We start from the raw sequence: 72,089 nt of genomic DNA on the forward strand, positions 1-72,089 counted from the left end.
CAAGACAAATTAGATAAGGAGGATCACATGGGAATGATACAACAGCAGAAAAGGAGATCAAAGGCAAAAAGAAGCTGCTGAAAACTGCTTATCTAAAAAAAAGAGCCAATGGAGTAAAATAAAATCAACACGAAATCAACACAGAACAGATAAAAAAGAAATCAGTAAAATTTCGTCCGAAAATTAAGATATGCAAACTTTGATTTCTAGGCCACTTTGTTTTAATCGGGTTTTGATATTAAGTACTGATTATTTTTATTTTACATTTTTTAAGGATTAATTTATAAAAAAAGTTTAACCTTTTTGTCATTTTGTTGTAATAAATATTTCTTGTTTTTGACATTTTTTTTTAAATTTTGGCAATTTTTTGGGATCCTAATTGATTAAAGAATAATTCTGGTTTAATTTTTGGTAATATGTTAACGAGGGATCCCTTTATTTCCTATTGCAGAAAACTGTGACATAGATGCAATTCCTTTCTCAAATCAAACAATGGCTGATTCTTTAGACCATGATGCAAGCATCGTAATAGCCTGTAACATGGGCTACTCTACCGGTACGGGCATTGTAACAGAGCTCATGTGTGATAACGGTACCCTTTCTGCGCCTGTTCCTGTCTGTTATGGTAAGATCCTTTCAATATAGGAAAAAGCTGCCCATTAAAAACAACAAGATTGGTCGGAAAATTGAGATTTGCAAACTTTTCCTTTTTTTATATGGCAACTTTTATCAGGTTTTGAAATTAAGATCTGATCATATTTTGTCTTACATTTTGAAGGGATTAATTTCTAATAAAATGTTTATCTTTTTTTTAATTTTGTTGTAATTAATATTTCTTGTTTGTTACAATAGTTTTCTTTACAATTAGGCAAGTTTGTTTGGGTCCTAATTGATCAAAGAATAATTCTGGTTTAATTTTTGGTAATATGTTAACGAGGGATCCCTTTATTTCCCATTGCAGACAACTGTGACATAGATGCAATTCCTTTCTCAAATCAAACAATGGGTGATTCTTTGGACCATGATGCAAGTATTGTTATAGCCTGTAACATGGGCTTCTCTACCGGTACTGGCATTCTAACAGAGCTTTTGTGTGATAATGGGACCCTTTCTGCGCCTGTTCCTGTCTGTTATGGTAAGATCCTCTTAATCTTGAGTAAAGCTGCCCCCCAAAAAAAAAAAAAAAAAAAAATCAATAAAATTTCGTCCAAAAGCTTTTTTTGCATACTTTTTCCCTTTTTTATATGCAGCCTTTTATCAGGTTTTGAATTTAAGAACTGATCATTTTTGTCTTACACTTCTTAAGAATTAATTAAAAAAAAAGTTTACCCTTTTTTTCATTCTATTTTCATAACTATTTCTTGTTTGTAATATTGTTTTATTTACAATTAGGCAAGTCTTTTGGGGTCCTAATTGAATAAAGAATACTTCTCTTTTATTTTTTGTAATATGTTACCGAGGGATTCCTTTTTTCCCTATTGCAGAAAACTGTGACATAGATGCAATTCCTTTCTCAAATCAAACAATGGCTGATTCTTTGGACCATGATGCAAGTATCGTTATAGCCTGTAACAAGGGCTACTCTACCGGTACCGGCATTCTAACAGAGCTCTTATGTTATAATGGGACCCTTTCTGTCCCTATTCCTGTCTGTTTTGGTAAGATCCTCTTAATGTTGACTAAAGCTGCCCAATAAAAAAGAAATCAGTAAAATTTCGTCCGAAAATTAAGATATGCAAACTTTGTTTTCTAGGCCACTTTGTTTTAATCGGGTTTTGATATTAAGAACTGATCATTTTTATTTTTACATTTTTTTAAGAAATAATTTCTAAAAAAATGTTAAACCTTTTTGTCATTTTGTTGTAATAAATATGTCTTGTTTTTGACATTTTTTCTTTAAATTTAGGCATTTTTGGGATCCTAATTGATTAAACGATAATTCTGTTTTAATTTCTTGTAATATGTTACCGAGGGATCCCTTTATTTCCTATTGTAGAAAACTGTGACATAGACGCAATTCCTTTCTCAAATCAAACAATGGCTGATTCTTTGGACCATGATGCAAGTATCGTTATAGCATGTAACATGGGCTTCTCTACCGGTACCGGCATTCTAACAGAGCTTATGTGTGATAATGGGACCCTTTCTGCGCCTGTTCCTGTCTGTTATGGTAAGATCCTCTTAATCTTGAGTAAAACTGCCCCCCAAAAAACAAATCAGTAAAATTTGGTCCAAAAGCTTTTTTTTTGCATACTTTTTCCTTTTCTTATATGCAACCTTTTTATCAGGTTTTGGATTTAAGAACTGATCATTTTTTGTCTTACACTTCATAAGAATTAAAAAAAAAAATGTTTACCCTTTTTTCATTTTATTTTTATAACTATTTCTTGTTTGTTAAAATTGTTTTATTAACAATTAGGCAAGTTTTTGGTGTCCTAATTGAATAAAGAATAATTCTCTTTTATTTTTTTGTAAAATGTTACCAAGGGATCCCTTTTTTCCCTATTTTTCCCTATTGCAGAAAACTGTGACATAGATGCAATTCCTTTCTCAAATCAAACAATGGCTGAATCTTCGGACCATAATGCAAGTATCGTTATAGCCTGTAACATGGGCTACTCTACCGGTACGGGCATTGTAACAGAGCTCATGTGTGATAACGGTACCCTTTCCGCGCCTGTTCCTGTCTGTTATGGTAAGATCCTTTCAATATAGCAAAAAGCTGCCTATTAAAAACAACAAGATTGGTCCGAAAATTGAGATTTCCAAACTTTTCTTTTTTTTATATGGCACCTTTTTATCAGGTTTTCAAATTAAGATCTGATTATTTTTTGTCGTACATTTTGGAGGGATTAATTTAAAAAAAAAATGTTTATCCTTTTTGGAATTCTGTTGTAATTAATATTTCTTGTTTGTTACAATAGTTTTCTTTACAAATAGGCAAGTTTGCTTGGGTCCTAATTGAATAAAGAATAATTCTGGTTTAATTTTTGGTAATATGTTAAAGAGGGATCACTGTATTTCCTATTGCAGAAAACTGTGACATAGATGCAATCCCTTTCTCAAATCAAACAATTGCTGATTCTTTGGACCATGATGCAAGTATCGTTATAGCCTGTAACATGGGCTTCTCTACCGGTACTGGCTTTCTAACAGAGCTTATGTGTGATAATGGGACCCTTTCTGCGCCTGTTCCTGTCTGTTATGGTAAGATCCTCTTAATCTTGAGTAAAGCTGCCCCCCAAAAAAAAAAAAATACAAATCAGTAAAATTTGGTCCGAAAGCTTTTTTTTTTGCATACTTTTTCCTTTTTTTCTTTGCAACCTTTTTATCAGGTTTTGAATTTAAGAACTGATCATTTTTTGTCTTAAACTTATTAACCCTTTGCATGCGGACCCGCGAATCCCGATACCTCTCCCTGCGGCGGGGCCGTTTTGGTACATTGCTGGTATTGGCGGTTGATCTGTGGCGGTGTTTTCCTAATCAATTGCTAATTGCGCCAATCTGATGCATTTTCAGGATTTTTAGTAAATGTAAAGATGAAAGATCAGACATTTTTCTTTCTAGAAATAAAAGTTTTGCTTCTGGAATCAACAGAATAGTTAAGGAATTTACGAGGAAAAAGTCGTGTTATTTTGTAAAATCTTCGCTTTTTCCCAAGTCAATAGGCACTGTGTACAAAATGCGTCAGGCCAATCAGCACGCGCGGACAGGTCGGGTTCGATCAAAACCTCTTGTTTGTCTGTTCTAATGCTTTTTTCATTGCCTATTGTCCCGCTACTCATGAATAGTCTCTTAAGTGTAGAGATCACTTGCAAAGTGTATAATTACAACGATAATCCGTTTTGGGTGAAATCACAGCATACCAAATACCTTTATTTTCCAGAATGAATAAAAAAGCGGGAAGTTTCACTTGCAAGTGCGATGATGGTGATTTAACACCGCGCAACGAAAGTCCGAAACTATTATGTGACTTTGAGGGGCTTCAAGACGGTGGCCTCAACGGTTCACTAAAAATCATCATTGGTATCTTCTTTTCATGAATTATAGTGTGTAAAAAAAAAAATGTTCTTGAAGATTGCATACCAGTATTCAATATGTTTTCCGTTGCAATTTCAAAGAGTGAAGGGTGTAAATGTGAATCCGTGGATCTGAAATCATACCTCCCAACGCTCTCCTCGTCTCGTCTACAATTCAATTTTCTTTTATCTCCCTTTCCCTCCAAAATAGCTATGGTACCGACTACTGTTCATCACAATGAGAAAAAGTAAATCATTTTCATCTCATGACATTGTAATATCCAAATTAAAAGTTTTTATTATGTTCTTCCATTGTATTCATTTTTTAACCGTTCTGGGTTTTTCACAACTGAAAAAATTAACAAATAAATCATGAAAGATTTTTATCCCGTTTCGTCTCTATCTTTTTAATCGTTCAGTTAAATAATACAGAGGTGATGGAGTCGCAAGGAGGCGTCAGTGAATACATTTTTTATTTATTTATTTTTTTTTTTTTGGGGGGGGGGGCGGATCACTCCCTCCCACATTCAGCTCAACCCCTCCATTAGCAAAACCGCCCGGCGGCCACTGTTTGCCGTAAAGAAAAAAATATACGGTGGACCTGTCTTTTTTTCTTTATATGGATCCTTTTCTACTATGCTATTCGCCAGAAAAAAGAAAAGTAAAAAAGAAGTAAGAAACTGACGAAATAGTAGGGAAATCGATAAAATTTTTTATGGGGGTAGGTGGAAGATTGAGAGGGATTTGTCGGGACACCCGGGGGGCCACTTCCATTCACGAGTGGATACCATGCAAGACCATGGGGTCTCGAAAGGCACCCTAAATACGTAATTTCCATATTTTGAAAATGCACCCCTTAACAAGTATTGGCGTGTGAAACCCTACCCTTAACAAGTATTGGAAACAAAACGATACTCTTGGCAAATATTCCCTGAAATGAACCAGTAAACAAGTACAGGAATCAGTGTTTTATTTTTATGGGTCCTTCGGTCGTCGGCTTTACCTTATTTGGGTAAGTACGACCCCACCTTCTACACCTCGCGTAAATTGGACTCGACTAAACACGAAGTGTTGGGGCAAAAAGGACATCCATTAGAAAACTTTTAATTTTGTTTTATCATCCCCGCAAATTCGACCCTAAACACATAATTTTCCTAGCGAAATAGATACCCTTTTTTAATTATTTTTGTGTTTTTGACACCCTTATCACGTTACGTACGTAACGTGCCCTATCGTGAAAAAGACATCCTTTTTACGTGTTTTTTTGGTCGCGCATGGTATCCACTCGTCAATGTAAGTGGCCCCCCCAGGACCAAAATCATATATCTCGGGTAGATTCTTAATGAAGTAATTCAATTTTTCAGTAGTAGCAGTCAATTTAGACTCCATTTTTGGAATTCATCTTGGATTTCTGGACATATTAGACCTCTGGCGGTCCTTTTTATTTGTCCTGGTGGATCTTTTGACCCTTTAAAACCATAGCTTAGACATCAAAATCATGTCTCTCGGGTGGATTTTTAATGAAATATGTAAATTTTTTAGTAATAGTAGTCAATTTAGACTCCATTATTGGAAGCCATCTAGGATTTTGGACGCCATCTAGGATTTTGGACATACTGGACCACTGCAATGTCCTTTTAACCTGTCCTTATGTATTATCTCACCCTTAAACCATGGTTTAGACACCAAAATATTATCTCCCAGGCAGACATTAGATGAGCTATGTCAAGTTTAAACTCCATTCTACAAGCCGTATTTGATTTTTATGTCAATTTTTCAGGAACAGCAGTCAATTTAGACTCCATTTTTAGAAGTTTTCTCTGATTTTTAGACATACTTGACCACTGAGTGTCTTTTAACCATTCCTTTCAAACTATGATGTGGACACCACAATCATATATCCAGGCAGATATTAAATGTGCTATGTCCATTTGTATGTAATATAAGCCATTTTAAACCCCATTTTTGGAAGAAATCTTGGATTTTTGGACATACTTGACCACTGACTGTCCTTGTAACTTGTCCAAATGTACTACTTGACCCTTAAAACCATGCATTGAATAGAAACAGAATTAAAGATACTAACATAAGCAATAGATACATTGTGGATTTTTAGGCTTTGGCGGCCATTTTAGACGCCATCTTGAATTTTGGGGTTTACTGGTCTGCTTATGTTCACTCCAACCTGTATCAATATATCTTTCAAGCCTTTTAAACCATGAAATATGCACCAAAATTGTATGTCTAGATCGGATAATGAGAGCGTTATGGCCATTTTCTGTAATGGCGGCCATTTTGGACGCCATCTTGAATTACGGAAAACCCTCAAGGAGGATACATGAGGACTTTTAGTATGTTATTCTAGACATATTCCTGGACCTATCCTGAAAAATCAGCTTGTTACCTAAAATTTCCTTTCTTAAGGCTATTTTGGCCTAATGCTCTTGGACTAAAAGTTTTCACTCACATTATTATGAATTACATTCTTTTTCACTAACATTCATTTCCTTACTTCCATGGAAATCATTATAGCTTCATAGTATTAACAGCATTCTTAGTGTTATCTCATTTCCTAGGGATAAAGTAGGCCTATAGCATTATTGCATATGTAAACTGTCAGAACCACAATTCACCCCCTAAACTGCTGACAGCCTCCGAGTCGGAAGTCATATAGCATAGTTTTGACATACATTCTCTTCATGACTGCAATATGCAGGCGAGACAATGCCTTATTTTAATATGATGGGCAATATGTTAGTGATCTTCAAAACGAGATGCCTATTTAACTAAATTTAGATAATAACTGCGAGCAAGAAGCGCAAACAAAAATTTTAAATATATAAGCTCTTACCTGATCTAAAGGGGATATTTTAAGAACTTTTTGCAGTTAGCCAAGAAGACGATGCGTAATTCAACCAGTGGCGGCGGAACATATTTTCTGGGGGGAGCCAAAAAAAGGGCCAATAGGGGCAATTTGGTGCAAACGTATATTTTCACCATGAGATTATCATCTGTATAAAGAGGTTGTGTGTTTTGAAGTAATTGAATTGAGCAAAAAAAATTAAGTGATCACTGATTGATAAATTATGCATTCACGTTTCATTTCTGCGAGCGTAGCGAGCATGCAGTTTTGGGGAAAGAAATCAAATCTGAAGATGTAAAATTCGCCTTTTTGGTCAATTACTGTTAAAAGGGCATCCTTGTGAGAATCACGTGCTCAAACTATTGGAAATTTCATGTAGGCCTAGAATTGTAATAATGATATTGATATTATTTACCCAGGGAAGCCACTTCAGTTCTGAAAACTGTTCTCCCAGCTATTATATTTTTTTTTACAAGAATGCTTAGAATGTCCAGTTTTCAGGTTGGAAAATCGGAAAATTTTGGCTCATTTTTCTCGCTCGCATCTAGTATTGTTTATTGAGAAACTATTCCTGGTTACAAACATGACAAAAAAAGTATAAAATGTCCAGTTTTCAGGTGGAATATCACAAATGTTATGCTTGCGGTTCGCGCTCTCATTATTTAGTTCGTGAGATATATATTCTATTCATGAGTCATTAAATGCAGTTCATGAAATATTACTTAGAAGCCTGTTGCATAAAACGTTTTACTCTGGTAAAAACTGAAAACTAAGGTTAGTCTGATTTCCGCCATTGACTTTAGCACAGGACAAAAACTCCGGTAAAAAACAATCTGAGTTTGCTCAGGCAAAACGTTTTATGCAACGGGCCCCAGGTCAGTATATAAACAAATTACAACTCGCCCCCGAGTTAATTCTTCAGAAAGATACACATCTTTCTCACGATTACAAAAAATACTCAGAATGTTTAAGTTCACGTCTTGTTACATGAAATGTCTACTTGTTTGAGCTTGCGATTCGCGCTTTCAACATCTCACAAGGATCATTATTAGTATTAGTTTTATTTTTTATTACCAGCAGAAGCTATTATTAAAAACGACATCCCCTCCAATAAAAATCCTATTATCTAGAGGTTAATCGCACGCGACCAATTAACACACTTGATCCCCTGCATCTTTAAGCCCCTTGCTTAGGCAGCAATTGCTCAGATAAAATCGAAATTAGCTTGATATGCTTGATCAGGGCGCCTATTCTTAAAGAAATACATGCTTTTGGCCACAACACACGCATGTATAATCGATCTTTATTACTATCTTTGCATAATATCGTGTAATCTTGTAATGACAACACCGTTTTTGTAACCAAAATTAATAATTTTCATTTTCGGAAATACGAACCTTATCTAATTTTCGGATTTACGAACCTTATTTCGTTTTCGGATTGACGAACCTTCAGAATTACGAACCTCATTTCGTTTCCAGATTAACGAACCTTCGGAATTACGAACCTTATTTCGTTTTCGGATTAACGAACCTTATTTCGTTTTCGGATTAACGAACCTTATTTCGTTTTCGGATTGACAAACCTTCGTAATTACGAACCTCATTTTGTTATTTGATTAACGAACCTTCGGAATTACGAACCTTATTTCGTTTTCGGATTGACGAACCTTCGGAATTTCGAACCTTATTTCGTTTTCGGATTGACAAACCTTCGGAATTACGAACCTTCGGATATACGAATCTTCGGAATTACGAAGCTTCGGAATTACGAATGTTTGCGGAAAGGATCACGTCAACCGCTGAGAACCTGCTCAATCTAGCTCCAGAACAGCAAGAAGTTTAGAAAGAAATAATGGGGAAAATGTACACTATCATGCGCATTCAGTTTCCCTCTCATAAGCAGTCAGACTTATTTTCCTTGGGTTAGCAAATAGGGACTTTCTCCAAAAACGACGAGAATTGCTTCTGCCCACAATCGCTTCGCTCCCTTCCATCAAACATGAGATCGCGCCACCAATAACAAATCTGACAAATCAAGTTCCCATCATTAAAACAGATGGCAACTTTTCGTTCGCTCTCAGTGTCCAAAAATATTAAATTTATGATGTCACCTCTTTATTCCTTCGCATAGTGCATTAAACAAGATAGAACAAGATAAACTAAGTACAAAAATGTCTACTCTTGGTTTAACATTTTATCACATATAACCATGCGGTGCTCATTCTATTTGAAACAGGAGGGGGGGGGGGTGGGCTCATTTGCCCAGTCGTGCATTTTAAGTTCATAGGCTTCCAGTTAGAAAAAAGAGGAAAAGTGGTGAATTTTACAACAATACCGGCATGTACAATAAACATTGACAAAAGTAAACAAAAATACATAAAAAATGTATAAATACTCATTACAGGGTGTATACGCACTCCCCTTTTTAAAGCGGCGATGCTGCTTTCAAATTTTATTTCAGTTGCTGCTACGTTTGTACTCCTCCTGGCCATGTCCATTTGGCTACAAGAGATTTTCCATGCTCAAAATATGTGCTGAGGAATATGTACTGTTACAAATACCATACAAAAAAAAAACAATCCATTTGACACATTTGTATAAATCTAACTGAGGGTCTTATTTACACCAGCGCCTCAATTACCCTTCTTTGATTCCAATTATTACCTTTTGTAAAAAATTGATTACATGCAGCATTTGCTAGTAGGTCCATGCATGCAGTAACGTCAGTATACCCTAGGAGGAACTTCCCACAAGACCGAGTGTCCACGACCTTCCCCACTGACTTCACAAGTATAGCAGACCTTCTTACACGGAATGAAACACAGTTACCCATACAATTCTTACCTCTGTGATAAAAACCATCAAGGAAACAAATGTCATTTTGTTTTCGGAGATACGAACCTTTTAGATTAAGGAACCTTATTTCGTATTCAGATTTACGAACCTTCGGAATTACGAACCTCATTTTTTTCGGATTAACGAACCTTCGGAATTACAAACCTCATCTTGTTTTTGGACTAACGAACCTTCGGAATTACGAACCCTATTCTGTTTTTCGGATTAAGGAACCTTCGGAATTACGAACCTTCGGAATAACCGAACCTTCGGCATAACGAAGCTTCGGAATTACGAATGTACGCGGAATTGTGCACCTCGTAAAATAGGTGATCATGACTTCTTTTTTTTCGGGGGGGGGGGGGTGAAATCTTGTCCAACTAGCTTTTTTTGCGAATTCGTAACCAGTAAAAGTCCGACTGTACATCCGTGCATGATGTTTTTCTTTTAGACAATATAATTGTTCCTTTCAAAGATTTTGTGATAAAGTCAGTACCGACGACTGATTTTTATCAATTTTTCGGACTATTTGAAGTTTCACTAATTTTGTATAGTAGTTATATCTCATGCTGAAATATACACCAAAAACATTTGATTTGATTTTCTTCTCTGACGCTCTCAGCGAATTTCTTCAAATAATAAGTTGGTTTTTTCGGATCGATTTTCGGCAATTTACATATATAGCTTTCCACGTTCAATAAAAATCTATCATTGATTTCAGGCGACTTGTCACTTTGGGATAATAGGTCACGTCGATGTTTTTTTATCCTAAGAATTACGTTGATCGTTAGCGATTTAAATCTGAGTCTCGAATACATTTTTTGAAAAGGTAATGCAAGAATTGTGGTTTTGTTGAATATTTTCCATTGTCAATTTTACACCTCATGTTCCTGTGTTATGTGTTTTCGTGTTATTTATTATTATTATTATTTGCCCTATTCGTTAACTTCATGTTTTCCTTTACTTATATTTCAATATTCCTAGTATCTATTTTTTGAGGGGTCCACATTCTACAAGCTTTGCTTTTTAGTGGACCCCTCCATTCTTTTTATGATATATAATTATATTGATTTTATGATATTTAATGATATTGATTATATTGATTTAAACTTGACATGTATGTTAATGCATATTTAAATCACTTGTCGAACATGTTTATCATTTTTTTTCAAAAAAGATTGCACTACAAAATGAAGGTTATTTTTGGTAACGGTTTTCTTTTTTTTCATTTTGTCACATCTGCCGGAACTCCAGAGGTTGCTGTCTATTGAGAATAATACACGCAGCATCCCCCCCCCCCCGGGAAAATCTTGCGGGTGCTTCAGCCCCCGCTTCCCAGTGCCATGGCCTCCTCCATATAATGTAGATGATACCTTTAAAAAGTGCCCTTTTCCAGATGAGGGCTTCATTTCGACAATATTTTATATATATTGTCAAAACAAAATAAAGGGTTGGGCAACTTTGAAAGGCCACCGTCATGTATAGAACTTGTTTTATGCGATATAAAACAATGCCTTTTTTTCAAGAGGAAAACCTAAGTAGGCTTTACTGTGTGTAGTAGAAATGCATCTTTCTTCCGATTGGGCTCTAAAAATATTCAAATTTAATCAAAGGGGTTTGAGTATTTTAGAGCTTACGTGTGACTGTTCTTCAATGTACCACAGCTCTTCTACATGTCAATTGTCGAATATCTTCTTCTCAATCTATTCTAAGACATCAATACAAACAAAAGTAATATTTTAAGAGTTCTAAAGCCAATCAACTATTTTTGAATACATAAAAGCAAAAGGGGAAAGGGTATCCTAGGCATGCTCCTCTTTGGTTAAAGCCTTTACTGTGCTGGAGCATTATTACAAAAGGCAGAGCAATAATAATAATAATTATAAAAATATTAATAATAATAATAATCATAATAATATCAATAGTGATGAATGTAAATATAATAATATAGAGATAAAAAAATGATTTATTATAACAAAATACGCAATTTGCCTTGCCGATGGCTTTTGTCAATAATTGTTATTCTTTTTTTCTTTGGCTGCTTCCCTCCCCATGCTTTTTTATGTCGTTGTTGTTATGTAAACTTTGTTCCTATGTATTTTACCACATTTGTGTTCATTTTTATGCAGAGAGCAAAATAAACTTAAATTGAATTAAAACATGATATTTTGCATTTAGTGTCGAAATATGGAGAGGGATAGGGTAAATTCGGGGGGCTCCCGTGGGCTTAAACAAACAACAACAACAACAGAAACTTTCTTCAGGAATCAAGTTAACTGATATCACATACACTGTAAAAACTGTGGTGTTAAAACTGACACCAATTGGTGTTAATAGAGGACCACACCACGAGGCGTTAAAATTACAACCTAGAGATTGAACATAACACAAAAGAGTGTAAATGTAACAACCAAAGGTGTTGTAATAACACCTATAGTTGTAAAACTAACACCACCAATTTAACCTCGGTGTAAAAGATCTGATGTTGTCCACTATGTACATCGGTTAACACCACAGTTTTTTGTTGTGTACATCTGTCTTTTCAAAGTCAATAATACACGTCAAACTGGTTTTGTAAAGTAGCGGGAATGCCGGGGAGAATGCAAATTTGCCACTTCGGGGTCTCCGAAATATATATATTTCAATAAAGTTAAAATATGGATTGAGGTAGGGTACAGTCGTCATGATTCATGTGCCAGAGCTTCATTAAAGTAGTAACCTGCAAAGTAATTTCTCCTGTAAATTTTCCAAGAGAAACAAATTAAAAACAAATAGTGTTTTACCGATACCTAAATGCAATTTGCCCGTATATATCATACATTATGGTGTGGCAGACACACCAACAAAAGCGATACGATAAACCGATGGAAGCTATTGTGTTGAGATTGTGTTATCTCGAATGACGTACCACTGGTCGCTTTATTGTCCGATTCGTGAGTGTGACTGTGACATGGAGGTTGTTTTGGTCTCGTTTTTTGCGCAATATCACGTCTTACATTTTGACATATTTGCCCTCTTTCTAAGCAAATTAAGACACTAATACTGTCATGAAGCATATCACCGTTTTCGCTATTATATTCTCTTTCATGTAGAGCGTTGACATTGTGTATTAATTGCTGCTATTTATAAAAACAGTTTAGTATTCATGAAAAAATACTCTGTTAAATTAATTTGCATAATTTACGTAAATTAGGTAATAATAAACAAGGATATCCCAATCATTTTATGACAATTTTCTTCCCTTTCTTACCCTAAGTCTTTATTTCCAATTTTAGGGCAGTTCTGGTGAAACATATATTCTTAAATACTTGTTTTCACTAGATCGACATAATATGCAAATTTATGCAAATTATTTGCTTTTTTGCATAGATACAGCGTGTCTCTTTGGATGAATCTTTTTCTTTTGACCAAGGAACATTTGTGCCAAGTGGGACATTTGTACTAAAAAATGCAGCGTTCAACCTCTTAACAAATGTACTATATTGTGGTGTTACGTAATTTAAAGACATGTACACAAATGAAGCAATTTTTATAATTATTTCTTTTTCGGACAAATCAGTCAATATGGAAAGCACAACATCCGGGGATTCAACAACTGAAAGCTTCACAACAACCAAATTGCCTCCTTTCGCAGGTTTGTTAATGTTTCTCCTTTTTCTCTTTCTTTATTTTAATCTTTATCTCTATTTCTCTCCTCGCTCTGTACCGCACGGTTTCACTCTCTAAGTTAAAGGCTATTACTGTTTACCCATCCATCCATCTGTCTGTCTATCTATACATGTAGATTTATCAACTGATAAATGTGTTGTTGTTCGAATGAGTTTTGTGCTGCTACATATAAATAAATGCCGTAAGTTTTGAACGGAAAGAGATTTTGAGATGTAATATTTCGTAGATTTTTTTAACACTCATTATACAACTCTTGTGAAAAATAATGAGAATGGAATGTTGGGTCATGCATGAGTATAAATCAAAGATTAAATAAAAAATCACAATTTTTGAAAGTCACAAAGAGTCTTTTTTCAGATTATGTAAGTACGGGGTTAGGCGAAAATTGTTTTTTTTTGTGTGTACATTTTATAATACTTATGATGTTTCACTATCCATTCCACACAAAAGTTTGATAACGTATGCCCATGGTTGAATGAACCCCAAAACGTTGTAACATATCATCATATAGGTTTATGACAGTACCCTCTGTAACATAAAACACGTGTCAAAAATTATAATTGTAAGTGGCTCCCCTCTCCCAATTGATCAGTTCCCCTCCTCATTTTCAAATACTGTATCCATAACTGATTAGTCCATAAATTTATCTGATCCTGAGAAATTGTTAGGAAAAGGATGACTTTATACAACATAAAGATTATTCATTCATAAATAGTTACCAAGTTTGGTCGCTCAACCAATAAGTGTAAAAAAATCAGAAAGTATGTTTGTCGATAAAATGATGGATGATAAAAAACAGCAATTAAGTCACATTTAAAACAGAGTGGCCCCCATTGTTCATATCATGACCCCTCAAAATGAGTCTGTGACTTTGAAAATGCCATTCCCTCTTTCTTAAAAATCAAATAAAAAAAAACCGCAAAACAGTTTGTGACACATATCAAAGGTAAGCAATTGCATTTTTCCAAAAACGTAAAAAAATATATTCACATTTCACATGTTCATTCATGTGTGAATGCTTAATAAAACGCCTTAGAATCACGGACGCCTGTTAATTGGTCATGAGCATAAACGGAAAAGAAAGTTGAGATAGTTTCAGTTCCCAAAATGAAACAATACATTTGAAAATGATATTTTTGGTTTTCACTGAATGTTCATTGAATCGTGAAATTTTGAATATTTTTTTTATACTCTTTCCAAAATATAAATGTCATCATAATAGATGATTCTTATAGCTTGAGGTGTAGATAAAATTCAATGCTACTACTTTCTCTATTAATTCTTATACTTGTAATGGTACTATTACCCTCATTACTATAACTTCCTTTTTTTTCTTCTAGTACTACCACGACGACCACTACTACTACTACTTCTTCTTCTTTTACTAGTATTACTACTACTACACTTTTCAAATCCCGTGTAATTCATCATTTCCTCAGTACACAATATATCTAAAGAAATAAATATTAAAAGTAATGTCATGGTAAGGGCATTATTGTCAACTATTTTTGTAATTGTAATCATTTCACTATAAATCTCATGATCATTGCCATTTACTATAGTAATTACTATTATTAGTATTGTTATATCATCATTATAATCATCCGATTTGTAATATATATTTTTGTTGTTTGGGAATCATAACTTCTACTACGAGTATGGTACTACAAATTACACTACTTAAGTTCTTCTTCTCTACTACTACTACTTCTACTACTACTACTACTACTACTACTACTACTTCTACTACTACTACCAGTACTACTACTGCTTTTACTCCTGCTATTGTATTTCTCCTGCTACTGCTGCTGCTACTACTTCTACTACTAATAATAATACATGTACTACTGCTATACTACTTCGACTACATGTACTCCCTCTATTCTTCTTCTCCTGGTGCTTCTATTTTCACTAAAGCAATTACTACGACTACTTCTGCCTGCACTCTGCATTTTTTTCAATGATTGATTTAGGTTTTAGTGAATGTGCATTGTCGATCGATGAATGTGACGTCAATGCACGATGTGAAGACAGCACTTTTGGCTATACGTGTATTTGCAATGACGGATATGAGGGCCGCATTACGAAAATTTCCCGTTTGATTCTCGACCGCACTTCGGACTGCAAACTGCGGTCGGATACCCCTTTTTTCGTTTGGAAAATCTTAAACAACATTTCCAACCCCGATAAACCATCTTGGCCAGGTAATCCCCTTGTCTCAAGTTCACCACCACGGGCAGCTAAACGAACGTTGAGCCAAGGACGAAATGATAAACAACAGCTGTGCTTTTACGTAAGACTTGTCTGCCTGTAGAAGGATCTTCGGAATGAAATTATTGTATTCGATATTAACCACGTTTTCAAAGGCATATTACATTCAGACATCCAATACTAGTCCATTTTCAATTCGAACGAAGAAAATCGACCTCGAAATAAGGAAAGTAAGCAGAATAAGAATTACGATATGCTTAGCATGCAAGGACCGAGATGCATCCCATATAGTTTCTGTCCGTCCAGCAAGAAAATAGGCACCTTTCGCAAATCTCTACAACGCGAGATTAGAGTCGGGTAACTCAAAAGTTAATGATTAATCAGAGACTCGAATTTCTAGATTATACATTACAGTCAATACAATCAAACGTAGAAAATTGTTTTACAATCATTGCCAAGCTTTGTGTTACAGGCCGTATAGATCTTGCTTTTCGTGTGCAAAGCTCTTTCATACGATACCAGCATGCCATGCCATTGCATGATTTGCCTGCCTAAGCTCGCGGCGGGACCGTACCTGTATCATGGCTATGACTCCAGATGGCTGGAGACATGCGAAATGTAAATTATGACATGGATAAGAAAGTGGTTTTTCAAACAAATCGAGTACATATTGAGTAAGGAAAAACTTACCGAATTAAGGCTTAGATATAGATCATTACAGTCCATCGAATCGATATTGCATTTAATGTGCATTATTTGTGGATCACTGGCAATTGATTCCATGGGTCAGATCACCTCTCAAGCCGAATCATTTTCCATGCGTTGACATGTACACAGCATGCAACAGGCCATAAACCGTCTAAATTTGCGGAGTTTTTTTTCTTTTGCCAGCACCTTCTACATAAACGATATGCCTCTAGCACACAATGTAATGGGCAGTATGTTTTACTTTTCCGCAGAAATGGGGGGTTTGCCGGGGGGTCGATACTAGGCGCGACCATGGGGTTTCGAAAAGCACCCTAAACAAGGGAAGGTCTTTTCCAGATTATGAAAATGCATCTCTCAACAAGTATTTGGGTTGTGACACCCTACAAGTAGTGGAAATATATCCCTTTTCAGTATTTTAATCATTGTTTCTCACACCCTCATAACGCTACACAGGCCTATACGTATACCCACTCTTTCCCTTTTTACGTGTGGTCGCGCCTGGTATCCACCATTCAAGGGAAGTGGGTCCCCGGGCCGCCTCTCGAGCTCTGGGAGGAACCAAATTTTGATTTGGAAAGTCGTCCTAAATCAGATATATCGCTGTTACCATAGTAGCAACCAGAATTTTGCACACGAAACGCAAATTGAATGTTTCGTTCCAGATGCAAAACGAAAAAAAATCCCATGTCACACAATTTGCATTACAGGACGGAGTTTTACGACCATGACGATGGGCCCAAAAGTATGGGGCGCCAAGTGTCCGCCAGTATATTCTGTGCAATTCAAGCAATTCCGTACACAAAATGTGTTTTTATTCAGAGGAAAATCTTTTCGTCATGACGCTGTTTTATTTCGTACACGAAATTTATTTTGTGTCACACAAAATTAATTTTGTCTCAACGAAAAAAATTTCGTCTAGACGAAATGTAATTGCGTCCACAAACTTTTTTTGGCGTGCCATACTCCGTCCAATTCACGCCATTCCGTACACAAAAGTTTTTTTGTTCATATGAAAATGATTTCGTCATGATGCAATTTTATTTCGTATACGAAATTATTCTTGTCACACAAAATAAATTTTCGTCGAGACAAAATGTAATTTCGTCCACAAAATTTATTTCGTACACACGAAATGAATTTTGATCTAACGAAATGGCACCCCAAGTGTTCAAAGGAAAATTCTGTAGGAAAATTTGTGTTTCACTCCAACGAAATTCATTTCGTCATGATGCAGTGTGATTTCGTATACGAAATTTATTTTGTGTCACACTTATAATCAATTTCGTCGAGACGGAATAAAATTGCGTCCTCAAAATTCATTTCGTTGCGATGCGAATATCTATTCCGTCGATGAAATGATTTTGTGTCACATCACAAAAAATTCTGTCGACGAAATGATTTTGTGTCACATCACAAAAAATTCCGTCCATGTAAAATAATTCTGTCTCCTCTTTCTGGCAGGGTATATGAGATCGTCGCTGATTGGCTGCACCTTGCTCAAGCCGATATCTTCGATCGATCGATATCCGGGCGCGGGACGGTCACACTCACAGGTCGGCATGTTGGTGAACCTTTCTTGTTTAGCTTAGATTTCACGTTATTCATGTCAACGAGAGCTGCAAACAACTTCTCTAATTAGTAGAATGTGGACGGACATTGCATTCGTAAGTTCAGCTATGTTTGAATTACGTTGAAAACAAAATGGGAAATCGTAGTGGTTGCCATACCTGCTACTTTCATTTGCAAGAAGCTGTGTACTGTAAAAATTATAGTCCCATGTATTCAAGTTTGTGTACTGTAGTCAGACAAAGGGGGGGGGGGGATTGGTCTTTTCTGCACACCTAAAATGGTGAGGAATTATACAGGCTGAAGATATTTTGGCCTAGAACTTAGCAAATAATGTAAAATTCATACAGAGCAAAATGCTGAAAATTTCATTGAAATCAGATGACAAATATATTTTTTTTTAATTTGAAATAACAAATTTATTCAACAGTTTGGGCATATTGGGCGGGCTTGGCCGCAACTTGGCGCAAGTTTACCCAGCCTCACTAACCTCATACCCCGGGGCCGGGGCACTTGAACAAAAAAGTGGTGGGGGTGTGCCGCAGGAGAGACAAAAACGGGGGCCTTGGGCTTGGAGCGGGAGTATTGTAAAAAGGAGGGTCCTCGGAACGGGGTTTGGAACTAAAATTTTGTGAAATGGGGGTCCTTGGAAGTTGGAACGGATCGATCGCCAGCGTGTGAGTACGTGCGTATGCATCCCTATAGGCTATGGAACGGGCATCCGTGATGCAGCTAGCGCAGCCTCCGCCGGGTGCGCTCGCTCAGAGACGATGGTCGGACAGCGCTCTGTGGCCGCTTTTCACCAAAATTGCAGCAGATCAATGCGACCGGAATGGCGTAACGAAAAATATGCGAAGCTTTGGAGCGAATTTCTTCTTTTTTCTAGATGAGAACAAAATGCTTTGCCTTGGAGCAGCTTTCTTTGTTTTTTTCTCAATAAGTATGGAGGAACTAAAATGCTATGCCTTGGCTTGGAACGGAAATTTGGGTGTAAAAATGGGGGTCCCCTCCGCGGCACATACCCACTATGCATTATATACTGAGTGCCCCCCCCCCCCCGGGCCTCGTACTAGTGTGAGTGCCCTAGCCTACTCCACTTACACGTATTGCGATGTTTCAGTCTTGATTCAGGCCCTCTTCAAATTCAGCTCCTCTGTAATTATGCTCTCGCAGACAAAGTCCGGAGGGGGCATTAAGCGTTCCACCTGTCCATTGATTTGCCTGCCTCCCCCCCCCACCCCCACTTGGTTTCAGTGCAATAAATTGAAATATATTTGATTGTTTTTTTTTTAAATTTAGGTGTGTTGGTAGATGACACTCTAGGCACCGTGCCTATTAATTCCTGTGTTAAAAAAGTGAGTGCACGCGAACTAAAAGTTGGACTTAAATTACTAGATTTTAACATGGAACTCCATTAAGAAAACTATTTTTAATTAGTCCCTAGATACTACTTCTTTTCTTGGGGTATTGAAGCCTATTCGTCCAGAACTTGCTCAACTTTTGCGACTAGCCTTGTCGCCATAGGGTTGTACACATCCTCGTTTAATACTGATTGTCACGTGACACGGCAATGTGTGTGTGTGTGTGTCGTTAGGCTGTTTGGCCTGTATTCAAGGCGTTCTATCCGTTATGATTTTATATTGAAGCAGAATACATCAGGTATAGGCCCATGTCAAGTCAAATCGATACAGGGATCGAGGAGGGGGGAGGGGTAGAGCAAAAAATTCCCAGTCACATGAAAAATGATATTTTTTAATGATTGTTCATGCATTAGGGCAAACCCCTGTGTGGCAGGAGCATGATGAGTAAAAAAAATGAAATAGTAGAAAGAAAGAGGCCGAAACATATGGCACGTGGGAATAAAGTTGCTTTATATGTTCCAAGCGAATGAAGCAAGCGAGAAAAAACTTTTCGTGCAAATCTAAATTTGAGACAGATATCTTACCTTACACTTTTCCTAATTTTGGTTTCTTTAATTCCCTTCATTTTTTTATATCTTGGTTGTACGTAGAACATTCGGGGGGCATGCACTGGGCATAACCCTGGCTTGTGTACCCCAGTGCTAAATCAGCAGGTGGGTTTTGATATCTCTGGATCTTTAGCAATTTTAAAACTTTTTATAGTTGTAATGGATGAGAAAATCCCTGCAATCTGATTGGTTGAGAGCAATGCAAAAATTTTACTGGGCTGCATGAACGATATCCCGATAATCAAAACGCAACGATATCCACTGTAAACAAGCAATCGTCCGAAAAGGTCATTGTGATGTCATCGCGCATGCACTGTTACCGTCGCTTGTTTACGTCAAAATTTGAATTTCGATCAAAGCAGAATGAATCAAAGGATGCAAAATGATCTGTAAGTACAAATACGGTACCGTAATTGTCATTGGGATTAAAACTGCCCACATACTCGTTAGTTGAGAAGTCCAGACATACATGTACGATCTAACGTTAGATCTATACTGCCCTGGGCTGGCTGTGCACAGCGAAATATCCACTGCAGGCCCAGGCAGGCGCTGGCCCCCGGCGCGGCCCGCATACACACACACAGCTACATGTATTGGAGGTCGGAGGCTGCCTCAACTGCTCAAGATATAGTCAATGCAAAGCTGTATCTGGCATTTTGGGTATAACAATATCTTTGTGGCAACATTATCCAGTTAAGCCCATATTTATGTTGTCCAGGGTTATCAAAGTGTCTGCGCTCTGCATTAGATTTTGGAATTTTCATGCATCGATCCGGTAAATAAATCATGCGTCCAGTAAATAAATCATGCGTCCGGTAAAAAAAATCATGTGTCCGGTAAATTAAATTTACCCGACGCATGAAATTATCATGCATCCAGTAAATCATTAATTTTTGTGGTTTATTAAAAAAAAAATTCCATTCTATAAAACAGATGATGCATGGGTTTCTTTCGTGGGTCAGTGGAACTGTGTGCATGTGGTTACCTTGTACACAGAGTTCCTACTGACCCACTCTAACGCATCATTTGTATATAGATGGCTACTATTTTTTATTAAATCGCGAGTGTAGACCTAAATGTAATTATAGAAAAACATTTCGTTAAGGTTTTTATTTTTTTGACCCCCCCCCCCATAAAAGAAGGAAAAACAATTATAAATGAAGTTATAATATACACCCCTTTAATGATTTCGCTTTTTCTTCTCTCTTTTCCCCTCCTTTTTTTTGGGGGGGACCTTTTCGTTTATTTCCCAGTCTTCCCTTTCTCCCCCCCCTCTCTCTTTCTTTCTTTCCTTTTCTCTTATCTGGATTTTTTTCCGGTGAAATCCACTAGGGATCAAGGGCCAGCCTGCATGCCCCTGCAGCGGTTTACGCCTCTGCCGTGGTATACGCATGATCTTAACCCTAAAAAGACTGAATCAGCCCCCCCCCCTCGACATTTTTCGTGATAAATCCGCCGCGCAAATCTTTTTGACCGCGTTGCTCGCTGACTTTTTACTTTCAAGTCTCGCACAACTTTTGAGACCAAAATTGTGACCCCCGGGTACACACTTTCGAAATTACGCAACATTTCGTTCGTGCATGCAGACCCAAAATTACTCAAAAACGTGAATTTGTGTACAAATCCAATACAAATAGTGTTTTTAGCCAAAATTCATAAATGTATTATTATTTTTCCTTTTACTGCTTAAAATCAATTTATTTTATCTTTTTCATGGTCAAAATAAAGTCCCTGACAATTTCCATTGAAAAAACAATGAAAAACAAAGTCGAAAAACAATGAAATACATAAGAAATTTAGAAAACAATAGAATACATAAGAAAATAAACATGATGTTGAAATTTTTTAAAAATAAATTTGATCAGATGCCTATCTAGAGTAGGTGAAACAAAAATTAGCATTTCAGGGGCATTATTTTATTAATTAGAGCAAACTAATGATTTTACGCAAAAATTAGCATAATTAATGAAACATGAGATTTTTTGCATAATTTGATGTGATAATTTGGTAGATTATGCCATGGGTAATGTGTGCCAATTTTCGTCGCGATCGCGCAATCGACGTCCGAGATCATAAGGGGGCGCTGAATCAGCCCCCCTCCCCAGTCTTCTTAGGCATCGAAATAGCCCAGTCTATTTAGGGTTAATCATGATTAAAACTAGAGGTAAATCCAAGATTTTCCAAAGTAGGGGGGGGGGGGGTGGGTGAATTTTCTCAAGTACAATTAGACAACTCCCAAAAAAGGTTCTCACTTAAAAAAAACCGGTCATTTTGTCTCACGTAAAGTGATGGTCACTAAAAATGAAAGTCATTTCGTTCGCGTGATATTCGGCAAGCTCCCCCAAAAAAAATAAATAAGAAAAGGGAAAGTCATTTTGTCCATGTTATATTTGGCAACCCCCCAAAAAAAATTAAAATTAAAAAAAGGTTTTAACTGTAATTATGATCGAAGGTAATTTTGTCTTGCGTAAAATTTGACAAATGAAAAATAAGATTGTCACTAAAAAAATGAATGTAATTTTGACCCACATAAAATTTGGCAAGCCCCCCCCCCAAAAAAAAAAAAAAGGTTTTAACAAGCAAAAAAAAGGCTAAAAAGAGAAAGAAGAGACAAGAATATGAACGAAATATATCCCCATTACAAATAATGCTGTGATCATCATGAGGGAGGGGTCGCATAACTAATATAATTCCAAAATATTTACTATAAATCTCAATAGGGGGATCGTGTAGAAATGCTCACCAACAGTGAGCATTAATATAATCCATTTTAATTTCAACTAATTTTATAAAGTATTAAATGTCTTCCCACCAAATGAAAGTCATATCGCATAACTCCAATTTGTATTAAGGCGTACATTTACCAAAGTCTTGAGTTTGAAATCAGATTCAGAACAGCATTGTCCAACCGGCAACCCATATTTTGGGTAATGTCGCCTATGAGGTCCAAACATTAACATTAATCATTGGTACTAGGAGTGTGTGTGTGTATTTTGAGTTTTTGACAGACGTATATCAATCAGGTTTGATTATTTACGTCTGGGACCGACCTTTAATGTCACAATCCGAAAGACGTGATCAGGGCTCGAACCTCTGCATCAATGTGTAACTTCCCCACAGCTTGGAGTGGGTGACACCATAGGAGTGGATGACACCATAGTAATAATAATAATAATATTCCACATATTTATATAGCGCTTAATGCATCGGAACGACGTCTCTAAGAGACTAAGCGCTTTCCAGACTCAGTATTACCACGGTCATCAGAACCTTGTATGCCTGCGTACAATGTATGCACCTTCTCCACTCCCTGGGGAGCACTCCAACAAGAGTTCCAAGACTCAATTGCTAGGCATACTACATTATACATAGGCTTTCACATCCTACCAGGTACCCATTTAACACCTGGTGGAGAGTGGCAAAGTGGATTAACCCTTGCCAAAGGACGCTAGTCCATGGCGGGATTCGAACACACGACCCTCTGATAGTACAGGCCAAGTTTGAATTTGGAGTCGGCAGGTCAAAACACATTAAATATGCAATTTAGTTTCCGCATGATAATGTCTTTTTTATGAGTTATGAAATATTCTACTTATTTGAACAAATTTGGGTGTGTAGGTAGATGATACCAATACAGGCTAAGTTCGAATTCGGAATATGCTGGTCAAAGATCACAGCTCATTAAATATGCGAGTTGGATTCCTCACGATATCTTATCAAAAGTCATCAGATTTTTTAAATTTGGGTGTGTTGGTAGATGATGATGCACAGCATTTATATAGTGCCATATATCTGTTAAAGACATTCCAAGGCGTATTGGAGGAGCCAGCCAATCTGGGTCGCCTACAAGGGTGCGCACACAGAACTGTGACCCGCAGGTATCTCCTCCCAACTACTGGTTGGGGGTATCCGGGTGGACCACTACACTGGGTCATTAAATATGCGAGTTGGTTTCTTATAAAATAACATCAATATGAAATAATCACGTAGGCCTTATATAAAAAGTGCAAAGGCAAGCAATTTTTTTTCTTACTTTTTTTGGAACTTTTATATATGTATTTAGGATGTATTTTGTCCTGAAAATTTAACATTCTAGGCACCGTTTGTGATCCTGAACAAGATGTGTGTGTTCTAGATAATTACTGAGAATGCCAAGCACGAACATAATTTTTAATAAGTGTTCTAGCATGATCCTGTTAAGGACTGTTTAACCATGAGGATGGTACATATTTCAATAATGGGAATGCGAAGCACGAGCTGAAAATTGTTGACATTCCGACCTAAAAAAAATGGTCATTTGTTCTATGCACTAGATCATAAAATGATAGGTACGTAACTAAATAATTGATGCGAGTGCAAATTGGGAATTTGAGTGTGGCAAACTGATTCTGTTTGGTTCTGCTTGCGTAGACTGGGGCCCGTTTCTCAACACCGTTAAGTCTTCTAACTTCTTAACTAAATTGGAAATAGTTAGCTACCTGTTAGCGAACTGTTTCACGAATCCCTCTTTGCCAAGATCGGGGACAACTTGACCAAATAGTTATGACATCTCCAAACCTGTCATAACTTACTTCTTTCTTAAGGGTCAAGTCCACCTCAGAAAAAATGTTGATTTGAATCAATGGAGAAAGACCAGACAAGCACAATGCTGAAAATTTCATCAAAATCGGATGTAAAATAATAAATTAATGACATTTCAAAGTTTCGCTTATTTTGAACAAAATAGTTATATTAACGAGCCAGTTACATTCAAATGAGAGAGTCGATGATGTCACTCACTATTTCTTTTGTTTTTTTATTGTTTGAATTATACAATATTTCATTTTTTACAAATTTGACAATTAGGACCTCCTTGCCTGAAGCACAAAATGTTAAAATAATGTAATTCCACGTGTTCAGGGAGGAATGACACTTCATTTCACATGACAATGACGAGAAATAAAAATAATTCATATTTCATATAATAGATTACAAAAGAAATAGTGAGTGATGTCATCAGTTTCTCATTTGCATATCGACCGAGATGTGCATAACTGTTTTGTGAAATGAAGCGAAACTTTAGAATGCCATAACTTTCTTATTTTACATGCAATTTTGATGAAATTTTCAGTGTTATGGTTGTTGAATTTTTCTCTTTTTATTCAAATAAAGTTTTTGTTGGAGTGGACTTGTCCTTTATGTAGTGATATCATGTGGATAGACTGTGACATTCAAATGAGCCTCGAAATTTGAAAATTTTATTACGTAATAATTTAAAGAAAAATGAATTATATAGCAAACAAGTGGGATAAATCATTCAATAGTAATTGTAATGCACAGAAATTATAACAAGTGTTAATTTAAGGTAGTAAAATAATTGAATTGACAAAGATTCTACCACTTCAGGTCATCCATAATTGGACTCGTTTTCAGACCCTTATCAAAATTTTAATAAATTCTTCCTCTAATATACGCATAGCATTCATAAAATTGTGCGTTTAGGTATCTAAAGAGTTTAACAATCCATGATAATATATTTTTTGATGATGTTTGGAATCCTGAAAATCTGTTTGATTATCATCATGTTAAAGGCAAAAAGAAGCTGCTGAAAACTGCTTATCTAAAAAAAAAGAGCCAATGGAGTAAATTAGAGAGTCAAAAGGGGGCCTAAGCTTTCGATCCTAGCAGAATCTTCGTCGGAGGCAAAATGACAAACATATAAAGTGGAACAACCATGATATAGACCACAAACATCCAACAGCAACACTAGAAACCATCATGTTAGGAAGAAAGCCTTATGGTTTACTTACGTAAACTATTCAAATTTTATATCTTGGGATAAATATCTCAATGTCCACTTACATGTGATTTTTTTTATCATGATATGAATTAGTGTTAATTTCATTTCCTCAGAAATTTAATGCCCATGTCTGCATGTTTAAGTACTTTTTAAGCATATTTTGCCTCTATTTTTTGCAACTTTTGGAAAATTTGCTATTTTGTGACTAAGGCTACGTCTGGTATGTACTTTCCACCAATAGTATCAATATGATATTAATGGATTCTAGTTAATCCTTTTGGTAATTTTGGAACTAATTCTGTGTTTGGTAGATAAATAGGACTAACTTGTCCAGGTGTTGAGAAACGGGCCCCTGCTGATGAGTAGGCCTAGAGTTTTTATGCCCCTGCAGATGAAGCCCGGAGGGGGCATTAAGTGTTGCCCCTGTCAGCCCCCCCCCCCTTGGTTTCCGCGCAATAACTTGAAAAACATTCAATGGATTTAAAAAAAATTTGGTGTGTAGGTAGATGTCACCAAAATACAGGCTAAGTTCACAGCTCATTATGCAAGTTGGTTCAAAATTTATTTTTTTGATTATATTTATATGCGTATTGATTTCTGCATGATATTAAGTTCAATCATATTGAATGGATTTCTGATCGCGTTAACTGGGGCCCGGGTTGGCACGTTTTAACCAGTGTGTTTTAAAACACATTTTTTTTACTTGTGTGTTATAAATAAATCCTCTTTCTCTTCCCCCCTTTACTCTTTCTTGATTGCTTTGTCATGTTCCTCTTCTCCCTGTTCAATCTTGCACAGCAATCAATATTAAGAATATCATTTTAACAAACAAATCTATGTGATTAGCTCACTTTTATCTACAATAAATTCGTAAACATGGCAGGGCCACACAACATTCAAGACTATTTTTGGAATGCATGCATGGTTACGCAGTTATGATATACACAAGTGCATATTATCAGATCCCGAATTGCTTAAAAACTTGATTTCATGTACAACTCAATGTGAGTCATTGCCAAAATTTGTATCTGTATCATTATTTTCAGAAATTGCTGAAAATTTCTATTAGTAATAAATTTGAAAATCTGTACATAAGAAAAATGAAAAAGTAAAAAAAAAAAACATTACCAGTAACCTACATAGACTGGGCTATTTCATTTCCTAAGAAGACTGGGGGGGGGGGCTTTATGATCTGGGCAGTCAATCATGGGATCACAGCGATGATTGGCAAACGCATTACCCATGGTATATTCTAAAAAACTATAATCAAATTTTGCCTAAATCTCATTGCTAATTTACGCGTAAAATCAAAAGTTTGCTCTAATTAACTAAATAATGCCCCTGAAATGATCACTTTTGGTTCACAGACTCAATATATTTCAACATCACACTTATTTTCTTATGTGTTTATTGTTGTTTCAATGGAAATAGTCGGGGACCATATTTGACCGTAAAAAGTTGAAATTAATTGATTTTAATCAGTAAAAGGAAATATAATGGCACATTTATGAATTATGGCTAAAAACACTATTTCCATAGATTTGTACGCAAATTCACATTTTTCCAGCAACTTTTGGTCTGCATGCACTTCCAAAATGTTGTGTAATTTCGAAAGCACATACCAGGGGGTCGCAATTTTGGTCTCAAAAGTTGCGCGAGACTCGAAAAAGTGAGTGATGCTGTAAGTCTGTGAGTGATGCGGTAAAAAAAAATTGTGCAGTGGATTTATTGCAAAATATGACAAGGGGGTAAATCAGCCCCCAGTCTCATAAGGGTTAAAAACATTATATAGGCCTACTGATTGTTTTTAATATACATTTGATCAGAATTCCTGAATTAAAAAAATAAGTAGTTCAAGGGCTATATTTATAGGTTTGAATTGAATTTGTATTTTATGCCCTAAAATTGGTATAATTGATTCAAATGAAATAAAGCATATTGATTTACCCGAAATGAAATTAAGCTTTGAAACCCAATGTATATCAATTTTTCCATTGTGCAAATTCTCCTCGCCCCCCCCCCCTCGATTGACAAGACTCAGGACACCTAGGGACAACACGTATATAATCATGTATTAGGAATGAAATGTCATATTACTTATAAAGTGTTTTTTTTTGTAGGCATTCAATTTCCATGATTTAGTAATTTTGGGGGAAATATCAACTTTTCTGTTCAAAATTCATTAACAAAATTGTGGTAATCTCTTATTAAAACATCAAGAACTGAAATCTTATTTTATTTAGTGTATAGTTTACTTGATTTACAGAAAATTGCATCATAAAACAATAAAAAAACATTTTGTACTACAATTCTGCGGGGCATCTGTTTCCTTTGGACACGTCAAACTTTCTTAATTATGTGTAATTGATTCTATGACATGTGTTTACATTTGCTGCAGATTCCCATTCAGCCATTGGACTGAACCGGTACCAAGACCGGAACTGTAACACAGTAAGGATGGTCAATATGAAGCGAGCTTCATTGAATTCCTCCAAGAGCTCTGTACTCTGTTCTGATCATTTTGAAGATGCTTGCTTTGACCTGGGCAGACGATACGTCTTAAACAGGATGCTGTCCCAACCATATTTGATTTCCCGCCTCGTCTTCAGAAGGTACAGTGGATCTATATCATACATGCGTTCTAAAGAAATATATATTCTGTTTTATCTACCTTTGTTTTGATAGAACATTGCTTTAATTATTCAATTTTCAGTAGCAAAATAGAGATGAAAATTATCCTAATCAGGAGGATAACCATGGACTGGGGCCTATACTGTGTATTTACAGTAAACTACTAAATAAATATATTTTTTAAAATTTGGTTTAACTCATAATCCTGGGCTACTTTGAGATTGCATAGCCCAGGGAGGGGGAGGTGGGCTTTTTTGGTCCCCTCTTCAGATCTTGCCTCTGATCAAAACGAAAACCAATGCACACATCAACATCAATGTAATCTGCAAGCATGGAACTAAAGGTTACAGAATTCATTAAAATTTATTGTTAATAAATTATTTATTGTTAATAAATTAGTAATGCTAATTTATGCGTAATAGAGAATTCTTTGTTTTAAAGGTTAATCTCTAAAGAATTCCCGAAATTCTATGATTTCTAACAAAGTTGCTCAAAAATAAATGGTAAATGACATTTCTAATCTTATGTATTTTATTGTTTCTATAATTCCATATGTATTTCTTTGTTTTGGGGCCTTATGTATTTTATAGTTTTTTAATGGGATCTGTTCATGGCACTATTCTGATTATAAAAAGCAAAGATTTGATTATTTTCAACCAATAAGTGCAAGAATAATGATAAATTTGTCAATTATGACTGAAAATAGAATTTCCATTGGATTAAATGTGTATACAAAATAATATTTTTGAGCAATTTTTGGTCCGACATAAAATAAAACTCATAAAATGTTGCGTAACTGAATATCCGGGTGTCTCAAAAGCTCTGCAGAATTGACCAAAAAGTAATCATGGTACCTCATTTCTCATTGTGGACTTATCATGAAAAATGTGGATGGGGAGGGAGCTTATTAAGCCCCCCCCCCCCGGGCTAGATAGGGTTTATATATCATCATGTATATTTTTAAAAAAATTATCTTGTTGCAAGTCACTGCAAAAGGTTTGATTTCTAAACGAATATTGTTCTTCATGGATAATCGAATATTTGATTGAAAAATTATCTTTGAATAGTTATCTTTTCATTCTTGTATCTGTTTTTGTTCAATATTCTTTTTTCTTATTTTTTTATTAATTCGTCTCCTACAGAATTCACCCAAACCAAGGTATTTCCCAAAAGACTTTTCGATTCAGCAAACAACCTCCCAGATACTGCAAAGACACCAGTGCCAAAGTCTTCAGCACCTTAATTTCTCGAAGACCACTCCTACTGAATACCAGAAAGTCCAAGAGGGGTAAAGTGGAAGTCAACAACAATAATGGACTGTATTAAAACTTGGAGAAGAGGCTGAAAACCACACAGAAGTCCTACCTTATACATTACTTGCTTTTAAGTTTGGACAAACATTGATTTGCACAACTTTACAACAAAAAATTTACGCTGTGTGGATTCTGATTATTTAAAATAGCTCAATGAAAACGTTTATCACTGGGCATGTAACAAAAATGAATTCATTGAATTTGAAGATGTCTTACAGTATATTCATTCTGATTTGAATGACAGAAGAGAAAAAAGTTTGTGAAAAGTAGGAATGACGGCAAGCTGACAGAAGAATAGAATACATGTAGGATAGAACAAGGCCAGAGTTATAAATGAGCTGTTGGATAGAGACAAAAAGATGAATTAAGAATGGGGGTGATAGAGAAATAGAGACAGGAATTGGGGAGCCTGTGATGAATGCCTGAGAAAGTAAAAGTTACCATATTTTATTTTTTTAAGGATTTGAACAGTCAGGAAGAATGTGGTCTTTTTTCTGTTGTTATTTCTCAAAATACTGGTATGTTTTGTGTACAGAAAGGGGTATAATCCTTTGCAATAATCACTCTCACAGAAAATATTAACTAATCAAAAGAAAAGTCAAATATTTCACTGATTTACAATTGTTCGGTCACTCTCATATCTAAAGTTACCCCCCCCCCCCATCATTTCAAGGTATTGGAGAGAGAGGTTGGGCAGGACATGGCTGTCAGCAGAAAAAAAATGCAGGGTGGGGCAAAACAATTTTGGGATATGTGCGAGGGAGCGAATGCGACAGAGCAGAATTTTGTGGGGGGATATATGCGAGAGAGCAAAATGACAGAAGGAAAATGCAGGGGCCAAGAGATTTGAGGAATATGTAAGAGGGAGCGAAGTGACCAAGCAGAAGAAATGTAGAGGACAACAAATTGTTGGGTATGTGAGGGAGCAGGTGTAAGGTGTATTAACAGGATTTTGTACTCATAACATTCAGTTGATTTTGCATGAACTCAATTCATCAAATGAATGTAAAGGGTCTACCAGTAAAAAAAATTCTGTGAGCTTTTTCGGGTAATCTTTCTGAGTCCTTTTACTCCTTTAATGAAATATTAATAATTAAATACATGATGAAGTGAGTTTGACAGTTATTTGACATGTTGCATCTTATGTGCTAGTGGTGGGGTCAATCATTATAGAAATGCAGAATATACATGTACATGTACCAATTTGGCAAGAGAAAGCAAGTCACATTATCGACCAATGATTGATATTGGTTTGTTACTTTTGCAGCTGAAAAAAAAATCATCAACACCTCAAACTAAGAGTTTAATTCTAAAATTTGGATTCCTGACAAAGAGCAAATCAAGAAGACAAAAATAATTCAAATTGTTACTATGACTTACTTTCTATGCCAAAATGAATCAGAATTATAAATAAGTTTAACTTACCTTTAAAATCACATTTCTCGGCTCTTTATCTGGCTCTTCAAACCCTTCAGTTGTTGATTCTGGCATGACTTTCTGATACTATTTTGTGTCCTTCTGGAACTGTGGACAAAACCTCACCTGAAGGAATAAATTAAAATTTTCAAAAAATGTTTGGCACTATAATTTTTTTTCTCACATGAATACATTACATGTATATCAAAAGAAAAGAAAAGGAAACTTCATTTGACTATTAGGTTTTTGTCAGGGGGGGGGGGGGGGTAAAGGGGTCAAGATGGGTCAATATGATGAACAAAAATGCAATAGTAAATAATATATAAGGATCAATCTCTGGTTGAAAAACGTCAGTTCATGCAATTATTCCTCATAATTCATCTTGCACACACATATACACATAGTGAGGATGGGTGAGAGAGAGCGAGCATCGTCATCGTACATGCAAAAAGTATTAAATCCATCACTGATGTATAGATGGGGGCCATGCCCCCCAGTCAGACTGCAGGTCCCAAGAGAGTGGCTTCTTTCATCCAAATGATATTCATGACTTGAGATGTTTTGTATATTTAATGAGCTTGACGCGGACCATAACACCTTTTCATTCGGTCATTGCTGCTCTAACTGTGCATCGAATTTCATGAATTTGGTACCATTGTAAAGAAGAATCATTCTTTCATGTCATATGTTTGGATTTATTCAAAGATTTTGTAATATAGGTTCAAAGTTTGATCTAAAATATGCTATAAAATAAATATTTTCACCAGACAAAAGTTGCTATTTTCACACTTTATTTGTGTTTGAGCCCAAATGATTTTTATATCATGATAAAGCTGAATATGTATGCTTTGAAACGATATAGGTTTCAAAATAAGAATTGGTTTAATCGGGTCAAGATCACACTTTTCATTTGCCAAGTACATAAAGCAGTTTGAAAACAAGAATACTGCATTCTGATTGGTCAAATAGACCACCCAGTGGCAAATTCCAACGGTTCCAGTGCCAGGGTTCGTAGGAAGGTCACACTTCCCATGTGGTAATCTCCTCAAATACCCTGTGCCTGTTGTTCTGTGAACCTTATCCAGCCAATCAGAACTCTGGATTTCATGCAAGTACAAAATTACAGAAATCTCGTATTGTACCTTAGTGGGAAAAGTGTGATCTTGACCCGATTAAAAGGTGCCGCATATCAAGAGTGGCATTGTGAGAAAGAAAAGAAGTTCAGCTTTATGGTGATATGGATATCATTGAGGCTCAAAATAAAAAGTTTGCACAATGTGCAAAAGAAAATGGAAGAAGAAAATTAAGTTTTGAGGCACACTTTCAGGCCAGAAATTTACTTATTTAACAAAATATTGTATACAAAATAAATGACCAATATGAAAGAGTAACTTTTACTCTATCTGATAGTGCAATAATATTTAATTTAACTTGAGGTTAAAAAGAAATGCCAGTAGTTGCAGTAAACACTGATTTCATGAGAAAGTCTGGCTTAATTGTCAGTATATCATCGAGGATCTAGATTTGGTAAAGTTACATAAACTGAACTTTGTGAAATCTTGAAATCTACGCTGAAAAATGTTCACACTGAAGATCACCAACACAGATAGGCACACGTGGGACAGTGTATTATTATTGCTGGAATATGAGCTTATTTTGCTTATTTCTCAGCAATTACACAATTTCTTCCAGAATCCTTTGGCACATATTTTTTATTCATACAAACAGACACTTGGGTGGTCATTATATTAGATTCTGTAAAAAGTCATTTTGAGATCGTTACCAATACTGGAATTTCTCTTTAAAACAGGTAAATTCTTAGACTCGAGAAAGAAAATCTCATGAATCACAAGATTTTGCAAGGATTCAGCCACGAGATGATTTGGATGTATCTGGACTTTTTGCTCATTAGCATAGGGACCTGCGGTCTGACTGCCCCCCCCCCCAATGTTTAACGACCAAGAAAGAAAAGGAGAAAAAGAAAGAAAGCGAACGAGAAAGGGTGAAATAGAGAGTATTTACTGGATATTATTACGTCAAAATCTTTCCAAATTTTGATTTCTGTATTAAAAAGTTCTAAAATTTTGCACACTCCCTTCGCTCTCTTTGGAGAACTTTTGTTCCATTCGCCATATTTAGCCCTCTCAAAATATTTGGCTCATTACGCCACTGAATTCAATTGTAAGAATTTTATGTTTGCTTAATGTAGACTTAATCTAACCCTAATAAGACTGCCAGGGTATTTTGGAGGCAGGAAAGATGGGCGGAAGGGGAGTGGGGGCCCTCAAGATTGACCGTTAATTGCGCAATTGTGAAGAAATGCAAAATGCCTGCCACAGATGAAAAAATTGTATATTTGATCATTCTAAAATTATTTAGAATTATATGTTTTACTAAATCATGCATGAAATTAGAATTTGGCTGGAAATCTATAAACACAGACCTTGAAGTTTTTGTTCAGACATATAAAAATTAATTGATATCACATACCTTTCATATGTATTTTTTTCCTTTCTTAAGTATTTCTTTGTTTTTTTTTACTTTTTTTATATTGTTGACAAAATTTTCTGATCATAAGCACAATGAAATTAATAGATTTTAATCAGTAAAAATAAACATTAACCGGTACGATACAATTATGAATTCTGGCTAGAAACAGATTTTGCATTGGATTGTCCATGACATCACATTTTAGTGCAATTCTGACATGTGTACTTACACAATCCACAATGTTGCATAATTGCAGAACCGGGTACCCAGGTGTCACAAATTTTGTCTGAACACTCATAAACTTTTTTTAAAAAAGGCTTTATAATGACGCGGCACAATCTTTCACGTTGTGGATTTATCGTGAAAATTTTTGGGCTCCCACGGCCTTTTTAGGGTTAAATCAGATAGCACATCATGATGGGTTTTACTGATATTCATTCTGCAACCCATATTTCAAAGACTATCCATCATATCTGACATTGATTTTTACCTGTGGCAGTATGTTAGTCTCTGCATTTCTACAACTGTGGCCAAATATTCTACTACTAGTTCATTAGATTGGCCCATGGCATTTTTCTTATTGTAGGAGACTGGCAAGCCCTGGCTTTGAAGTTCCTGGTTGTCCTTCTCCAGCTGCAATATCTGGTCAGTTGAGGACTTGGGGGCTTTGTGTCAGGAGTGGTCTTGGTAATGGCGGTGGCAATGGTGATGGCAGTGACAGAAGCAGACTTGGTGGTGGTGACTGCAATTGCAGCATTGTTGATGGTGGTATATGCCTCATCACGACCAACATTAGCTCCTGCTGCCATGCTGCTGGTCTCCATCTATTATGTTTTAAATAGAATAAAACATTAAAACAATTGATTATTAACACATCAACTTCAGAACACTAGCATATTGATAATAAAACTTATAGATTAGCAGTCAAAGCATAAAATGAACTTCCACAGAAGAGTACATGTACCTTCTAATAGAATTTCAGACCACCTTGAGGATGTTATGCTCAAAGCAAGGTTTTTATTTGACAACATTGGTCAGAGGGACATGGATTTAAATGTCAGAATACAACTGGTATCATTGGTTGATCAATCATACTGTACAATACCCCATTTAGATATATGTTGCTGTTATCTTCCACTTTACCCCTCTTAGATTTTTGGCATTGAGTAGTAGTCCCAGGGAAGGTGCTGAAGACTTTGGTACAGGTGTCTTTGCAGTATCTGGGAGGTTGCTTGCTGAATCTAAATGACTTTCTTTCGAGGGTTTCCCTGGTTTGTGTGCATTCTGTACGAGAAGAGTGAATAAAAAAAAAAAACATTAAAAAAAGAAGAAAAATTGAATAAACCGAGATGCAAGAATGAAAAAATGACTTTAAATTTGTCAAATTAATATTCAATAGTACATTTAGAATAATATTTGTTTAGAAATGAATCCTTTTCAATGGACGTGCAGCAAAATAAACATGTTTAAATATTCATGATGATTTATTAACCCTATCTGGCCCCAAAGGAGGAAGGGGGGGGGTCTTAAAGGAATGGTCCAGGCTGAAAATATTTATATCTTAATACATAGAGTAGAATCCACTGAGCAAAATGCTGAAAATGTCATCAAAATCGGATAACAAATAATAAAGTTATTGAAGTTTAAAGTTTAGCAATATTTTGAGAAAATAGTCATATCATGAATATTCATTAGGTGGGATGATGTCACATCCCCACTTTCTGTTTGGTTCATAAAATCATAATTTTTTCATTATTTCATACATGTGTAAATGATGTGTCTCCATTATGATGAAATAAGTTTCAGCAATTAATATCTAATGTACTAAATCAGTTGTCAATCCAATTTTTCTAGTTCTTGGAGGATAAAATTTAATAAACATAATTTCATATAATAAAATTCAAAAGAACAATTTGAGATGTGACATCATCAGCCCACCTAATGAATATGCATGGCGACCGTTTTCACAAACTACTGTTATAAACTATCAAATTCAATAACTTGATTATTTGTCATCTGATTTTGATGAAATTTTCGGCATTTTGCTCAGTGACTTCTACTCTATTTATTAAGCTACATGTATAAATATTTTCAGCCTGGACCATCACTTTAATAAGCCCCCCTCCACATGTTTTGCAATAATTCCACAGTTAGAAACATGTCCTCATATTTTTTTTGTTGGTCAAGTCTCGCAGAAGTTTAGGGACCAAGTTTGCGGCATCCGGATACGCAGTAATGCAACAATGTATGAGTTCATGTCGGACCTTGAATTGCTCAAAAACATTATTTTTCTTACAAATCTAATCCAATGGAAATTCTATTTTAAATCATAAATGACAAATGCATCATTATTCTTGCACTTATTGGTTGAAATTATAAAATCTTTGCTTTGTCTCAAAATATTATATCTATATTTTGATATTAATAGATGCTCTAAGATCTTATCTTTGAAATGGCATTTAAAAAATAAATTCATGCTTGAGCGAACACGGGACGTTTTATACTTTTAGACTTTTGGCTAATCAGCAGACTTATAATATATTCATTATATTTGCCATAATTTTCGAAAAATGCTGTCAAATTTCACTAATAAATTTATTCATTTACCTGAATTACATTGGTTTTAATTTGAACTTCTTTTACCTTTGAATTTTCCTTCATAAGTAAGAAGAGACTTTCTTGTCAACCCAAGTGAGAAGATTTGCATTTTTAATTGGGAGAATTTGTAATCATTCAAATCCTTTTTATTATGTGAAACAAATTATGTTATGGTACCTTTGATAATAATTATGTGAAACAATTTATGTAATGGTACCTATAAAAGACATGAATCCTATTTTCAAGGGGTCATTGAATCCTTCACCAAGTTTAATTATGTGCTTGACAGGACAAACAAGAAAATATTCATGTCTTTCAATGGCAATGGTGTATTGAGTCAATTTTGAAGGAGGAAGATATGGCAGATCAGGTAAAATGCATTAAAAAGTTGTGAAGCGAGCAAGCAAAAATTTCCAGTTTTTACTAAAATATCCAATTTTGTGATTTTGACATAATATTCAGAATAATATCATATTTCACTTTCTATGTTTTCTGTTATTTTTCTTTCCACTTTTTTCCTTGGTCATAATTTTGTATTGGGAGGGGGGGGGAGCACCCCGAGCCCCCACCCCTCAGTATGCCACTGTTCAAAGGCATCATTACCTTTGCAGAACACAATGAAAGGATTCGAAAAAAAACACGCTCTACCATAATTTGGTTTAAAAAAATGTTCTTGCCTAAGGAATATTCAAAACTAAAAGAGAACATATTAAAAAGGAACAACACCACAACTATCCAAATAAATAAGTAGATTTGGAAATGAATTTCGACTGCATAATTCGAAAATTATGGCAAAGATAATGAAAAGGTTAAGAGGAATTCTGCTGATAGCAAGAAGTCCGACCATCATATTATGCCATTTTGGCGCAAGCTTCCTTTTTTACCCCAGACAAAACAAAAATTTGTGTTTGCGTAAGCACGAACAAAACCAAATTATTTTAATAGCATTTGAAGGATAAGACTCCATAGCATGTATTGACACCAAAATATTGAGATCATAATTTGAAACAAAAATTTTATAGACTTTTCAAATCTATCCCATTTTTTCATACGCACTGTAGAACTTGGGAACTTATTTAGAGATTTACTTAACTGTACAGCAGAGAATTCTCTATTTATGCATAAAATAATTTATCAAAAATGAATTTTAATAAATTATGAAAAATCAGCAATACACCCTTAGCTTTGCAATTTCAAAGAAGCTCATGCTAATTATGTAGGGCTAAACCAAATTTTTAATTTGTTTGATCATTTAGTAAGCGTTAACTTAAAATACACAGTCCCCTGGTACACAGTATAGGCCGAGGTCCATGGTGACCCTCCCGAATAGGATAATTTTCATTTCTCTTTGGCTACTGAGAATGGAATATTCAAAACATTGTTCTGTCAAACCAAAGGTAGATAGATAATACAGAGATTATATTTCTTTAAAACACGTATGATATAGATCTACTGTACCTTCTGATGACGAGGCGGCAAATTAAATGTGGTTGGGACAGCATCCTGTCTTAGACGAATCGTTTGCCCAGTCCTGTCAAAGCAAGCATCTTCAAAATGATCAGAACAGAGTTCAGAGCTCTTGGAGGAATTCGATGAAGCTTGCTTCATATTGACCATCCATACTGTGTTACAGTACCAGTTCAGTCCAACGGCTGAATGGGAATCTGCAGCAAATGTAAACACATGTCATGAAATCAATTATATTTAATTAAGAAAACTCTAGGCCTACTCAGCAGCGGCCCGTTTATCAACACCTGGACAAGTGAGTCATATTTATCTACTAACCACAGAGTTAGTTCCTATCTTTAGGATTTTTTACAAGAAATAATCCATTAATAACGTTATATTGAGACTATTGGTAGAAAGTACAAGAGATGTAGCCTTAATCACATAATAGCATAATTTTCAAAAAGTTAAATCATGATAAAACTTGCAATTATTGTGATAAATCAGGAAATACATCCAATCAAAAACATAGCAGAGCCAAAACTAGAACAAAAGCTTCAATCTCTGTTAAAGGGGAATCCAACCCAAATAAAAACTTGTTCTTAGGGGAATAAGAAAAATCAGTCAAGTTGATAGGTGAAAGTTTGAACACTATCTGACAAATAATAAGAAAGTTATTTTTTTAAAGTTGTGAATATTGGTAATCCCTAGATCCACGAGACTGCAAATTGGCCACATATGTGATGTCACAGTGATGTAAGGCAAGGACTACTCTTCCATGTACTCCAATACATAAAATGGCTAATATGTCATTTTTTCAAATGTTTTACTTCAAATTTTTATTTTTCTTTCACATGAGGACATAAAACAATATACTACAAGGGTTATATTTAGATTACTGCCCCAGGGGAAGGGCAGTTAGGAGAAAAACACAAATCCCTGATAATTAAGTACATATGGCCTATGGGAAAGTTGTCCTTGCCTCTTGTCATAATTTACTTACCCAGTTGCCACTTTGAAATCTACATAATCATAGGGATTTCAATTTTAAAGCAGCCATAACTTTCTTATTGTTGGTCCGATTTCTTTCAAACTTTCACCATTCTGTTTTATCTAATTTTCTCCTTTCCAACACTATATTTTATGACCAAGGCTGGATTCCCCTTAAGTGTAAAGGCATCCGGCCGAGCGTTGTTGGAGCGGTCGTGGAGCGGAGAGAAAAAAAATCATCACTGCTCGCTACCGTTTACCATTTTCAAGTTCGATTTTAGTTTTTTTTGTTTTCGATTTTTTCCCCCCTTTTGAGAGAAAAATTCTACCCTCTTTCCCTACCGCTCCAACAACGCTCGGCCGGTGTGACCATGCCTTTATGTTGGTTGTTCAGCTGAATTTCGTTGGCTTCACTCACCAAATACAGAAAAAGATATAAAAATACTCCTCGAGACAGAGGGCTGCCAGCTGTCTACTAAAGGCAAAACATGCATCAAACATAATTAAACCATGCAGACTTGGGGATTAAAATGCCGAGAAAAATGAAATCATCACTAATTCATTTTGAACATGACTAAAAAACAAGGCAAAAGCAATTTTTGTCTCGCCCACTTATGAAAATAACCAGAAATATTGTGATTTGCGAGGGCACGCAAGAATTATATCGAAACTTCATTGTGAAATTACTGGGATGGAATAACACTTGTCATACCAGCCTTGCACGTAAACTTTAATATTGACCTGAAAATGACCTTTGACCTTACCATGTGACATCCGACTGCAGCATAAGTCTGCAAGTTTGGTTGAAAAGTGACTTACGGTTGCGGAGTTAGGTGTCATAAGAGAGTCTTGCATGTAAACTTTAACCTGTAGATGACCTTTGACCTTTCCATGTGACCTCTGACTGCAGCATAACATGCAGGTCCCCCAAGTCCATCTACCTTCCAAGTTTGGTTGAAAAGTGACTTACGGTTGCGGAGTTAGGTGTCATAAGAGAGTCTTGCATGTAAACTTTAACCTGTAAATGACCTTTCACCTATCCATGTGACCTCCGACTGCAGCATAACATGCACGTCCCCCAAGTCTATCCAACATCCAAGTTTGGTTGAAAAGTGACTTACGGTTGCGGAGTTAGTTTTCATAAGAGTCTTGCATGTAAACTTTGACGTTGACCTGAAAATGACCTTTGAACTTATCATGTGACCTCCCACTTCAGCGTAACATGTGCAGGTCCCCCAAGTCCATCTACTGTCCATGTTAGGTTGAAAAGCGACTTACATTTGCGAAGTTAGGTGTCCTGCATGTAAACTTTAACGTTGACCTGAAAATGACCTTCGACCTTACCATGTGACCTCTGACTGTAGCATAACATGCAGGTCCCCCAAGTCCATCGACCATCCATGTTTGATTGAAAAGTGACTTATGGTTGCGGAGTTAGGTGTCATAAGAGTCTTGCATGTAAACTTTAAACCTGTATGATATTTTACCTTACCATGTGACCTCTGACTGCAGCATAACATGCACGTCCCCCAAGTCTATCCAACATCCAAGTTTGGTTGAAAAGTGACTTACGGTTGCGGAGTTAGGTGTCATAAGAGTCTTGCATGTGAACTGTAACGTTGACCTGAAAATGACCTTTGACCTTACCATATGACCTCAGACTGCAGCATAACATGCAGGTCCCCCAAGTCCATCTACCATCCAAGTTTGGTTGAAAAGCGACTTACGGTTGTGGAGTTAGGTGTCATAAAAGTGTTGCATGTAAACTTTAACGTTGACCTGAAAATGACCTTTGACCTTACCATGTGACCTCTGACTGCAGCTCAACATGCAGGTCACCCAGGTCCATCTACCATCCATGTTTGGTTTAAAAGCGACTTACGGTTGTGGAGTTATGTGTCATTACAGGTTTGTGACGGACGGACAGACGACATTTGGATCCCTTAGTCTCGCCTTCACCTCTGGTGGGCAGGACAAATATGTCATACGGACGTTGAGATATGCCGCGAGAGCTTTTCTCGAAAGGGTGGGTTGAGGAGGAAAGTCAAACAAAACACACCTTTTCGGGACAACCGGGGGAACTTTCCATGAAAGGCTGCATGTGTTTAATATTTTTTCTGAACCAATTGTTTCTATGAAAATTAGTCTTGAAATAACAATATAACAGTAATATAGACACTAGACAGAGGTGCATAGATGGGGGGAGGCTTGGGATGCTCTCCCCCCCCAAAAAAAAAAAGGGAAAGAAAAATGAAATATAACATTTTCTGAATATTTTTATGTCAAGCTACAAAATGTGATTTTTTTTAATGAAAAGCTTGCTCGCTCACAACTTCTATTGAATTTTGCCTGATATGACACATCTGACTCCCTCAAAATCTTGGGCTCATTTTGTCTCTGATTATTAGGAGAAAAAGAGAGCTTGCAGTTTTTGTGATTCTGAATAAAATTTCATATTAATAAAGTAATTCTGGACACAAAATAATTACACAAAGCCATATGGAATTATGAGAAATAGTAAACAAATATATCAGGCTTTGAGAAAGTATAGTTGAATTATTTATCCGAGGTTGGTCTGACAATTACTTCCTGAGGGGCGAAGCCCCGAGGGAAATATAGTAGTTTTGCCAGTCCAACCGAGGATTAATAATTCCCACTATGCTTTCGAATGAAACGCCTGATATATTTGTTTTTTATCCAACTTTTTATAATTTATAACCAAAATCTATGTGATGAGCTTGCAAAGTCCGGTTACTTGAGTTGAATTACCTACTTTTCTCTGAGCCATCGTGCTCAGCAGAACGCAGATCAGTGCCTGTGCCGACACATCGCTGGACTTGCCGGGAGAGAGAGCGCGCTGGCCGGTGTGCCTGAGAGTTTAGCTAGATCCAGTTTTGTGAAATAATGATGTCAGACCTCGATATACTAGTATCCAAAAATATATCGAGGTATGACGTCAGAGTTGAAATATATTCGGTCACATGATGCTACTTGAACCAATAGTACTATACATGATTTACTCTATGTAGGATATAATGTATTCTATTCTATAGGCGTATTTGCATAGAAGTGTGATGAAACAAATCAGTGGCGAAGTGAGCCAAAGTTTTGAAGGGGCTAGATATGAATAATTGGGCAGATCTTTTTTTGTGAGCGAGCAAAAAAAATAAAAATATTTAACTTTATAAATATCCAATGAAAGCATAATATTCAGAAAAAATATATTTCACCATTTTCTTTTCTACTTTCTTGGTCATAATTTATTTTTGTAGGAGAGGAGAGGGGGCAAGCGCCCGAAGACCCCTCGCCTCATCTGTGCACTGAAGAAATTACTTTGAAACTGACTTTCCTTTGCAAGCTGCTGGATAATCTTTATATAATAGTTACCATGCAAGGACGGCTGCACTGCCGAGACTATTGAAAATAAATACATGAAAATGCACAAAATTTGTGTTTTCCCTTCTTTCCTTCCGTTTTGTTTCACCTGCATAGGAGAGTAAAATTATATTATAGGCGCTGTTTTTCTGACGGTGGCGGAATCAACACCAAATCTTAACAAAAGGTTGTGTTTTTTAAATGAAAACTTAGAAACCTAGTTCATGAAATTTGGGCATAAGGTTAATCAAGTATTGCTAAACGTCCTGCCTGAGTTTCAGGTCACTCAGTTGTTGTGTGTCCGTACAGGTTGTGTGTCCACACGATCAATGTTAGAAAGTCATTTGAAAAAAGTTAGAAGCGAAGTTTCATCAAATTTTAGTACAAAATGTTGGGAAATATAAAGAACAAAATAGAAGATGATAACAAGTATTGAATTCATATTTTTAGTGTAATCCAAAGACAAAAAGGAAGGCTTCAAAAAGATTGTTTACATTCATAATTCCGAAGCTTCGTTATTCCGAAGGTTTGGATATTTCGGAGGTTCGTTAATCTGAAAGCGAAATAAGGTTCGTTGTTCCGAAGGTCCGACAATCCAAAAATTGAAATGACGTTCGTTGTTCCAAAGGTTCGTTAATCCGAAAAGGAATAATGAGAGTCATAATTCCGAAGGTTCGTTAGTCCGAAAAAAAATGAGGTTCGTTGTTCATTTAGTTTTTTCGGATTAACGAACCTCATTTCGTTTTCGGATTAACGAACCTCATTTCGTTTTCGGACTAACGAACCTTCGGAATTATCACTCATTATTCCTTTTCGGATTAACGAACCTTCGGAATTACGCCACAAATGTTCGGATTAACGAACCCTTTTTCGATTTAACGAACATTGTGGTTCAGGCAATAATGAATTCACGTGTTTTGGAATTACGAACCTTCTGAATTACGAAGTGTAACCAAAAGATAACATGTCCGGACACTGGACCCCCTCCTATATTAGTTTTGTTTTTAAAGATCGTGATGTTCCATGAGTTTTATATTTCCCCATAAAATCCCACCTTTGTCACTCGGAATATCAGATCGACTTAACGGACACGATGTTCAGCCAGATGGAGCGTATAGTAGTGGTGGTGAAGTGGAGCGGCACAAACATCGCTCGAAGTAACTAAACTTGTACTAGTAATGAGTGGGGCTAGGACCTAGGCCAAACATACTTAGGCTACCACAACAGGCGATAGGCTTTCTTACCCCTCCAAAGATAACTTCTTAAATTGGAGATAAAATTTTACCTTCTAGGGTGACCTTTTCTTGGACTTGCCCTATACCCTGTACCATGAACCGTTTTGGCAGTGGATATCTAAGTCAGTGGGTCGCGCATGGGATCTCATTCTTACTTCTGGTGTCCATACCACATGATTTTTCTGTGCGCGGTGGCGCATCTTTGGGCCCGAGCCGAGATAGGCCTCGACTCTAACATTAGAGTCTACGGACAAGCCCAACTCATAGTCAAGGGTTCATTACATGCAGAAACAGATCTAGAGGGGGGGTTGCAACCCCCCCAAAAAAAAAAAAAAAAAAAATCTGGGGACCATTTTTTTTAAATCTTATCTTTTTTAAAAAACTTGTAATTTTATTTTATTCTATTTCTATGTAGTATTCATTTAATTTATTATTATTATTTATTTGGGGGGAGGGTTGGGCGAACAAATGTCACATAGTCCTTTTTGCCCCCCATCAGCTTTTTTGAGGACACGGGCCACCGCGGAAGTGACAATCTAGGCCAGGGTTGCTGATTCTCATCCCCAAACAAAAATCCCCCCATTAAAAAAAAAAAAATGGGGGATTGCAACTTAATTTTACAAATTTTCATGGGGTTTAATTTAGCAACGACCTCTATATCAAAAATAGTGGTGTTTTAGATGCAAGGAAACGCCATTTTCACACACAGATTTTCAAAAATTTTCCCTACGTGGGAGGGGGGACACCCCCCCAAACACCCTCGCTTGCTCCGCTCGCTTGGACTCGGTCGCTGCGCTCCCTCACATACCACCCCAACCCCCCCTTTATAAAAGCTGGATCCGCCCCTGACATGCCACAGCGCACAGAAAAACCAAGCCATTACTTAGAAGTGGTGTGTTTAATGCCTTATGGACGTGGACATCACTTGCAGAAGTGGGATCGCAGCAAGCCAGCATGCGCGACCCACTAACTCATTAACTGTCAATTCGAAATCCACTGCCAAACATGGTTCAATGGTTTAATTTACCAGTATTAATACTAACCTCGCAATGCGTGTGGGTGCCCAAGCTAAAGCTGTTTTTAATAATCTAAAAATAAAATCACGTCAATCACTGACTCAGTCTCAGACAGTCAATAATTATATAAAATTTGTCATCCAATGAAGTTTCCAATTTCAACATGCATTTTGCTCTGAGTCAGTCTGAGTATGAATTTTACACCATTTATCAAAATCTAGGCCTAAATATCAGCCTGTATAATTCATTACCATTTTAGGTGTGCACAAAAGACCAATCCCCCTGGCCTGGCATGGGCATGGTCGACTACAGTAGGACCCTACACAAACTTGAATACACGGGACTATAAATTGCACAGCTTCTTGCAAATGCAAGTTTGGCAACGACTAACGAATTCCCATTTTGTTTTCAACGTAATTTTGAAGTCGAAAACATAGCTAAACTTACGAATGCAATGTCCGTCCACATTCTACCATAGAGAAGTTGTTTGCAGCTCTCGTTGACATGAATAACGTGAAATCTAAGCTAAACAAGAAAGGTTCACCAACATGCCGACCTGTGAGTGTGACCGTCCCGCGCCCGGATATCGATCGAGCGAAGATATCGGCTTGAGCAAGGTGCAGCCAATCAGCGACGATCTCATATTCCCTGCCAGAAAGAGGAGACAGAATTATTTTACATGGACAGAATTTTTTGTGATGTGACACAAAATCATTTCGTCGACGGAATTTTTTGTGATGTGACACAAAATCATTTCGTTGACGGAATAAATATTTGCATCGCAACGAAATGAATTTCGAGGACGCAATTTTATTTCGTCTCGAGGAAATTGATTATAAGTGTGACACAAAATAAATTTCGTATACGAAATCAAACTGCATCATGACGAAATAAATTTCGTTGGAGTGAAACACATATTTTCCTACAGAATTTTCCTTTGGACAATTGGGGTGCTATTTCGTTAGATCAAAATTCATTTCGTGTGTACGAAATAAATTTTGTGGACCAAATTACATTTCGTCTCGACGAAAATTTATTTTGTGTGACAAGAATAATTTCGTATACGAAATAAAACTGTGTCATGACGAAATCATTTTCATACGAACAAAAAAACTTTTGTGTACGGAATGACGTGAATTGGACGGAATTTACCATCGGACATTTGGTGCGCCATTTTGTATGGCACGCCAAATGAAGTTTGTGGACGCAATTACATTTTGTCTAAACGAAATTTATTTTGTGCATTTCGTCGAGACGAAAATGATTTTGTGTGACACAAAATAAATTTCGTGTACGAAATTAGAACAGCGTCATGACAAAAAGATTTTCGTCTGAATAAAAACACATTTTGTGTACGGAATTGCTTGAATTGCACAGAATATACTGGCGTACACTTGGCACGCCATACAAAAGTCTCTCCCAAAATGAACTACCGTTCTAAATAAGCGTATGCGTCCTCAAACGAAAGGTTGGGAATATGGGATGCATACCGTTCACTCACGCACTGATACAGTCTTAACGAAAGAAAGAAAGAAAGAAAGAAAGGAAGAAAAAGTTTCTATCAACGCGTGTATACATGGAACTCCATTCACTTACCAGAACTACACACATTGCAATCCATCGTGTGTGGCCCCCTGCTGTGACCGTTGATGCTGGGGTTTATTATCTTCGGACCGAGGTCAAGAAACAGGTGTTTCTACACTTAAATTTCATGCTTGAGGGCAATAGGGTTTGTAGTACTGGGAGAAGAGATTTGATGATAAGTGAAACTGCCCAAATTGGGGGTATACTGCTCTTCAAAGCATGATTTTCGTCATGGCAGCGGAACAATCTGTTCTGGTAAATACATTTGTTACTGATATCTATTCATTCTACTTGTCATCAGACAGTTTCGCTCCGCGACGCACGACTGCTTTAAGAACACAGTAAATATATTATTTTTTTATGTCAAATGACAATGAACTGCTGCGAGTACTTTGTCGAAAATTGGTGAACCCGAAAAGCAGTTTCTTCCTAGATATAGGAACTGAAAACAAAATCCCTTTGTGTATTTTTTTATCGAGGATTAAACTGTTGTTTTATTCAAAATTTTTTGACAAAGTTTTGACAAAGACCTATTGGATATAATTTGTCATGGCGGACTTTTTGACAATATATTTTCTACATTCTTGAGAACGTCTTTCATCCTGAAGCGAAAAATCTGAATTGATATGATCATGAAGTTAATAACATTAACCGTATCCATCATAGCAATAATTAAAAATCTTCATTTATCATTATCATGATGATTATTAATATGATTTAACATTAATGATAAAAACGATGAAAATTACAATTGATGACATTGGCCAGTGAAGGTCGTATACTGGCAATCTTCTTCAAGCCAATGTGCTTACGACTCCCACCGGCATGCAATGATTACTATTTTAACAGTTTTGATTTATTTTGTGTTTTATATGTTTCATTGATGTTCGGAAATAATCAATCACTCCATTTTTTATGTACAATAATTGATAATGATGAACATAACAGTAACGATATTAGAATGATTCAATATAAACAATACGTATAATGATGAGATAATTACGACACAATAGTACACATGGATAGTATTGTTTGTGTTTTATGGGCTATTGCTCAGATAATTGTACATTATCACAATCATTCAGATATCGACGAATGTACATCGGGCACCCACGTCTGTCATGTCAACGCCGAGTGTGTGAACAACTTAAAAAGTTATACGTGTGTATGCCTAGCTGGATATACTGGTAATGGATTTGACTGCGTTGGTAAGAACACGATTTTATTGTATTTCGACCCAAATAATATGCCCTTAATATGATAGCTAATGGTAGCCTTGATAATGTAAAAAAAAAAATATCAATAGTCATCTTGATAATAATAATAATAATAGTAATAAAAATAATAGTAATAATGATAATATTACTACCCTGGCTAGCCACTTCCGTTAAGCAACTGCTCTATCAGTGAGCCCTGCATAACATAGTGAACAAATCAGGCTTAAATCGAGAGTGTCAGAAAAATTACCGCTAAATATCAAACGTGTCCTTAGGTAAACTGGTGGAAAGAGTTGCTTTCTCAGAGTTAACACATGTTTATAAGAGAATGATTTTTTTTACCCATGTCAAGCCGAGTTCAGGCCTGGTCATAGTGTAGAGACATAGTTAAAGGCCAAGTCCACTTCAGAAAAATGTTGATTTGAATCAATAGAGAAAAATCAGACAAGCACAATGCTTTAAAAATTTCCTCAAAATCGGATCTAAAATAAGAAAGTTATGACATTTCAAAGTTTCGCATATTTTTAACAAAAATAGTTATATGAACGAGCCAGTTACATCCAAATGAAAGAGTCGATGATGTCATTCATTCTCTATTTCTTTTTTTTTATTGTTTGAATTATACAAAATTTCAATTTGTACGAATTTGACGATCAGGAACTCCTTGCCTGAAGCACAAAATGTTAAAATAATGGAATTCCACGTGTTGAGGGAAGAATGAAACTTTATTTTACATGAAAATGACGAGAAAATAAAGATATTTCATACAATAAAATACAAAAGAAATTGTGAGTGAGTGATGTCACCAGTTCCCTCATTTGCATACCGAGCGAGATGAAGCATATAACTGTTTTGTGAAATGAAACGAAACTTTAAATGCCATAACTTTCTTATTTTACATCCGATTTTGTTGGATTTTCAGTGTTATGCTTGAATTTTCTCTTTTTATTTAAGTCAAGTTTTTGTTGGGGTGGACTTGTCCTTTAACTTTACAGATGCTATTTTCGGGAAATGAATGACATTACGGCTCTAATTATGCTCGATAGGAGTTTAACATTTGACAAACACTTTGGTAAATACATTTGTTACTGATATCTATTCATTCTACTTGTCATCAGACAGTTTCGCTCCGCGACGCACGACTGCTTTAAGAACACAGTAAATATATTATTTTTTTATGTCAAATGACAATGAACAGCTGCGAGTACTTTGTCGAAAATTGGTGAACCCGTAAAGCAGTTTCTTCCTAGATATAGGAACTGAAAACAAAATCCCTTTGTGTATTTTTTATCGAGGATTAAAATGTTGTTTTATTCAACATTTTTTGACAAAGTTTTGACAAAGACCTATTGGATATTATTTGTCATGGCGGACTTTTGACAATATATTTTCTAGATTCTTGAGAACGTCTTTCATCCTGAAGCGAAAAATCTGAATTGATATGATCATGAAGTTAATAACATTAACCGTATCCCTCATAGCAATAATTAAAAATCTTCATTTATCATTATCATGATGATTATTAATATGATTAAACATTAATGATAAAAACGATGAAAATTACAATTGATTACATTGGCCAGTGATGGTCGTATACTGGCGTTCTTTTTCAAGCCAATGTGCTTACGGCTCCCACCGGCATGCAATGATTACTATTTTAACAGTTTTGATTTATTTTGTGTTTTATATGTTTCATTGATGTTCGGAAATAATCAATCACTCCATTTTTTATGTACAATAATTGATAATGATGAACATAACAGTAACGATATTAGAATGATTCAATATAAACAATACGTATAATGATGAGATAATTACGACACAATAGTACACATGGATAGTATTGTTTGTGTTTTATGGGCTATTGCTCAGATAATTGTACATTATCACAATCATTCAGATATCGACGAATGTACATCGGGCACCCACGTCTGTCGTGTCAACGCCGAGTGTGTGAACAACATAGGAAGTTATACGTGTGTATGCCTAGCTGGATATACTGGTAATGGATTTGACTGCGTTGGTAAGAACACGATTTTATTGTATTTCGACCCAAATAATATGCCCTTAATATGATAGCTAATGGTAGCCTTGATAATGTAAAAAAAAATATCAATAGTCATCTTGATAATAATAATAATAATAGTAATAATGATAATATTACTACCCTGGCTAGCCACTTCCGTTAAGCAACTGCTCTATCAGTGAGCCCTGCATAACATAGTGAACAAATCAGGCTTAAATCGAGAGTGTAAGAAAAATTACCGCTAAATATAAAACGTGTCCTTAGGTAAACTGGTGGAAAGAGTTGCTTTCTCAGAGTTAACATCATGTTTATAAGAGAATGATTTTTTTTACCCATGTCAAGCCGAGTTCAGGCCTGGTCATAGTGTAGAGACATAGTTAAGGCCAAGTTCACTTCAGAAAAATGTTGATTTGAATCAATAGAGAAAAATCAGACAAGCACAATGCTTTAAAAATTTCCTCAAAATCGGATCTAAAGTAAGAAAGTTATGACATTTCAAAGTTTCGCTTATTTTTAACAAAAATAGTTATATGAACGAGCCAGTTACATCCAAATGAGAGAGTCGATGATGTCATTCATTCTCTATTTCTTTTTTTTTTATTGTTTGAATTATACAAATTTTCAATTTGTACGAATTTGACGATCAGGAACTCCTTGCCTGAAGAACAAAATGTTAAAATAATGGAATTCCACGTGTTGAGGGAAGAATGAAACTTTATTTTACATGACAATGACGAGAAAATAAAGATATTTCATATAATAAAATACAAAAGAAATAGTGAGTGAGTGATGTCACCAGTTCCCTCATTTGCATACCGAGCGAGATGAAGCATATAACTGTTTTGTGAAATGAAACGAAACTTTAAATGCCATAACTTTCTTATTTTACATCCGATTTTGTTGGATTTTCAGTGTTATGCTTGAATTTTCTCTTTTTATTTAAGTCAAGTTTTTGTTGGGGTGGACTTGTCCTTTAACTTTACAGATGCTATCTTTCGGGAAATGAATGACATTACGGCTCTAATTATGCTCGATAGGAGTTTAACATTTGACAAACACTTTGGTAAATACATTTGTTACTGATATCTATTCATTCTACTTGTCATCAGACAGTTTCGCTCCGCGACGCACGACTGCTTTAAGAACACAGTAAATATATTATTTTTTTATGTCAAATGACAATGAACTGCTGCGAGTACTTTGTCGAAAATTGGTGAACCCGAAAAGCAGTTTCTTCCTAGATATAGGAACTGAAAACAAAATCCCTTTGTCTATTTTTTTATCGAGGATTAAACTGTTGTTTTATTCAACATTTTTTGACAAAGTTTTGACAAAGACCTATTGGATATAATTTGTCATGGCGGACTTTTTGACAATATATTTTCTACATTCTTGAGAACGTCTTTCATCCTGAAGCGAAAAATCTGAATTGATATGATCATGAAGTTAATAACATTAACCGTATCCATCATAGCAATAATTAAAAATCTTCATTTATCATTATCATGATGATTATTAATATGATTTAACATTAATGATAAAAACGATGAAAATTACAATTGATGACATTGGCCAGTGAAGGTCGTATACTGGCAATCTTCTTCAAGCCAATGTGCTTACGACTCCCACCGGCATGCAATGATTACTATTTTAACAGTTTTGATTTATTTTGTGTTTTATATGTTTCATTGATGTTCGGAAATAATCAATCACTCCATTTTTTATGTACAATAATTGATAATGATGAACATAACAGTAACGATATTAGAATGATTCAATATAAACAATACGTATAATGATGAGATAATTACGACACAATAGTACACATGGATAGTATTGTTTGTGTTTTATGGGCTATTGCTCAGATAATTGTACATTATCACAATCATTCAGATATCGACGAATGTACATCGGGCACCCACGTCTGTCATGTCAACGCCGAGTGTGTGAACAACTTAAAAAGTTATACGTGTGTATGCCTAGCTGGATATACTGGTAATGGATTTGACTGCGTTGGTAAGAACACGATTTTATTGTATTTCGACCCAAATAATATGCCCTTAATATGATAGCTAATGGTAGCCTTGATAATGTAAAAAAAAAATATCAATAGTCATCTTGATAATAATAATAATAATAGTAATAAAAATAATAGTAATAATGATAATATTACTACCCTGGCTAGCCACTTCCGTTAAGCAACTGCTCTATCAGTGAGCCCTGCATAACATAGTGAACAAATCAGGCTTAAATCGAGAGTGTCAGAAAAATTACCGCTAAATATCAAACGTGTCCTTAGGTAAACTGGTGGAAAGAGTTGCTTTCTCAGAGTTAACACATGTTTATAAGAGAATGATTTTTTTTACCCATGTCAAGCCGAGTTCAGGCCTGGTCATAGTGTAGAGACATAGTTAAAGGCCAAGTCCACTTCAGAAAAATGTTGATTTGAATCAATAGAGAAAAATCAGACAAGCACAATGCTTTAAAAATTTCCTCAAAATCGGATCTAAAATAAGAAAGTTATGACATTTCAAAGTTTCGCATATTTTTAACAAAAATAGTTATATGAACGAGCCAGTTACATCCAAATGAAAGAGTCGATGATGTCATTCATTCTCTATTTCTTTTTTTTTATTGTTTGAATTATACAAAATTTCAATTTGTACGAATTTGACGATCAGGAACTCCTTGCCTGAAGCACAAAATGTTAAAATAATGGAATTCCACGTGTTGAGGGAAGAATGAAACTTTATTTTACATGAAAATGACGAGAAAATAAAGATATTTCATACAATAAAATACAAAAGAAATTGTGAGTGAGTGATGTCACCAGTTCCCGCATTTGCATACCGAGCGAGATGAAGCATATAACTGTTTTGTGAAATGAAACGAAACTTTAAATGCCATAACTTTCTTATTTTACATCCGATTTTGTTGGATTTTCAGTGTTATGCTTGAATTTTCTCTTTTTATTTAAGTCAAGTTTTTGTTGGGGTGGACTTGTCCTTTAACTTTACAGATGCTATCTTTCGGGAAATGAATGACATTACGGCTCTAATTATGCTCGATAGGAGTTTAACATTTGACAAACACTTTGGTAAATACATTTGTTACTGATATCTATTCATTCTACTTGTCATCAGACAGTTTCGCTCCGCGACGCACGACTGCTTTAAGAACACAGTAAATATATTATTTTTTTATGTCAAATGACAATGAACAGCTGCGAGTACTTTGTCGAAAATTGGTGAACCCGTAAAGCAGTTTCTTCCTAGATATAGGAACTGAAAACAAAATCCCTTTGTGTATTTTTTATCGAGGATTAAAATGTTGTTTTATTCAACATTTTTTGACAAAGTTTTGACAAAGACCTATTGGATATTATTTGTCATGGCGGACTTTTGACAATATATTTTCTAGATTCTTGAGAACGTCTTTCATCCTGAAGCGAAAAATCTGAATTGATATGATCATGAAGTTAATAACATTAACCGTATCCCTCATAGCAATAATTAAAAATCTTCATTTATCATTATCATGATGATTATTAATATGATTAAACATTAATGATAAAAACGATGAAAATTACAATTGATTACATTGGCCAGTGATGGTCGTATACTGGCGTTCTTTTTCAAGCCAATGTGCTTACGGCTCCCACCGGCATGCAATGATTACTATTTTAACAGTTTTGATTTATTTTGTGTTTTATATGTTTCATTGATGTTCGGAAATAATCAATCACTCCATTTTTTATGTACAATAATTGATAATGATGAACATAACAGTAACGATATTAGAATGATTCAATATAAACAATACGTATAATGATGAGATAATTACGACACAATAGTACACATGGATAGTATTGTTTGTGTTTTATGGGCTATTGCTCAGATAATTGTACATTATCACAATCATTCAGATATCGACGAATGTACATCGGGCACCCACGTCTGTCGTGTCAACGCCGAGTGTGTGAACAACATAGGAAGTTATACGTGTGTATGCCTAGCTGGATATACTGGTAATGGATTTGACTGCGTTGGTAAGAAAACGATTTTATTGTATTTCGACCCAAATAATATGCCCTTAATATGATAGCTAATGGTAGCCTTGATAATGTAAAAAAAAATATCAATAGTCATCTTGATAATAATAATAATAATAGTAATAATGATAATATTACTACCCTGGCTAGCCACTTCCGTTAAGCAACTGCTCTACCAGTGAGCCCTGCATAACATAGTGAACAAATCAGGCTTAAATCGAGAGTGTCAGAAAAATTACCGCTAAATATAAAACGTGTCCTTAGGTAAACTGGTGGAAAGAGTTGCTTTCTCAGAGTTAACATCATGTTTATAAGAGAATGATTTTTTTTACCCATGTCAAGCCGAGTTCAGGCCTGGTCATAGTGTAGAGACATAGTTAAGGCCAAGTTCACTTCAGAAAAATGTTGATTTGAATCAATAGAGAAAAATCAGACAAGCACAATGCTTTAAAAATTTCCTCAAAATCGGATCTAAAATAAGAAAGTTATGACATTTCAAAGTTTCGCTTATTTTTAACAAAAATAGTTATATGAACGAGCCAGTTACATCCAAATGAGAGAGTCGATGATGTCATTCATTCTCTATTTCTTTTTTTTTATTGTTTGAATTATACAAAATTTCAATTTGTACGAATTTGACGATCAGGAACTCCTTGCCTGAAGCACAAAATGTTAAAATAATGGAATTCCACGTGTTGAGGGAAGAATGAAACTTTATTTTACATGACAATGACGAGAAAATAAAGATATTTCATATAATAAAATACAAAAGAAATAGTGAGTGAGTGATGTCACCAGTTCCCTCATTTGCATACCGACCGAGATGAAGCATATAACTGTTTTGTGAAATGAAACGAAACTTTAAATGCCATTACTTTCTTATTTTACATCCGATTTTGTTGGATTTTCAGTGTTATGCTTGAATTTTCTCTTTTTATTTAAGTCAAGTTTTTGTTGGGGTGGACTTGTCCTTTAACTTTACAGATGCTATCTTTCGGGAAATGAATGACATTACGGCTGTAATTATGCTCGATAGGAGTTTAACATTTGACAAACACTTTGGTAAATACATTTGTTACTGATATCTATTCATTCTACTTGTCATCAGACAGTTTCGCTCCGCGACGCACGACTGCTTTAAGAACACAGTAAATATATTATTTTTTTATGTCAAATGACAATGAACAGCTGCGAGTACTTTGTGGAAAATTGGTGAACCCTAAAAGCAGTTTCTTCCTAGATATAGGAACTGAAACAAAATCCCTTTGTGTATTTTTTTATCGAGGATTAAACTGTTGTTTTATTCAACATTTTTTGACAAAGTTTTGACAAAGACCTATTGGATATTATTTGTCATGGCGGACTTATGACAATATATTTTCTAGATTCTTGAGAACGTCTTTCATCCTGAAGCGAAAAATCTGAATTGATATGATCATGAAGTTGATAACATTAACCGTATCCATCATAGCAATAATTAAAAATCTTCATTTATCATTATCATGATGATTATTAATATGATTTAACATTAATGATAAAAACGATGAAAATTACAATTGATGACATTGGCCAGTGAAGGTCGTATACTGGCGTTCTTCTTCAAGCCAATGTGCTTACGGCTCCCACCGGCATGCAATGATTACTATTTTAACAGCTTTTATTTATTTTGTGTTTTATATGTTTCATTGATGTTCGGAAATAATCAATCACCCCATTTTTGTCTCACCTGCGAAGCAAAGTGAGACTATAGGCGCCGCTTTTCCGACGGCGACGGCGGCGGCGGCGGCGTCAACATCAAATCTTAACCTGAGGTTAAGTTTTTGAAATGATGTCATAACTTAGAAAGTATATGGACCAAGTTAATAAAACTTGGCCATAAGGTTAATCAAGTATTACTGAACATCCTATTAGAGATTCATGTCACATGACCAAGGTCAAAGGTCATTTAGGGTCAATGAACTTAGACCATGTTGGAGGAATCAACATCGAAATCTTAACCTGAGGTTAAGTTTTTGAAATGTCATCATAACTTAGAAAATATATGGACCTAGTTCATGAAACTTGGACATAAGGTTAATCAAGTATCACTGAACATCCTGCATGAGTTTCACGTCACATGACCAAGGTCAAAGGTCATTTAGGGTCAATGAACTTTGGCCGAATCGGGGATATCTGTTGAATTCCCATCATAACTTTGAAAGTTTATGGATCTGATTCATGAAACTTGGACATAATAGTAATCAAGCATCACTGAAAATTTTGTGCAAGTTTCAGGTCTCATGATTAAGGTCAAAGGTCATTTTGGGTCAATGAACTTTGGCCGAATCGGGGGTATCTGTTGAATTACCATCATAACTTTGAAAGTTTATTGGTCTAGTTCATTAAACTTGGACATTAGAGTAATCAAGTATCACTGAACATCCTGTGCGCGTTTCAGGTCACATGACCAAGGTCAAAGGTCAATGAACTTTGGCCGAATTGGGTGTATCTGTTGAATTACCATCATAACTTTGAAAGTTTATGGATCTGATTCATGAAACTTGTACATAAGAGTAATCAAGTATCACTGAACATCCTGTTCGAGTTTCAGGTCACATGATCAAGGTCAAAGGTCATGTAAGGTCAATGAACTTTGGCCATGTTGGGGTTTTTTGTTGAATAACCATCATATCTCTGTAAGTTTATTGGTCTAGTTCATAAAAAAGGGAAATAAGAGTAACCATGTATCACTGAACATCTTGTGCGAGTTAGAGTAGTATTCAAAGTGAGCACTGCTGCTATATTGAACCGCGTGATGCAGGTGAGACGGCCAGAGGCATTCCACTTGTTTATGTACAATAATGGATAATGATGAACATAACAGTAACGATATTAGAATGATTCAATATAAACAATACGTATAATAATGAGATAATTACGACACAATAGTACACATGGATAGTATTGTTTGTGTTTTATGGGCTATTGCTCAGATAATTGTACATTATCACAATCATTCAGATATCGACGAATGTACATCGGGCACCCACGTCTGTCATGTCAACGCCGAGTGTGTGAACAACATAGGAAGTTATACGTGTGTATGCCTAGCTGGATATACTGGTAATGGATTTGACTGCGTTGGTAAGAACACGATTTTATTGTATTTCGACCCAAATAATATGCCCTTAATATGATAGCTAATGGTAGCCTTGATAATGTAAAAAAATATCAATAGTCATCTTGATAATAATAATAATAATAGTAACAATGATAATATTACTACCCTGGCTAGCCACTTCCGTTAAGCAACTGCTCTACCAGTGAGCCCTGCATAACATAGTGAACAAATCAGGCTTAAATCGAGAGTGTCAGAAAAATTACCGCTAAATATCAAACGTGTCCTTAGGTAAACTGGTGGAAAGAGTTGCTTTCTCAGAGTTAACATGATTTTTTTTACCCATGTCAAGCCGAGTTCAGGCCTGGTCATAGTGTAGAGACATAGTTAAAGGCCAAGTCCACTTCAGAAAAATGTTGATTTGAATCAATAGAGAAAAATCAGACAAGCACAATGCTTTAAAAATTTCCTCAAAATCGGATCTAAAATAAGAAAGTTATGAAATTTCAAAGTTTCGCTTATTTTTAACAAAAATAGTTATATGAACGAGCCAGTTACATCCAAATGAGAGAGTCGATGATGTCATTCATTCTCTATTTCTTTTTTTTATTGTTTGAATTATACAAAATTTCAATTTGTACGAATTTGACGATCAGGAACTCCTTGCCTGAAGCACAAAATGTTAAAATAATGGAATTCCACGTGTTGAGGGAAGAATGAAACTTTATTTTACATGACAATGACGAGAAAATAAAGATATTTCATATAATAAAATACAAAAGAAATAGTGAGTGAGTGATGTCACCAGTTCCCTCATTTGCATACCGACCGAGATGAAGCATATAACTGTTTTGTGAAATGAAACGAAACTTTAAATGCCATAACTTTCTTATTTTACATCCGATTTTGATGGATTTTCAGTGTTACGCTTGAATTTTCTCTTTTTATTTAAGTCAAGTTTTTGTTGGGGTGGACTTGTCCTTTAACTTTACAGATGCTATCTTTCGGGAAATGAATGACATTACGGCTCTAATTATGCGCGATAGGAGTTTAACATTTGACAAACACTTTGGTAAATACATTTGTTACTGATATCTATTCATTCTACTTGTCATCAGACAATTTCGCTCCGCGACGCACGACTGCTTTAAGAACACAGTAAATATATTATTTTTTTATGTCAAATGACAATGAACAGCTGCGAGTAGTTTGTCGAAAATTGGTGAACCCGAAAAGCAGTTTCTTCCTAGATATAGGAACTGAAAACAAAATCCCTTTGTGTATTTTTTATCGAGGATTAAACTGTTGTTTTATTCAACATTTTTTGACAAAGTTTTGACAAAGACCTATTGGATATTATTTGTCATGGCGGACTTTTGACAATATATTTTCTACATTCTTGAGAACGTCTTTCATCCTGAAGCGAAAAATCTGAATTGATATGATCATGAAGTTAATAACATTAACCGTATCCCTCATAGCAATAATTAAAAATCTTCATTTATCATTATCATGATGATTATTAATATGATTTAACATTAATGATAAAAACGATGAAAATTACAATTGATGACATTGGCCAGTGAAGGTCGTATACTGGCGTTCTTCTTCAAACCAATGTGCTTACGGCTCCCACCGGCATGCAATGATTACTATTTTAACAGTTTTTACTTATTTTGTGTTTTATATGTTTCATTGATGTTCGGAAATAATCAATCACTCAATTTTTTATGTACAATAATTGATAATGATGAACATAACAGTAACGATATTAGAATGATTCAATATAAACAATACGTATAATGATGAGATAATTACGACACAATAGTACACATGGATAGTATTGTTTGTGTTTTATGGGCTATTGCTCAGATAATTGTACATTATCACAATCATTCAGATATCGACGAATGTACATCGGGCACCCACGTCTGTCATGTCAACGCCGAGTGTGTGAACAACATAGGAAGTTATACGTGTGTATGCCTTGCTGGATATACTGGTAATGGATTTGACTGCGTTGGTAAGAACACGATTTTATTGTATTTCGACCCAAATAATATGCCCTTAATATGATAGCTAATGGTAGCCTTGATAATGTAAAAAAATATCAATAGTCATCTTGATAATAATAATAATAATAGTAATAATAATAATAGTAATAATGATAATATTACTACCCTGGCTAGCCACTTCCGTTAAGCAACTGCTCTACCAGTGAGCCCTGCGTAACATAGTGAACAAATCAGGCTTAAATAGAGAGTGTCAGAAAAGTTACCGCTAAATATCAAACGTGTCCTTAGGTAAACTGGTGGAAAGAGTTGCTTTCTCAGAGTTAACACATGTTTATAAGAGAATGATTTTTTTTACCCATGTCAAGCCGAGTTCAGGCCTGGTCATAGTGTAGAGACATAGTTAAAGGCCAAGTCCACTTCAGAAAAATGTTGATTTGAATCAATAGAGAAAAATCAGACAAGCACAATGCTTTAAAAATTTCCTCAAAATCGGATCTAAAATAAGAAAGTTATGACATTTCAAAGTTTCGCTTATTTTTAACAAAAATAGTTATATGAACGAGCCAGTTACATCCAAATCACGAATTAAAGATAACATCCAATGGGGAAATGGTTTACATTTTCATGAAATATAAATTCCATTCTTCAATAAATCGTTCACCTTGTCGTTAACTGCCCATTCATTTACGAGCAATGGTCAAATGAATACAGAGTGTCTCAAATTTATGTGAAAAAAGGTGCATTTTCCATAGAACTTCTGCCAAAAAGCAATGCGTAAGGGAAAGATTAGCCCCAAAACACGAATAGATGAGTTAATTAAATAGGATGAATTATAAAAATGAGTGAAATATAGTTTCTTCTGTCCTCATTACTGAACGCCCTGATATGATACGATTAATTTTTCCCCCTCTCCATCAACTTTTAAGAAAAAAGGTGTATATTTTCGTCGAAATTCCATGTGTTATATCGACGGACACCCGTGCGTACGACCAGGAGGAAGCCAAATGTCTCGTATTTTTCATAATGCAACAAGATATTTCTTATCGTAAACATGGCATAAATCCCATTGATATGCCGATGATATACAACTCTATTTTTCTTTTCGACCTTCAATGTCGTCACTGACCTCAGCTATCACAAAACCCGAAACATGCCTTTGATACCTTGAAACATGGCTTGTATCTTATTGCCTGAACATGCTGAATGATGATAAATCAGAATTCGTAATTCTGATTTATCCTACAGAGAGAAAGTAGATATCATGCGTCGAGCCCGCTAGACCCTGAAAGATTAAAGATACTTCATCACAGATGAGCTCACGCCAACAGATCTAGAAGAAAAAGAGAAATGGATCAAGCAAGTCCAAGAAATGTACAACAAAGGAACGAAGTTTAGATTCTACCCCCGGAAGTGGGGACAGGCCGGAGGAATTCCCTTTAACTTTAACGCATTGACTGTTGAAAATATATTAACTCGCGCATCAAAATTACAAAAATGCTTTTAATTTCCAGTTTTCGAGCCATAATATTAAAAGATTTTCGCGGTCTCACTAGGCTTATTACATAATAGATAAGATGTCAATTCAATAATCACGATGTAATTTTTTTCAGAATGGAATATTGATAAGATCTAAATTTTGCACTTAGGAAGAGAAATATGAAGATAGTAATCATTTTCATTTGTTGACAAAATGTTGTTAGGATGTGCCGGTCCTATGTCAAAGCTCAAAGGAATAATATTGAAACATATCAGCTTATTTCAAACTGTGATCCATATCCACCTATAACAATTTTCCTACAAAGTGCTTGAATACAGAGCTAAATTGTCCCTTTTACAGATCTGAATATCAAATATTTTAATCCCTTTTTGATAAGATAAATACATATATTAATATTGTTCGCGCTTCGCGCTGGCAGTATATTATTTCGTTGGTGGATACAAATTTACGATCACAAGCATTGTCCAGAAAAATAAAATAGCTCGCTCTTTGCACTCGCACTATTTAAATAAGGCTTATTAGAAATGACTATTGTAAGACTACCCCTTCAAGATACAAACAAAAATCAACTTCAAGCGGCCGATCAGAAAAACTTGGCTGAAAAAAATCGCCCCCCCCCCCATTGGCAAAGGTTGGATCCGCCCTTGTCTATTGATAGCTCTTGACGGGCCGGGGGTGGGTGGTACCCTTAAATATTTTTGTTGAATTCAGCTCAATATATTGCTTTGACCCGGCCACCCCCTTCCCATGCACGTTTGATATATCCCCGTCTACTAGCAGCTCTTTATGGAGGGGGGGGGGGGCACCAATTTTGTTTTATTTCCAGCTCAATACTTGTATATTGCTGTCACCCCTCCTCCCGATCAGATGATAACGCCACTTGACGTACATGATTCCAATTGCCATATAGCCCTAAGATCCACTGACTATTCATCTAGCTTACACTTAAAAAAAATGGAGAGTTGTCAATTTAAACACCTTTATTTTTGTGCACGATGTTCTTAACTAAAGTCATGATGTGACCATTGACATATGGGTTATAAATTTTCAGTTTGATCACACCATATCCATTTTAAATTCCTGGAAATTCCAGCAACAATACATGTTGTCATGGGTACGACACACATTTTCTTTATTGAAAAGTATCACGACACCAACGTTGAAACTGTGCAAAGGCCTTTAATGACGAACTCCGCATGGTTGATATTAAAGCCAGGCTGACACTTGCACGACTTTTGGCCACGATTTTGTCGTGGCAAGTCGTGCCATTTTGGGGCACGAACTGGGAGGCTCCCGCACTGTTTTACGACTTGATCACGCATATTTCATGACATGTTTACGACGAGTTCTCGAATAGTTCACAAATGCGTGCACGTCAGTGTCCACATTGACACGAACTGGCACGACGAGTTCACGCATAGTTTGCGCACTTCCCGCATTGGCACGACGAGTTTGTGCAATTCGGACGGTGTCGTGCTGAACTATTCGTGAAAACGACGTGAGCTGTTCATGAACCATTCGTGACAGTCATGGCATGGCCTGCACTGCCACGCACTGGCACGCATCCTCCCGCATCGTCCCGACGAGTTCACGAGCAGTTTGCGCATAGTTCACGACTCGGTGGCTAAATTTTGTCGTGACCAAAATTTTGAACATTTAAAAATTCTCGTCCCGACATGGCACGCAGTCACGACATGTCACGACGTGTTTACGCACACTTCACGCCAGTTCACGACTAGTTTGCGCATTGGCACGACTTGAGTCGTGCCAATGCGTGACACAAAATCGTGCAAGTGTCAGGCCGGCATTAGCCTATGGGTGATGAACATAACGTGATAATTGTATACACTGTAGATGGTAGAGTTGTGCAGTGGTCCTGAAAGTGAAAAAGCCATCAAAGTAGAAAGAGTATTGTGCAAACTATGCGTGAACTCGTCGTGCCAGCTCGTGTCAATGTGGACACTGACCGGCACGCATTTGTGAACTATTCGTGAACTCGTCGTAAACTTGTCGTGAACTATGCGTGAACAAGTCGTAAAACAGCGCGGGAGCCTCCCAGTTCGTGCACCAAAATGGCACGACTTGCCACGACAAAATCGTGGCCAAAAGTCGTGCAAGTGTCAGCCTGGCTTATGTCCTCAGCTACAACATATTGCAAACTGAGCGAAAATTAACCAGTACTTACAGAGTTAGAGTCAAATTTGCATAATTATGATGACGTCATAAGTAGCAAAATGGGAAATTTGAGTTCCGACGCCATTTTGATGACATCATGATAAAATTTCGGGTCAAATGTGACATGAAATCATATCTCCCATCCATACTCTATTCGAATATGAAAAAAATGGGAATCAACGGACTACCTGAAGAGCTATAATGAATTTTGTATAGGCATGTTTTTGCGCATATATTGCCTATGGTTAGTGTGCGCGCGCACGCGTGCTGTAAACTTTGATTGAGGCTAATTCCGTAATTACTTGTCGTAGAAGGTTGATTAAGGTATCAAATTACTTAGAATAATATTACGGATGCATTGATATGAAAAATGGCGATCCTATGTTGCAAAGTGCCGTTACGCGCGTAACCGTGCGCGAAAATTTTTGAAATGCTTAAAGTGACCTGAATCGACCTCTGTTTTGGTCAAAAAGTGATTTTGAGCATTTAAAGATTTTGACGGGACCTTTACATGACCTTTGATGACATGGGCAGTTGACCCTTGACCTGAAGTTAATGTGACGTAAATATTGTTATTTATTTTTTTTTATAATTGATAATGTGATTTTACAAAATGACGACTAGATGACGTCATGATGACCTTTTGACCTTGAACTTGCTTTATACACATCACATGATAAGTCCCTATATCTGACGATATTTTGAAGATAATTATTGATGATGTAGATTTGGAGATTTTGTGTTAACAAGTAAAGGGCGGAAAATAAAAATAAATAATAAATAAATAAAAAAAAATCGTACGAAATTAATAGTTGATCTGTCGATAGACAGATGACCTAATAAGTGAAATGGAAAGGGAAACTTAAGAAATTATGTGGTGGAAAAGAAAACAAAGGGAGATGCCGTGCTGATACGGCCCTCCTCTCCCTGCTGCTAGCTTACCCCTCCCAGTATTAAACAGTAAATAATTGGCCGGATTATGAATGTGTAAGATTAAAAATATCACTTTTAATTTTTGGACGATATTGTGAATCCAGTGTCTAATCACTTTTACCTACTCTTGTACCAATCAAAATATAGACTAAAGAAGAAAATGTAAATTGGCAATTCCAGGAGACCAAATGCGATCGCGACGCCCTATTGGCTGCGTAAAAAAGGAAAAATGGAATAACCAAAGAAGAGGGGGAAAGAGGAAGAAGAGTGAAGAAATTGACAGACGGGGAGAATATCAGCGTTTTAGCTAGGTCAATTTGTAAAAATTAACGGTTCATTTCGGTCTTTATGCTTTCAATAGTTTAATTAAAAAAATTGTGCACGTTGTTCATTTTTACGAAAAATACTTAGATCCTTTTGTATTTTCTTTTTCGGCCTTGATTTTTGAAAGAAGTTCGCGTTTCGCGCTCATATTTCATGTTTATGAGAAACATGTTCTGTGCACGACTTTTTTTCAGGAAGGCTTTTTTTTTAAGAGTCGTGGTGTAGTGGTTCTGACTCCCTTTCAATTTCAATATCAATTTCGAGAGTCGTGTGTTCGATTCCCACCGCGGTCTAGATATCGTCCTTTGCACACCTTGCCACTGTCGACCCAGGTGCTAAATGGGTACCCGGTTGGATGCGAAAAATTTTGTATGCTTGAATTTGCCAGCGCAATTTCGAGGCTGCGATGAATGCAAGGAATGCTTCCCGGGTGTGGAAATCGTGCACTTTTCATGCGGGATTGAAATTAATCCTGGGGTAATAACTGACTGGGGTAATAATATGCTGTAAATCGATTTAAAACGATTGAGCCGCCCTGAGAAAAGCGATATGTATAAACTTGCTATCATTTATTATTATTATTTCTTAATAACATCTCATTTACGATAAAAACGTGCTTAAAATACAATAGTAATATAAACTTGAATTTCAGTTTGAAATCTATACCTGTATTATTAATTTTATGATATATGTCCTATTCATAAAGTCAAGCGCTGCCTATGCGGTCTTTTTTTCAGTCGAGTACATTAAAATACTTTAGTTCATAATATGAAACGTTGCATGAAACGTCTTTATGTTCAGTACAGAACGAAATAATCTGCTCGCATCATTGCTATCTTAACCATTGAAAGAACTATTTGAAAAGTCCACTTTTCGAATCAGTAGAAAATGCTTGAAATATTCCTCCTTCAAGTTTATAACCCCCCCCCCACCGAAAAAATAAGCTCGTGCTTCGCGCTCTCGTAATATGTGTAAACACTGCTTGAAATTTTAATTCCACAGGTTTGTTTATTACCCAAGGATTAATTTCAATCCCGCATGAAAAGTGCATCATTTCCACACCCTGGGATGCATTCCTTGCATTCATCGCAGCCTCATAATGGCGCTGGCAAATTCAAGCATAGAATAACTTTCGCATCCAACCGGGTACCCATTTAGCACCTGGGTCGAGAGTGGCAAGGTGTGCAATACGTCTCGCAAAAGGACGGTATATAGACCGCGGTGGGAATCGAACACACGACTCTCGAAATTGATATTGAAATTAAAAGGGCTTTATTCAAAATTATTGCACTTTGCAGCCAAAAGGCGGAATTTGCGTACAATTTACAGGTATATATACATAAAGAGTACAGATTTAAAAAATCAAAACTTGAAATGATTACAAAAAGTATACTGCAACTTAATACTAAAAGGAAAAGATGAAGTAAAAAAATACAACACTGAAAGCTGGTGGTGAAAGGATGCTTATTCTTATTGATGAACATCGTAATTTAAATTCGAACAATAAAAACATAGTTTTAAGCAGGTAGCAAAAACGAAAAACAGGAGGGTGTCTGGGGACGAGCAAGCAGTCAAGTTCAATGCACAGCTCATGCCAGGGAAGGCCAATCTTATAACAATACACCTGGGTGATGGAATTGGTTATTCAAATCCATTTAAGTCTCTCCGTTTACAAGGCGGGAGTCAGAACATATTTCTCATAAACATAAAATATGAGCGCGAAGCTCGAACTTCTTTCAAATATCAAGGACGAAAAAGAAAAGACGTAAAGACCAAAGTATTTTTCGTAAAAATGAACAGCGTGCACAATCTTCTTAATTAAACTATTGAAAGTATGAAGAGCGAAATGAACCATTAATTTCTACAAACTGACCTAGCTGAAACGGTGATATTCTCCCCGTCTGTCAATTTCTTCACTCTTCTTCCTCTTTTCCACTCTTCTTTGGTTATTCAGCACGGCATCCCCCTTTTTTTCTTTTCCACCATATCATTTTTGAAGGTTCCCTTCCCATTTCATTTATTTTTTTTCTGTAATTTTTTAAAGGGGGAAAAAACCACCTCGCCCTTTGGTCTGCAATTGCATGTCGACGGCAATTTGCATTCTAATTTCCCGTTTCTTCTTCTTTTGTAATGTATGTATTAATTTGTGGAAAAATTATTAGAAAGTAATGTTATAAAAGGAACCTCGGCTTTGCTATGAAAATATGCAGTCTTTTTAAAGTAACTTTAGATCCGAGATAATTTATTGTCATGTATAAAAATGCACAAAATCTGCTTTCAAAAAGTGAATACTACATTATACCGACAAACACAATTGTTTTAGCTTACATATTTCAACAATCAAATAATGTGAGCGCGAAGCGCGAGTTGATTTTTTTTTTGCATTTCCACTTAAATACAGGGCATTCTAAGCACCTTTTAAAATCACGTACAGGATAGGGATTTATGACTTTACACTTGATGTGAGTGCAAAGCGCGAGCCTAAATGAAATTCGACATCTCACGTTTTGTAAATCAGGAAAAGGTTGGATAATTGGATAACATACCTACATTAATAATTTGATAATCTAATCTGAAACTGGAACGAGATTCGTATCTTAATAAGCATACGCGCGTGTGTTTAGATTCAAACCTAGAATCTTAACATTTTAATTTCATTCTTTATGATAATATAAATAATAAGATCGCGATTCGCAAGCTAAAGATATTTGATTTTTCGAGCTAAAGAATATGGATTTAAGCGCAATTACGAATTAGATATGGATCGCGCTAAATAAATGATGCGAGTGCGAAGCGCAAGTTGATCTTTTTTATCAATTGATATATTTTGAGTTGCAGTTGATATTTTCATCAATACAAATATAATTTGAGTTGCGACCGGTACATTTTAAGGATATTTTTGTTTTTTGTCGAGAGACGAAACTTGTCGATATTCCGTTCAGAAAAAAAGGACAATGATTATAAGGAAATCATGAAAATATTATTATCTTACCTATTAATCTAACAAGCCAAATGAAGGCGCGAAATTGATATTAAGGACAGAAAACCTGATATTTTGTTAGCATGAATAAGATGCATGGGTTACTATACTTTTAACAAAAATAAGTGACAAACAATTGATATAGGTATACATAACTCCCCAATCAAAATGCAAGTACGTAGCCTTAAGTGATACTATTTAGAATCAGACCAGCCTAAAAATTGATATTTTTCAAAAAATTATGGAATACACGAAGAGAATAGTTACTTGACGAATCAAATAATGCTAGTGCGCACCGCGAGCGAAAAATGTTGATATTTAAACCATAAAATATTATATTTTATGGTTTAAATATCAACATTTTTTTACTATAATAGTCATTTTACAGAAAACAATAAAACCTATTTGTAAATCAAACAAATTGAAAACTCAGTGTCCGAGAAATATTTTGCATATTTACTTTAAAACTTGATATTTTAAGCTGAATATAAGTCTATTGAGCAAGTTATGTATCTCATAGATTAGGCAATACGAGCACAAAGGGAGCGAAATTTTAAAATAGTGACATGAAATCCCACCCCTCCTTATCTTACTTTATTCACTCGTCTTTCTCTTATTTTTCCTCTTCATTTTCTCTTCTCTTTTCCCTTCTTTTTCCTCTCTTTCCATTTTTCTTGTTTGCTCGTTCCAAAAAGGGTGGGGGGAGGGGACGCGTCCTCCCTGTCCCTCAAGAATTCCCACCAATGTATGCAATATGATTTGAAACAAAATAAAATCCTATATAGTCTTTGTAGTCGAAAAATGTTTTTAAGAAGCGTACTTTCATGACGAATTACTTCATTCTTTTCTTTAAAAAAAAGCGCACCCCAAACCCCAAATAACACCCCTAAATTCATAAAAAATATATAAACGATAATTTTCTTGGATTTTTCGCAAGTTGTCCGAAAATTATCCAAATTGTCCTAGTCCTTGAATTTACCACTCGTGACGTTAAGGGGAAAACCCCCTTAAAGGCGGTTTTCCATTAGGGCGCGGACAAGACCAGGAAGGGTTGCGAAAGCAACTTTTGTCATTTCGGCATGCTGTTCGCAACCAAATTCTGTAAAAGATAATGCAAATGATTTTATCCTAGGACACGACCAGGACGCGCGTTTCCGTTTTACACCCTGCCGAAGGCGATCTCCGCAAAAACACCTACAAAGCGACTAGTAAAGAGTATACACACCGAAGCTTGTTTCTCCCACACCACCACATGCAATCTACGCAGCCACTGAACTCCAGCACAGAGTTCATACACGGCCACGGCACTTCATGTATAGCCGTCATGAACATGCTTTTGCAGTGGCGTTTGTATACACAAGGAGGTAAAAAACTAGAATTCGGGCAATAGTCAAAATTAATTTAGTAAGCAGTAATGATAATAAGACAAGAATATTAAGGAAGGAGAATCTACAGCATGTAGCAGTTGATTGCACTTATTATTGTTTCAAAACATATGATTCTAAATGATGAAATAAAATATGCTAATTCTACTATTCCTACCACCGATACTACTGCTACTCTTAACTAGTATATTTCAATTCTAGAAACATTATGAAACAATTTTAAGTGGAAACAAAGCAAACTTGCTTGATTTCTACATGCCTTAGATCCTTCTTCGTTTTGTACTATTGTTATTATTCTCGTCTTATCACCATTATTACTGCTTACTAAATTAATTTTGGATATTGCCCTATTTCTATAGGTTTTTCACCTCCTTGTTAAATTCAATTCAATCTTTATTTCTTGTGTATACAAGCGCCACTGCAAAATATTATAGCCTCTGAACTCTTTGCTGGAGTTCGGTGGCTGTATTGATTATGTTGTCGTGTGGGAGAAACCAGCAACGTATGTAGACTCTTCACCAGTCGCTTTGTAGCTATTTTTGCGGAGATTGCCTTCGCCAGGGTGTAAAACGGAAACACGCGTCCAGGACTGTCTGCGTATTGTCCTAGGACATTCTTTGGACTGTTCTAGGAAAGGATTATCTAAATAAATTTGTCGGTGTTCGGCTCGGACAGCATGCAGATTGTATAAGGACAGAACTGGAGACATTTAGGAGAACGTTACGAGTGGTAAATTCGAGGACTAGGATAACTTTCGAGCAACCTGCAAATACTCAGAGAAAAAAAAAATGTTCATATATTTTCTATACATTTAGGGTTACAATTTGGGGGTTTGGGTTTTTTGTCAAGAAACCCTGATTTCGCTATTATATCCGAGTCGGAAGCAGGCGAGAGTAAAGAAATCTCTCATGAAAATATGCTATTTTTACACATGTTTCGACTACATAGGCTATATAAGATTTTTTTTCTTTCAAATCAAATATTGCTTCCATGGTTTGAAATCCCACGGGGAATCGGGACGCGTCCCCTCACTTTTTTGAAGGGGGGGGGACACTACATGTATATCAAATGTCCCCCCAACACACACACAAACACCCTCACACACTCTTTTTGGAGGGAAAAAAAGAGGGGGAAAGAAAGGAAAAAGAAAAAGAAGGGAAGGGAGAAGAAAAAAAATAAGAGGAAAAATAAGAGAAGAAAGACAAGTGAATACAATAAGACGAGGGGAAAACGTCTTTCATGTCACAACACAAAAATATTTGCTCACGATTCCTGTTTGCATTGCCTAATCTATGAGATGCATGACTACATATATGGAGCTTATAATATAAAATTTTGAAGTAAATGTACAAAACCTTTCTCGGACATCGAGCTTTCATTATTTGCTTGATTTAAAAATTAATACAGCTCGTACTAACATTATTTGATTTGTCAAGTAACTATTCCCTTCGTGTATTCCATTAAATTTGGAAAAAGATCCCTTTTCAGGCTGGTCTGATTGTGAAAAGTATCAGCTAGGCTTGCGCGCTTGCATTTTAAATGGAAAGTTATGTATACCTATATTAATTCTAACAAATTATTCAAAATCCCTCTTTCATGACAGTTTATCAAAAATTTTGGCTCGCAATATGCGCTCGCATTATTTTTGTTAGAGATTTATTTACCCATGCATCATGTTTCTAATTATAAAATGTCCAATTGTCTGGGCTTTATATCATTTTCGCGCTCTCATTAGGCTTATTAGATTGATAAGTGATATTTCATGATTTCCTAATAATCATATTGTCCCTTTTAAATGGAATATCGACATTAAGATTAATCTCGCGCTTGGAAAGACGTATATTTGAAGATATTTATCATAGCCATATGATGACAAATATCCCTAAAATGTCCTGGTCGCACGTCAAAGTACGTGACTTGTAATAATAACAAAAAATATCAGCTTACGCTTCGCACTCGCATCATTTAATATACGGGATCCCTATACATTTTTCTACACAGTGCTCGAAACATCGTTTAAACTCACATTGTTTCCAGATCGGAATATCAAAAATTTTCAGTTCGCGCTTCGCGCTCGCATTATTAAAATTATAATAAAACTGTAATTAGCAAGATGACTATCTGTAATTACTCTAATTGTTCTTTTTTTCTAAATGCTATTAATAAGATATTTCGCACATTGAAAATGAATTACAATGTCAAGATTCTAGGTATAAATCTAAACACGCACACGCATGTCAATTGAGATTATTGTCCTGCCATTATTAATATAGGTATTATCCATCCTTTTCCCATGTTTACGAAACATGAGATGTTCCGTTTTTAGTTGTTAATCTAAATTTTGTTTCCACACAAGCTCCGCGCTCGCATCAGGTGTATAGTCATATACCTTTCCTGTTAATGATTAAAGAACTGCTTTGAATGTCCAGTACGATCAGGTGAGAGCGCATGTAAAACAATTCTGCTCGCGCTTCGCCCTCGAAGTAATTATTTGTTACATACGCATCTTCTTCAAAATCACAAACATTGCTCAAAATATGAAAGCAAACCGGAGAATTTCACCTCCAGAGGTGGAGAAGTTCGCCGGCGAACTTCATGGGTGAAGTTCTCCTGTGTACCTTTCATACTAGACACTTTTCCCTTCGCTAGCGAAGTTCGCCGGTGAAGTTCGCCGGTGAAAAGCGCAATTAGACAACAATGCCATGCCTTGGAACGGATGGGGGTACCCTCCGCGGCACATACCCATCATTATGCAATATATACAGAGTTTGCCCCCCCCTGGAAGAATTAGTCAGTAGTGATATAGTTCTCCTCGTAATACTCCCAAATTTTCTTTTCCAGAGCTCCCAACTCCTGTTTCACCCGACTGTCTAGCGTGTATCTGCAAGGTCAAATCCGAGTGTACAATACCTAATCCTGTTTGTCGTTTTGATGTATACTCACTTTCATGCGGCCCATACCAGATAAAAGAAGCATACTGGATTGATGCGCGGTTAAGAGGAGGTGAACTCAAGGGCTGTAAGTAAAATTTCGGTCCTTTCTTCGAAGAAGAAAAGAACATGCCCTCTAAAACCACTGAGTAAAAATTTTACCCAATATTGAGTAGAAGGGGAGCACGCATGTTGTGTAATTTTTAACCCCATATTGAGCTATTTCAGCGCAACATTGCGTTAAAGATACGACATATTTGGTAGTTTTTTTTAATACCCAACCGACATGCATGTTCCTATTTTACCAAATATTGGGTAAACTTTTTTTTCAATAGTGTGTATATTGTTCATTTCGCTCTTCAAACTTAATTGACACGTAACATTCCTCCTTAATTCTGAATTGAATGAGATTGTCAACTTATCAAAATACTGTTTAGAAATATGACCAAAGTTTCCTTGAATGATAATTAGTTTTTAAAACTTACATTTCTTTTTCTCCCCTTAATTCTTGCCGTGCTAGCTTGGATGAATTGCACGGCTGAATTTGAATGCAGCGAGCAGGCGGTACAAGGCTACATGGCGCGTTATGCTACTTTCCAACGCCTCGGACGTCAACCTACTTGCCAGGATTTCGCCCGTATACACCATGGCGGTCCAAATGGCTATAAGAAAGATGCTACCTTGGTATATTGGGAAACAGCTTTGAGTCGTTATGAAGAGTGCCGATTTGCAGCAGGTAAGCAGCCGATCAAATGCAGGAGGGTTTTGTGGAGGTATCATTTAGTCTTAAATCAAGGGTTCGTATCCTAACTGGCGCAAATGTCTTTTGGCAAGTCACTTTTTCATTTGTCATTTTCCTACAATGGGTAACCGGTAGGATGTGAAATTCAATTTTATTGGATTGGTATGTGTGCGCCGATTAACGATTGCCTGGCCAGGGCCCTGTTGAATAAAAGTTTATTTCATAATGACAAAAATCTCGATCATGACAGAAAATCATGCATAGCTTATGCCGTTGGCATAATTTCCGTTGCATAAAAATATTTATGTATTGTTTTAGCTTATGACGCGATTTAATCATCATTACAAAACTTGACAGTCATGAACGAGCCTATTGCATAAACTTGGTAAAAGTTTTTATTTTTCAGCCGCAGCAAGTTCTTGCGAAAAAGGGTCTTCGGCTTCCCATTTTGACGGGATAGAGGCATATTTTGGTATGTATCCAATTTTCATTATTTCATATCGTAGATAATAGTTATATCTCACGTTCTGACCAAAATTCAAAGTTTCTAAGTATGAAGAGATCGTTTAAATTAATTATTAACGCCGTTAATTTTATGCAATGATTGCTTGGATACTCTCCGGCTGCTTTCGCCGTACAACGCCGGTAGTGCCAGCCGGAGCTTCCGGCGTCTGACACGGACAAATAAAATCAAATAATGCATATAATCCACACCGTCAGAAAACAGTTTAAATAGTTTTGATTTGAAGGTTCCGGTGTCGGATGAACATGAATGATGCGTGGAATGACCACTGACATAAAACAGTTTGAATTAATCTTCACGACATTTATTTGGACATTTTCATGGATTTGAAATTAAGTTGTTTTAAGAGCATCACTGTTCTTCCTGGAAAAATCTACGTTAACGTACTAGTTAGGCCTAGTCTAACGTTAGAGCCGGACTGTCTAGATAAGACTAGAAGTCTAGACTAGACATTCTAGAGTCTACATCAGTACATGTA

General features: G+C 35.9%; 1 protein-coding gene and 2 long non-coding RNA genes across 4 annotated transcripts; 2 read left to right on the top strand and 1 right to left on the bottom strand.

The window, feature by feature from the left end:
• Positions 1-17,831: 17,831 nt before the first annotated feature.
• Positions 17,832-30,322, top strand: LOC121421772. 2 transcript variants are annotated; one of them, XR_005971041.1, is made up of 3 exons: positions 17,832-17,971; positions 28,020-28,233; positions 29,395-30,322. XR_005971041.1 is itself a non-coding variant. In XM_041616572.1 (3 exons), exons 1-3 carry the CDS (start codon positions 20,225-20,227, stop codon positions 29,576-29,578), a joined length of 405 nt encoding a protein of 134 aa, XP_041472506.1. In that variant the 5' UTR covers positions 19,795-20,224; the 3' UTR covers positions 29,579-30,322. The 2 variants fall into 2 exon arrangements, 1 of the variants encoding a protein (XP_041472506.1); XM_041616572.1 differs by lacking the exon at positions 17,832-17,971 and adding an exon at positions 19,795-20,231.
• Positions 30,323-31,076: 754 nt separating this feature from the next.
• LOC121421773 lies at positions 31,077-34,086 on the bottom strand. Its single transcript, XR_005971042.1, has 2 exons — positions 33,962-34,086; positions 31,077-31,107 (listed from the first exon to the last, which is right to left on the bottom strand). It is a non-coding gene; the product is annotated as an uncharacterized LOC121421773 (long non-coding RNA).
• Positions 34,087-52,924: 18,838 nt separating this feature from the next.
• On the top strand, positions 52,925-58,093 carry LOC121421664. The gene is made up of 3 exons (XR_005971018.1): positions 52,925-53,006; positions 56,010-56,132; positions 58,007-58,093. It is a non-coding gene; the product is annotated as an uncharacterized LOC121421664 (long non-coding RNA).
• The last annotated feature ends 13,996 nt before the right edge of the window (positions 58,094-72,089 follow it).

This window comes from Lytechinus variegatus, chromosome 9, assembly GCF_018143015.1.
Source record: "Lytechinus variegatus isolate NC3 chromosome 9, Lvar_3.0, whole genome shotgun sequence".
NCBI classification, from domain to species: domain Eukaryota; kingdom Metazoa; phylum Echinodermata; class Echinoidea; order Temnopleuroida; family Toxopneustidae; genus Lytechinus; species Lytechinus variegatus.

What these genes read in the sequence shown, in the direction of transcription:
- LOC121421772 (XM_041616572.1), top strand. An exon ending in TCCCGCCTCGTCTTCAGAAG is followed by an intron (nt 28,234 to 29,394) that starts GTACAGTGGATC and finishes CGTCTCCTACAG; the next exon opens with AATTCACCCAAACCAAGGTA.